The sequence below is a fragment of the Ovis canadensis genome, chromosome 15 (genome assembly GCF_042477335.2).
Source record: "Ovis canadensis isolate MfBH-ARS-UI-01 breed Bighorn chromosome 15, ARS-UI_OviCan_v2, whole genome shotgun sequence".
NCBI classification, from domain to species: Eukaryota; Metazoa; Chordata; class Mammalia; order Artiodactyla; family Bovidae; genus Ovis; species Ovis canadensis.
The window spans coordinates 87,551,441-87,623,529 of NC_091259.1; the positions used below are offsets into that span (position 1 = coordinate 87,551,441).

The following is a 72,089-nucleotide window of genomic DNA, read 5'->3' on the forward strand; positions in this document are numbered from 1 at the left end:
CTAAGCACTGCATTTATAGTGTCCCACAGGTTTGGGGTTGTTGTGTTTTCATTTTCATTCATTTCTATGCATAATTTGATTTCTTCTGTAATTTGTTGGTTATTCAGAAGCGTGTTGTTCAGCCTCCTTATGTTGGGATTTTTAGTAGTTTTTCTCCTGTAATTGAGATCTAATCTTAATGCATTATGGTCAGAAAAGATGCTTGGAATGATTTTTATTTTCTCGAATTTATCAAGGTTAGATTTATGGCCCAGGATGTGATCTATCCTGGAAAAGGTTCCGTGAGCACTTGAGAAAAAGTTGAAATTCATTGTTTTGGGGTGAAATGTCCTATAGATGTCAATTAGGTCTAACTGGTCTATTATATCATTTAAAGTTTGTGTTTCTTTGTTAATTTTCTGTTTAGTTGATCTGTCCATAGGTGTGAGTGGAGTATTAAAGTCTTCCACTATTATTGTGTTATTGTTAATTTCCCCTTTCATGCTTGTTAGCATTTGTCTTACATATTGTGGTGTCCTATGTTGGGTGCATATATATTTATAATTGTTATATCTTCTTCTTGGATTGATCCTTTTATCATTATGTAGTGGCCTTCTTTGTCTCTCTTCACAGCCTTTGTTTTAAAGTCTATTTTATTGGAGATGAGTATTGCTACTCCTGCTTTCTTTTGGTCTCTATTTGTGTGGAATATCTTTTTCCAGCCCTTCACTTTCAGTCTGTTTGTGTCCCTTGTTTTGCAGTGGGTCTCTTGTAGGCAGCATATATAGGGATCTTGTTTTTGTATCCATTCAGCCAGTCTTTGCCTTTTGGTTGAGGCATTAAACCCATTTATGTTTAAGGTAATTATTGATAAGTGTGATCTCGTTGCCATTTACTTTATTGTTTTGGGTTCGGGTTTATATGCCCTTTTTGTGTTTCCTGTCTAGAGAATATCCTTTAGTATTTGTTGGAGAGCTGGTTTGGTGGTGCTGACTTCTCTCAGCTTTTGCTTGTCTGTAAAGCTTTTGATTTCTCCTTCATATTTGAATGAGATCCTTGCTGGGTACAGTAATCTGGGCTGTAGGTTATTGTCTTTCATCACTTTAAGTATGTCTTGCCATTCCCTCCTGGCCTGGAGAGTTTCTATTGAAAGTTCAGCTGTTATCCTTATGGGAATCCCCTTGTGTGTTATTTGTTGTTTTTCCCTTGCTGCTTTTAATATTTGTTCTTTGTGTTTGGTCTTTGTTAATTTGATTAATATATGTCTTGGGGTGTTCCGCCTTGGGTTTATCCTGTTTGGAACTCTCTGTGTTTCTTGGACTTGGGTGATCCTTTCCTTCCCCATTTTAGGGAAGTTTTCAACTATTATCTTCTCAAGAATTTTCTCATGGTCTTTCTTTTTGTCTTCTTTGTCTGGGATTCCTATAATTCGAACGTTGGAGTGTTTCAGATTGTCCTGGAGGTCTCTGAGGTTGTCCTCATTTCTTTTAATTCGTTTTTCTTGTTTCCTCTCTGATTCATTTATTTCTAGCATTCTATCTTCTATTTCACTAATCCTATCTTATGCTTCTGTTACTCTATTATTTGTTGCCTCCAGGGTGTCTTTGATCTCATTTATTGCATTATTTATTATATATTGACTCTTTTTTATTTCTTCTAGGTTCTTGTCAAACCCTTCTTTCATCCTCTCAATCCTTGTCTCCAGGCTATTTTTCTGTGATTCCATTTTGATTTCAAGATTTTGGATCATTTTCACAATCAATATTCAGAATTCTTTCTCAGGTAGATTCCCTATCTCCTCCTCTTTGGTTTGGTTTGGTAGGCATTTCTCCTGTTCCTTTACCTGCTGGGTATTCCTCTGTCTCTTCATCTTGGTTATACTGCTGCATTTGAGGTGGCCTTTCTATATTCTGTGGAGTTCTCTTTATTATGGAGTTTCCTCACTGTGGGTGGGGTTGTATCAGTGGCTCGTCAAGGTTTCTTGGTTAGGGAGGCTTGTGTTGGAGTTCTGGTGGGTGGAGCTGGATTTCTTCTCTCTGGAGTGCTATGAATTGTCCAGTAATCAGTTGTGAGACGTCAATGGTTTTGGAGTAGTTTTGAGCTGCCTGTATATTGAAGCTCAGGGGTGTGTTCCTGTGTTGCTGGAGGATTTGCATGGTATGTCTTGCTCTGAAACTTGTTGGCCCTTGGGTGGTGCTTGGTTTCAGTGTAGGTATGGAGGCGTTTGATGAGCTCCTGTTGATTAATGTTCTCTGGATTCAGGATTTCTCTGATGTTCTTAGGATTTGGACTCAAGCCTCCTGTTTCTGGTTTTCAGTTTTATTTTTACCCTAGCCTCAGGACTTCTCCATCTATAGAGCACTGATGATAAAGCATCTAGGTTAAAGATGAAAGGTTTCTCCACATTGAGAGACACCCATAGAAGTTCACTGAGTTACACGGAGAAGAGAAGAGGGAGAGGGTAGTTAGAGGTGACTGGAATGAGATAAGGTGGGATCAAAAGAGGAGAGAGCAAGCTAGCCAGTAATCACGTCCTTATGTACACTCCACAGTCTGGACCACTCAGAGGTGTTCACGGAGTTATACAGGGAAGAGGAGAGGGAGGAAGTAGACAGAGGTGGCCAGGAGGATAAAAGAGGGAAATGAAAGGGAGAGAGAGAGATCTGGCCAGTAACCAGTTCCCTGAGTGTTCTCCATCGTCTGGAACACACAGAGATTCACATGGTTGGGTAGAGAAGAGAAGGGGGAGGGAGGAGACAGAGAACATCTGGTGGAGAAAAAGGAGAGTCCAAAGGAGGGGAGAGTGGTCAAGCCAGTAATCTCACTCTCAGGTAAAATTGGGTACTGAAGATTGGGTTTTTACATGTACAAAATTGACAACAAATACCAAAAGCAAAGATTAAAAGTCTGGAGTAGAGATTGGATTTTCAAAAATACAATATTAAAGAAAAGAAGAAGAATAAGAGGAAAAAAAGAAAGAAAAAAACAAACAAAAAACAAAGCCACAAGAATTATTTAAAATAATAATTAGAGAAATAGAGTACTTAAAATTTTAAGAAAGTTAAAAAAAAAAAAAGAAAAAACAATCACGCAACCCCATCAACTCAAAAAAAAAAGATTGTAAAAGTAGTAAAGGTATACTGGCCCTTTCTCTGGTGTTGTGGGCTGTGTGGGGTCACTTCCAAGGCGGTTCCCTCTGTTTAACTTCCTCTGTTTCCTGGTCTCTTCAGTGTCTGATTTCCATCTTGACACAGGGAGGGCGGTGGTGGACAACTAGGTTCACTATTCAGTCACGCTGTGGGGAGGGAGGGATGCTGCAAACAAATATTACTGGCGTGTGCTTGCAGTGTCTCATTCACTCTGGGCTTGCCCCTGCTCGCGGTGCACACTGCTCAGGCTCTATGTAGCTCCGCCGGGGAACCATCTGAGGCCAGCCCTAGGCTTCATGCACCTCCCCAGTCTAAGCCGCTCAGGCTCAGCGCTCAGGAAGCCCACAGAGGCACAGATTTGGTTGGGCCTGCATTTTGTGCCCTTCCCAGGTCCGGGTATCTCAGGAATTCGGTGAGCACAATCGCTGTGACTATGGCCTTTCCCTGTTGCTCAGTTTTCTGGATGTACCGCTGGCATTCCTTCTCAGGTGGGTGATGACTGTCCAGAACCCCCAGAAGTCTTAGTTAACAAAGAAGCCTGCTTGCATTTTGGTAAGTAATGTCTCTCTTGGGCTACGATTGCCCCCTTCCAGCCCTTAGGGCTCTGGCTGCCTGTCACCAGAGGGGGATGGTCTTCAGCCGGCTATTTCTGATCCATCCTTTGTTCTGTGCGAGGTCCTGGCAGTGTCTTATGTTCGAGCGTTTCGCCTGGTAGCTATCCCACAGTCGGGTTTGCTAGCCCAAGTGAGTTCGCTCTGTCCACGCACAGGGCATTCCGGCCGATTCTCAAAAAAGCACTGCAGCCCGCACCTTCCGCAGCCCAATTCTTAAAAAGCACTGCCGGCTGTGCCTCCCGCTCCTCCCTGCCCAGCCCCCACTTGCTACTGGCGGATGCAGGCATCTGCGCTGCTTTTCCGCTGGGGGAGTTACTGTTGGGCTCATAATCGGTTGGTTTTAATTATTTATTTATTTTTCCTTCCTGTTACATTGCCCTCTGTGCTTCCAAAGCTTGCCACAGACTCGACTGCAAGACTGTTTCCTGGTGTTTGGAAACTTCTCTTTTTAAGAGTCTCTTCCCGGGACGGGATTCCCTTCCCGGGACGGCGCTCCCTCCCTACCTCCTTTGTCTCTTTTTTCATCTTATTATATTTTTTCCTACCTGTTTTTGAAGCCAATGATCTGCTTTGCTGGGTGCCTGATGTCCTCTGCCAGCATTCAGAAGTTGTTTTGTGGAATTTACTCAGCATTGAAATGTTCTTTTGATGAATTTTTGAGGGAGAAAGTGGTCTCCCTGTCCTATTCCTCCGCCATTTTAGGACCGCCCCTGCACAGTCTGTCATTTTAGCTTTCTCCTCCAATTTCCTCTCTAGATAAGAATTTATGCCCTACAAAACGTCCTTTTCAACACGGCCCTATGGATGGCATCTTTGACCTTATTCCTCAAGCAATAGGTAAGTGGGTTCAACATGGGGATGCCTGCAGTGTAAACCACGGACACCACTCTGTCGAGACCCAGGGAGACCCAGGCACTAGGCCGGACATAAATAAAGAGAAGAGGGCCATACAGGATAGACACGGCTGTCCCGCGTGCAGAGCAGGTAGAGGAGGCTTCACCTCTCCCGTCAGCAGAGCGGATCTTCAGGATGGGGATGAGGATGTCAGTGGAGGAGCCCAGGACAGTCAGGCCACTGTAGACGCCCTCAGCTCCAGCCACGACAAAAACCACCCACTTATTGAGACTGGTGTCAGCACACACAAGGGAAAGCAGAGGGGGCAAGTCACAGAAGAAGTGGTGAATGACATCGGGGCTGCAGAATGGAAGGCAAAAAGCATCACGTGTGCATTGTGGGGTTCAGGAACCCGGTGACATAGGGACCCACCACCAGCTGGACTCAGAGTCTCTGGGATATGGCGACGGAATACAACAGTGGGTTTCGGGTGTAGCCACAGCAGCCATAGGCCACGGACACCAGAGAAAACACTCTGCTATGACAAAGAACTCAAAGTGCCCCTATTGCCAAGCACAGCCCCGGAAAGAGATGGCTTTCCGCCTCACAAAGAAGTCGGAGAGCATCTTGGGGCTCACGACAGAAGAGAAGCTCATGTCCATGGAAGACAAATGACTGTGGAAAAAGTACATGGGGCATGAAGGCGGGAATCCATCTGTATCAGAACAAGCATACCCAAGTTTCCTGTTAGGTTGATGAGGTAGAAACTCAGAAGGAGCAGGAAAAGGCAGACCTGCAATTGAGGGCTGAAATTCAAACCTCTGAAGATGAACTCTGTGACCCTCGTGTCGCTTTCGTTAGCCAGGGACAGACTCTGGATTCCGCTGGAGAAGAGAAGAGAAATTTGGTAAGCATGTCTTCAAAAAGGGAACCCAGAAAAAATAAACTAGTCCCTAGGAGAGCATGCCAAAGCCTTTGACTGTGTGGATCACAATAAACTGTGGAAAATTCTGAAAGAGATGGGATTACCAGACCACCTAACCTGCCTCTTGAGAAACCTATATGCAGGTCAGGAAGCAACAGTTAGAAGTGGACATGGAACAACAGACTGGTTCCAAATAGGAAAAGGAGTACGTCAAGGCTGTATATTGTCACCCTGCTTATTTAACGTATATGCAGAGTGCATCATGAGAAATGCTGGGCTGAAAGAAGCACAAGCTGGAATCAAGATTGCCAGGAGAAATATCAAAACCTCAGATATGCAGATGACCCCACCCTTAGGCAGAAAGTGAAGAGGAACTAAAGAGCCTCTTGATGAAAGTGAAAGAGGAGAGCGAAAAAGTTGGCTTAAAGCTCAACATTCAGAAAAAAAAAGATCATGGCATCTGGTCCCATCACTTCATGGGAAATAGATGGGGAAATGGTGGAAGTAGTGTCAGACTTTATTTTTGGGGGCTCCAAAATCACTGCAGATGGTGACTGCAGCCATGAAATTAAAAGATGCTTACTCCTTGGAAGAAAAGTTATGACCAACCTAGATAGTATATTCAAAAGCAGAGACGTTACTTTGCTGACTAAGGTCCGTCTAGTCAAGGCTATGGCTTTCCTAGTGGTCATGTATGGATGTGAGAGTTGGACTGTGAAGAAGGCTGAGTGCTGAAGAATTGATTCGTTTGAACTGTGGTGTTGGAGAAGACTCTTGAGAGTCCCTTGGACTGCAAGGAGATCCAACCAGTCCATTCTGAAGGAGATCAGTCCTGGGTGTTCTTTGGAAGGAATGATGCTAAAGCTGAAACTCCAGTACTTTGGCCACCTCATGCGAAGAGTTGACTCATTGGAAAAGACTCTGATGCTGGGAGGGATTGGGGTCAGGAGGAGAAGGGGACGACAGAGCATGAGATGGCTGGATGGCATCATGGACTCGATGGGCATGAGTCTGAGTGAACTCCGGGAGTTGGTGGTGGACAGGGAGGCCTGGCGTGCTGCGATTCATGGGGTTGCAAAGAGTCGGACACGACTGAGCGACTGAACTGAATGGAACTGAGGAGAGCATATGACTTTTAGTTGCATGCTGTGGCTAAGGAAACAGAAGTGAAATGAGGCCAGGGCAAAGGATCAGATTTGAAGCTATAATATTACAAGGTTCCATAGGAATCCATCAATATATGGGTGAGAAAACCACAGCTTAGAAACTCAAATTCCCATAACCAATAGCAGAGAAAATGCCAGAGTAAGTATCCGGTAATTCCAACTTCAGTGATGTTTACCTGAGCTCACCAGGTGGGTATGCGCCTGGTGAAGTGATGTAGGACAGTGCAATGAAACAAGCCGAGAAGAATGAGCAGCTGCTCCGTGTTAGGCCATGTGCTGCGCACTTCGGGATTACAGCTTAAGCCTAAGTGCATGTTCTGCAGGTGCTCTGACCCTAGGAAAGTTACTTTTTCACCTGTGAAATAGGAGTAATAATAGTAATACCACCTTGTAAATTGCTGTGAGGATTAGATGAGTTAATGCATGCAAACATCTCACCGAGTCTTATTGAGTTTCCAGTAAGTGCAGACTGATTATTGGCATTTGTGCCTTACATGTTGTCTTTAACAAACCTGCAGGCTAAACATCATATTTCCTTTTACAGAGGAGCAAAATAAAAGTTTAATCCTTTTCCCTATACTAGTGACCGGCAGAAGTGGGCGCCGAGTATTACCTGTCAAAGCAGACTGTAATCTTTCTTTTTTCACACTGTAACAATGTCTCCTGTGTCTTCAAAAATCCTTTCATCTTAAAGAGGTTAAACATGTACATTGCAATAGGAGTACACAAAACGCATTTTGGCTTCCTATTTTTTTGAGGTTACAGCCGATGGTCATTAGTGGGAAGCCCATAGGATACTAGAAAGCTGAGTTTAAGCATCACTTTATGAAAACAGTACATGGGAGAAACCATGAGAAGAGCCTGAATTAGCCCAACTCTATACCCTCTATGTATTCTTTTTTCATGCACTGTAAGTACGGCAGTGGTTAGGTCAGCTGATCTCTTTGAACCTGAGTTGCTTCATTCATTCAGTGTGGCTGAAACCCCTGTAACTTGACCTCTCAGAGCTCTTACTCACTTAGAATGAGAGGGTTGATGTGTAAGTGCTCAGAAAACTGCACATACTTTAAATTTTTATTTGCCCAGGAATATTGGAGTTCAACATCACACTTATGCTAAGCACTTTTCCTTCACTTTTTATTTTGAAATTTATTATTCAACTTTAGCAAGGCTATACCTCTGAGGCCCAATAATATAGCTTGCATGATATTCTTCACTTTAGGGAAATTAAAGAGAAAGGTAGGATGGGCCGTCAAGCCGTCCACCTGTCACACCCACCACTTGTTTACACTTTCTCCAGGATCACTCAGGCACCTCATCTCAGTCTTCCGTTTGCCCTTTGCCGAAAGCTCATCAACTCCTGTCGTCAGTCTTTGTTGCTAAGCCTTCTTTACTTTTTTTGAGGTTACAGCCAATGGTCATTAGTGGGAAGCCCATAGGATACTAGAATGCTGAGTTTAAGCATCACTTTATGGAAACGGTACATGGAAGAAACCATGAGAAGAGTCTGAATTAGCCCAACTCGATACCCTCTATGTATTCTTTTTTCATGCACTGTGAGAATGGCCTTGGTTAAGTCAGCTGGTCTCCTTGAACCTGAGTTGCTCAAGCGCTTATTCAGGCGGTGCTGGGACTTCACGGCTGAGCGGCTTTTTCCCTGGGTGCGGCGGGCGGAGGCTCCTCTCTAGCCACGGTGCTCAGGCTTCTCACTGGTCCTTCTCCTGTTGCTAAGCACAGGCTCTAGGGTGCTCGGGCCTCAGTGACTGCAGCCCATAGGCGCGACAGTTGCAGTGTGCAGACTCCACCACGGGCTCAATAGCTGTGCAGCACCCACGAAGCTGATCCACAGCATGTTAGATCTCCCCAGGTCAGAGGTCAGACCGTGTCTCCTGCACTGGCAGGCGGAGTCTTTACTATTAAACAACCAAGGAAGCCCCTGCCCAAGCCTTCTGCATGACATTTTAATTTCTCAGTTTTTCGATGTGGCTTGATGCCTAGAATAGACTACAGTGTTCCAACAGGTGAGACCACACAGGATGAGGAACTCAAGTCACTCTGGGGTTCAGAGCGCTTAGGATAACACCACCACAGCCCACAATAACCTTCTTTCAGCAAGGAGAAAGGAAGTCACCCAGATGGCTCAGACTGGAATGTGAATTGAATTCAGGGCTTTTCTTTTCCCCTGTTCCTGCTGCTAAGGCATCTCTGATCTGTTTTATACTCGTGTTATAATATTTTGATCCAACTGCAGAACCTGAACTTTTCTCTACCTAGGTTATCTCTTCTTAGACCTTCCTCAACCATCCGTCAAAGACAAGGGTCATGCCATCGTGGCCATGAGTCAAATATAAAATTTGCTTTCGATTTACTTCATTTATGTTCTCCTGAACTTGCTACAAATCAGGTAGGAAAAGGAACAGATAATGATTTAGAAGTTCTTAACTTACGTTTCAATGGGGTCCCTCTTCTTTAAAGATGGCAAGAAGAACTAAAGTAAAAACAAATCAAGCATGTTAGCTTTCATCTCTTCCCTTAGCTTCACACATAGAATGGGTCCAAATTTTCAACAGTCATTTGATTTTGCTTTTTGCTTTCCTCCAGAAAGAAGGTGTGGAAGACTCCACTGTAACACATACAGAGTCAGCCAACTAGCTGTAAGTCCCCTGAATTCGTTGCGTCATTTTCTCTTTGTTCTTACTGAAGATGTCCTGTCCCAAAGTGGACTGTATCTTGGGAAAGAACAGTTAAGGGAAAGTGCAATTAAAATTCTGCTCCATAACCTCAGTCAGTCCAGTGAGATCTATTTTCTGATAATTTTATATTTGTTTCTAACTGGATATAGGCTCTCCATTTTCTCTAGTTCCAAGCTACACAAGGAAACTCTATGCAATCCTTTGTAAATTAAATTAGTAGATGGGACTCCTCTGGTATCCAGTGGTATCCAGTCCCATGCAGGAGGTGCAGGTTCAATCCCTGGTCAGGGAGCTAAGATCCCTTGTGCTTTGTGACCAAAAAACCAAAATAACATAAAATAGAAGCAGTATTGTAACAAACTCAATAAAGACTTTCAAAATGATCCACATCCAAAAAAAAAAAAAAAACCTTAAAAAATAATGAAGGAAATATGAACACGCTTTAATTGTGATTGATAAGCTGATGGTGCCACCTCGTGGCAACGTTTAACACCACCTTGAAAAGGAACTATAACAATGTTACTTACTTCACTAAGAACCTTGCCTACACTTTATTTGAACACACCCTGTATTCAGTATGGGGGCAATACAGCAGAAAGTGGGCTTCCCTGGTGGCTCAGACTGTAAGGAATCTGCCTGCAATGCCGGAGATGCGGATTCAGTCTCTGGGTCAGAAAGTTCCTCTGGAGAAGGGAATGACTACCCACCTCAGTACTTTTGCCTGGAGAATTCCATGGACAGAGGAGCCTGGGGGACTACAGTCCATGGGTCACAAAGAGTCAGACACAGTTGAGTGACTAACACTTTCTATATGCACTGAAGCTTCCCTGGTGGCTCAATGACAAAAAGTCTGCGGGCAATGCAGGAGACACAGGTCCCATCCCTGGGTTGGAAGGATCCCCTGGAGAAGGGAATGGCAGCCCACTCCAGTATTTTTGCCTGGAGAATTCCATGGACAGAGGAGCCTGGTGGGCTACAGTCCATGGGGTCACAGAGTCAGACACGACTGAGTGATTATCACTTACAGTTCACTGTATTCACTGAGATCCTGTTAAATTGGAGATGAATAAAAAGGTGGAGGGGAATCTTTCTTTGTAATACTAAATATTTAAAATCGGGTTTATAATAGTTTAGAAAATAAGGTCATTTTGAGGGAATCTTTATTAACATGATGCTGGAGCAGGACTAGTATGAGTCTTAGAAGCTGATGTTTTGTCACATTTCTTTCTAAATACCCTAGGATAGATTTGCTGTTGTTTAGTCACTAAGTCATGCCAGACTCTTTGCGACTCCATGGACTGTAGCCTGCCGGGCTCCTCTGTCCATGGGATTTCCCAGGCAAGAATTCTGGAGTGGCTTGCCATTTCCTTCTTCCAGGGATCCTCCCAATTCCTGGATCGAATCCATGTCTCCTGCATTGCCAGGTGGGTTCTTTACTGCTGAGCCACTGGGGAACCCTAAGGTAGAGCTCACAAATTTCTAGTGAATAAACTGCTTCAGAGTCATATATTTCCCTAGACTAAAGAAGTAGTGTTTCTCCAGGACATTTGATCAATAAGAATTCCTCTTTTCCTGGGCTACTAAAACTTTATAAAGTTTAATTAAGAACTGATTTTGTCTTATGCCTATAAAGATGATAATATGGAATTTTTATTAACTTGGAGAATATTGTACACCCATGGCTGATTCATGTGAATGTATGGCAAAAACCACTACAATACTGTAAAGTAATTAGCCTTCAATTAAAATAAATTAATTTGCAAAAATAAAAAATTTTTTAATTATCTTACTGAAGTCTAAAAAAAGAAAGCTATTGCATTGACTTTGCAAATCAAATTTAAAAATCAACAAAACCTGCAGTCAATACTGCTATAAATGTTTTTATATAAAAAAAGAATATTGATAATAAAAATAGTAAAATATCGCTTACAATCTTCTGAGCACTTTTTCATGATCTCTTACTTATTTTTATATTCATCCAGTGCCTCACATAATGTTGTCCCCATTTCACAGATGAGCAAAATAAATCTTTTGTTTAAATTATCTGTGATACTAAATACTGCTTCTTATTTTAAATTTTTCATCGTGTAGTCTCACTTGGATATCCTGAAATTCCCATTTAACTTCTCTCTTTCTGCCTCTGTCTCTGTCTCTCTGCCTCTCGCACACACAAAAATCTAAGCACATTAAAAATGAGTTTTGGTTGTTTTTTTTTTTTCAGAGTGTTTCTCACATTGCTCTGGCATAGGAAATTGTGAAAATGGTGTCTTTCTCTCACCAAAATATCTTCTTTAAACCTTCCTCTCTCTTGCCTCAAAGTTTCATTTCAAATGTGTTTATCTGTCTGACCAGATCTCCCTTTTTCCTTCTTTGGCAACAGAATTACTCTTTTATTATAAATAACTTGTCCATCCTAGACCTGATAGGGCTGTCAATCATGAGACCCTGCCTTTCCCGAATTAATCACTGATGTAAGCACTTGCTCCAGCAGAGGAAACCAGTGAGGCAACCCCAACACTCTGGACACAGCCACCAGATTACTAAGCACGAGTTGGGTCAAAATCAGCATTTGTTTCTCTTGAAGTGTGTCAACTGGAAAGAGAGACAGTAAATAGAAACTATTTCTTTACTATCTTCTCTGAATATTACTCTTTTTTAATGTACTAAACCTAAAAACCAAGTCAACAGTCAACCAAAGTATGGTACAGATAAGCTGTTGCCACCTCTGCCTCCAAAATAGACATCTGGGTTAATTTGAATCAGGATTGCCTAGTCCTATGATATAAAACTCAAAATAAGTGACTTTCAAAAAGTATTTAAAGGAATTTATTTTTACCACAATATAGGACAAATGCGGTTGTACAAAGCATCAGGGATATGAATGCTTCCTCGTGGTCCAAAATGATTGCTCAAGTTCCAACCATTAAAGCCTCACAAAGGAGCTAGCTGAGAAGAAAGGCACTGGTCTGAAAGCATAAGACTTCCTATAGGGACCTCACAAATCTTCCACTTACCTGTCAGGACTTAGTAATGTGTCAACACCCAATTACAAAGGATGATGAGAAATGCAGCCTTTCATACTGCCTTCCCAGGTAGCGCTGGTGGTAAAGATCCCACTTGTCAGTACAGGAGACATAAGATACGCGGGTTCAATCCTTGGGCCGAGAAGATCCCCTGGAGAAGGAAATAGTAACCCACTCCAGTGATCTTGCCTGGAGAATCCCACGGACAGAGAAGAGTCAGACACAATGAAAGCAACTTGGCCCACATGCACACAGGCTTCAATGTACCAACCAAATATAGGTCATCGGTTAAAGATGGGCAGAATGAAATATGGGATGTTTCTTCAGTAGTTTCTGCCGCAGAAGTAGATGGGGTCTGTTTGACTTCTCATCTATTGCTTTTCCTCAGTGATCTGAGTATGATGATGGCATTAATACAACAGCTAGACGTATAAGCTTTACTGTCTGAGGATCTGAGTTGGAACCCCCAGCCCCACTACAAACCAGCTGCATGACCCTGCCTCCACTGCAAGACACACTCCACCTCTTTATGCTCTTCTTTCACAGTAGTACTGGTCACAGTTTGATTTGTCTTTATTTGCAAGCCTCTCTCCTCTCAATGCATTACTCCCCTGATGGCTCAGAGGTTAAAACGTCTGCCTGCAATGCAGGAGACCTGGGTTGGATCCCTGGGTCGGGAAGATCCCCTGGAGAAGGAAATGGCAACCCACCCCAGTATTCTTGCCTGGAGAATCCTGTGGACAGAGGAGCCTGGTGGGCTACAGTCCATGGGGTCACAGAGTCAGATACGACTGAGCGACTTCACTTTCTTTCTTTCTTTCTCCTCTCAGTGGAATGTAAGCTCCATGTAGGAAGGGTCTTTGCTTGTGTGGCTCACAGATAAATCCTCAGAACCTGGGATACTGCCTACCTAGCATCATATTATTATAAGTCATCACAAGTGTATTTGTTAATCATATAAATTATTTTGGCAATTAAAACTCCTACTGAGAATAGTTAATAACAATAGTCCAATTAAAAGTATTTAGGATTTATGATTTAAGAATATTCCTTAAGAATATTCCAAAAGAATATTCCATAAGAAATCTTTTCATATAGTACATGTACATACACAGAAAGATACTGGAAGAATATAAACAAATGCTTTAACACAAATGTTCTGTACAGACCAACCATATTACATAAGGACTTCTGTTTTTTAATATCCCATTAGCTCGTAAAATGAATTGCATACATCGATATATTTCTGAGTTCTACATATACTATACAAATACATATAAACAAGAAATAACTGAAGTAAACATATGAAAATATGTTTATGTGACTACTACAACTACATGTGATTTTATCTCTTTCATGTTCTATTTTCCAAATATTTTAGAGTGATTTTAAGTACCAGCTCCAGAAGTGTCTTTTATTATTCTTCTTAGGCAACAAAAAATATATATTTTTTTAAACTTTAGTCACAAATATTTTATATTCTTATTAGTTTTTTGTTGGACTTTTACACTAAATTGTATAATAACCCAAGCAAGTTGAAATATCCTCTCAATTAAAAAAAAAAAAAACTCCCCATCATTTTTAAAGAGTGATAAAAACCATGGTCCAAGAAAGTAATTTATGGAATCTCCAGGATGGCTCAAAACTTGTCACGCTCAACGGGATCTTTTGTGAAGGATACAGACAAATCTCCTCTCCATCGGCATCAGGATATCTGACTTCAACCCCATTATGTTTGGCTTTGAAATGGTTCAAGTGAGATTTGGGGAGGGTGCAGTCACTGACCCATCACCCTGAGTTCAGATGGGAGCCACTTCCAGCCAGGTGGAAGGTCCACTGTTTGAATGAGCTCCACTTAAAGCCTCCACAGCCTTGACAAAGTAGAATGTCTACTCGGATAATCCCTGTGTTTCAGGGAATTTTCAAACACCTGAAGAAGACCCAAGAGCCCTAATCCTTTCTAAAGGTTGGGTTCTGCATCAAGAGATATCTCAGATGCTCAGGGACTTACAGTAAACACTGTGTCCTCTTTCCTGACCAATTATTCTTTCTTAAATTGTTTATAAATCTTTCTTTCTTTGATTGAAACATAAAATGAGGTATAGTTTGTCCTGATGGAGTCTTCAGACATGAGATGAACAAATTCTAAGCCTATAAGACCTACACTGTTTCTAGCATCACTTTAGCTTCCCAGAGATGCAAGAGTCAGTCTTTCTAGAGGAGGAGGATGAACTGTGGTTTGCATCAATTACTGCTGAGACTCAGAGTAGTCACTGGATGACCGTGAATGAATTCCCTGGCTTTTTTCTTATGTAGCTATCCTCCCAGATTGCTTCAGAGGGGCCCAGAGTCATCTAACTTGGCCTAGGGAACACATGAGTCATGAAGGTCCCTGTAGCCTTAGGCTCACCCAGAACTACCTGGACCCAAATAACTCAGGCGTAGTAGGTTTTTGTATTCTTGCCACCTCTTCTTAATATCTTCTGCTTCTGTTAGGTCTATAGCATGTCTGTCCTTTGTTGAGCCCATCTTTGCATTAAATGTTCCCTTTGTATCTCTAATCTTCTTGAAGAGGTCTCTAGTCTTTCCCATTCTGTTCTTTTCCTGTATTTCTTTCAACTGATCACTGAGGAAGGCTTTCTTATCTCTCCTTGCTATTCTTTGGAACTCAGCATTCAAATGGGTATATCTTTCCTTTTCTCCTTTGCTTTTCACTTCTCTTCTTTTCACACCTGTTTGTAAGGCCTCCTCAGACAGCCATTTTGCTTTTTTGCATTTCTTTTCCATGGAGATGGTCTTGCTCCCTTCTCCTGTACAATGTCATGAACCTCTGTCCATAGTTCATCAGCCACTCTGTCTATCAGATCTAGTCCCTTAAGTCTATTTCTCATTTCCACTGTATAGTCATAAGGGATTTAATTTAGGTCATACCTGAATGATCTAGTGGTTTTCCCTACTTTCTTCAATTTAATTCTGAATTTGGCAAGAAGGAGCTCATGATCTGAGCCACAATGAGCTCCTGGTCTTGTTTTTGCTGACTGTATAGAGCTTCTCCATCTTTGGCTGCAAAGAATATAATCACTCTGATTTCAGTGTTGACCATCTGGTGATGCCCATGTGTAGAGTCTTCTCTTGTGTTGTTGGAAGAGGGTGTTTGCTATGACCAGTGAGTTTTCTTGGCAGAACTCTATTAGCCTTTGTCCTGCTTCATTCTGTACTCCAAGGCCAAATTTGCCTGTTACTCCAGGTGTTTCTTGACTTCCTACTTTTGCATTCCAGTCCCCTATAATGAAAAGGACATCCTTTTGGGGTGTTAGTTCTAAAAGGTCTGGTAGGTCTTCATAGAACCATTCAACTTCAGCTTCTTCAGTGTTACTAGTCAGGGCATAGACTTGGATTACCGTGATATTGAATGGTTTGCCTTGGAAACAAACAGAGATCATTCTGTCATTTTTGAGATCGCATTCAAGTACTGCATTTCGGACTCTTTTGTTGACTATGATGGCTACTCCATTTCTTTTTTTTTTTTTTTTTTTACATTTTTTTTTTTTAAATTTTCATGTGAATTGAATCGCCAGTCTATGTCTGACGCAGGATGCAGCATGCTTGGGGCTGGTGCATGGGGATGACCCAGAAAGATGTTATGGGGAGGGAGGTGGGAGGGGGGTTCATGTTTGGGAATGCATGTAAGAATTAAAGATTTTAAAATTTAAAAAATAAAAAACTAAAAATAAAAAAATAAAATAAAATAAAATAAAAAACTAAAAAAAAAATAAAAATAAAAAAAATAAAAAAAGAACAAACAAACAAAAAAAAATTTACTCCATTTCTTCTAAGGGATTCCTGCCCGCATTAGTAGATATAATGGTCATCTGAGTGAAATTCACCCATTCCAGTCCATTTTAGTTCGCTCATTCCTAGAATGTCAACGTTCTGTCTTGCCATCTCCTGTTTGACCACTTCCAATTTGCCTTGATTCATGGACCTGACATTCCAGGTTCCCATGCAATATGGCTCTTTACAGCGTCAGACCTTGCTTCTATCACCAGTCACATCCACAACTGGACATTGTTTTTGCTTTGGCTCCATCCCTTCATTCGTTCTGAAGTTATTTCTCCACTGATCTCCAGTAGCATATTGGGCACCTACCGACCTGGGGAGTTCCTCTTTCAGTATCCTATCTTTTTGCCTTTTCATACTGATCATGGGGTTCTCAAGGCAGGAATTGAAGTGGTTTGCAATTCCCTTCTCCAGTGGACCCCATTCTGTCAGACCTCTCCACCATGACCCATCCATCTTGGGTGGCCCCACATGGCATGGCTTAGTTTCACTGAGTTAGACAAGGTTGTGGTCCATGTGATCAGATTGGCTAGTTGTCTGTGATTATGGTTTCAGTCTATCTGCCCTCTGATGCCCTCTCACAACATCTACTGTCTTACTTGGGTTTCTCTTACCTTGGATGCAATTTTTCGTTTCTGGGTGACTTTTTTAATGTTGCCATATATGTCTTCTAGTCCAAAATCATAGATTAATTAGATCAGTTTTGTGACAGTATGTTATAACATCAAAATTAGTATTAGAAATTCAACTGTGAAAAAGCTCATTAGAGATTGGGACAGGAAAAAACACAGGAATGCTCCAGAAATTTTCTTTGCTGCAGAGATCTAATAAAGGTATTTTAAGGAATTGCGTGTGGTTCAAAGGGCTTCCCAGATGGTGCTATTGGTAAAGAACCCATCTGCTAATGCAGGAGACATAAAAGATATGGGTTCTTCCCCTGGGTGTGGAAGATCCCCTGGAGCGGAGCCTGGAAACCCACTCCAGTATTTATGCCTGGAGAATCCCATAGACAGAGGAGCCTGGTGGGCTATAGTACATAGGGTCACAAAGAGTCAGACAAGATTGAAGCAATATAGCACTCTTGCTTGTGGTTCAAAGTCAGGATTAACAGCAATCTCTTGGCAGCAGGATTTGATGCATGGGGTTTGAACTTTATTCTTTTCCTGGGAAAGTGAGAAGCAATCATGGTATCCAAATGACAGGAACATAAATTCTGATCAAGCAGCCTCTCCTTTTCCCATTCATTCAGAATCCTTGCTAAATGGTATAGAATCATAGGAACATTCCCAGTTCACTTGATTCTCATGGAAGCTCTTTTTTCCCCCATATCCTGTATTGGATATGAATTTAGGTCTTAGGGGGAAAAAATCTTCTTTTTTCTAAATATTCCTTTTGTTGATGAGACCTTAGTGTTAAAGGCTTCACTCCTTTAGAGAAAGTCAGGAATCCTTGGAAGACTAAGTCTTAGAGAAAGAAGCAGTTCTCATCCAGTGTAGAGATCACACAAGGTAAAAGCAAGGGTTAAAGTCTGTGCCCTCCAGCAGCTGAGTGAATTCTCACAGTGGCCATAAGGAGGTAAACAGAGAGTACATGGACTGCAGCCCAGCAAGCTCCTCTGTCCATGGGATTCTCCAGGCAAGAATACTGGAATGGGTTGCTATTCCTTTCCCCAGGCTATCTTCAGGACTCAGGGTTGGAACCAGGGGCTCCTGCATTGCAGGCAGATTCTTTACCATCTGAGCCACCAGGGAAGCCCCCTTTTAACTTTCTTTCCCATGCAGGTAGCTAGACCATACCTATAAATCCAGACACAAACAGTAACAACCTGGATATTGGGAACAGAGGATCTCATTGTGTTATATTATTCTATAAATATAAACATGCCATAATAAAAATATTTTTGAGTAAAAATACGTTGGATGGAGTGTTAGAGCATTCAATGGCAAATAGTAGGGCAATATCTTAGAAATGACCTGGAGAATAATTGGAAATCAGCAGTTGTCATGAGCTATAATGGTGTTCACAAAACCAAGAGCAGAAACCCCTCTCCACCACCATAACACACCATCTGTGTGACTCAGCAAATAAATAGAGCTCTGGTTTCCAGAAGATATTTAGATGCCATAGATGTTTAGAGGAACGACTTACCATCTGCAAGAACCCCAAGAACCTCTGCTCTAAGGCACAGATCAGAACAGTGATAATTTTCTTTCCATCAAGAGAAAGAAAAGTCACCTCATTACACTATTAGCAGCAAACACATACACATCTGAAATGGTTCATCCCAGCCTCCATCTAATTAAATGTTTCTACGATAAATAAATAATGGAAATTAAATGGAGGAAGTTTCTGAGCTAACATCCTGACCCTTTTAGTAGCGTCCTGCTAGCACTATTTCTGTCTCTCTGACTATTTAGCACATGCCTCATTCCTGCAGAGACAACAGCTCCATTGAATGCAGGCCATTATTCCTAGCCTGTACACTGGCTCCGCATCTTGGTATCCAGTTGATTCCATAGTCTGCTCACTTCCCTTGAACCCAAGTCACTCCATGCCCAGTCCAGTCCCTGTAATGTGCTATTCTTAGTAGAGTTGCAATGTTCAAAGCAGATACAACAACTTCTGGTGTGAGGAAGAAGGATTGTGACCCTATCCTTTCATCCATACTGCCTGAGAAATCATTTGCTTATCCAACAACCCCATCAAGATATTTATCTGGGCAGGGGTTTGAGTTAGATTCTACACCCTATTTCTTTCCTATATCACTTCTCAAGCATGTCTGTTTTTTGTTTTGTTTTGTTTCCCCTACTCATATATGGATCTCTGTATAGCCTATAGATAAATTTTACATTTTTAAATCACCAATAGCTATCAGGGCTAAAAATAGATGTTGTTAGAATTTAGTTTATACCAAATGGATACTTTTCAAAAAGCACTTAAATTTTATGAAAATGATTGCAATTCATATAATTCCTCTTTGGATTCTTCTGAGGTTGAGGGGAGCAGAAAGGTGTTGAAATAATTTTTATCTCCATTCTATTGTATTTTTTTAGTTTGAAAAGAATAACAGGAAAATACTAACAAGACAATAAGAAATAAATTTTCTGCATTTTAGTTACCAATAGCTTCTCAGCACATTGTTCCTGATTTTTTAGTTTTCTCATTTTTTTCATTCACTTCTTTATGATTTATTTCTGCTTTCTGTAGTAAGCTATCTCTATCTTTATTTGAAAGAACTAGGGAAAACTGAATATTAATACTAACGTAATAGTTGGAAAACTAAGGAGTTCTTGTTGTTGTTGTTGTTTTGCTTTTGTTTTTTGGTTGACATTTTTCTTCACTTGCTTAGCTGCATTTCCCTTTTATTTTCAGTGATCATGATATTGTATTTTTGGAAGGTAAGAATTAAGAAAATAAACATAATAGATACTAAATATAATGTGTGGAGCATTATTTACTTTGTAAAGGCATATGTAAGGGAAGTAAATGTTCTGTTTGATATTTTCACCTCTACATGTAAGGATAGGGGTAATGTGTGCTGTTCCAAAGAATCTCACCTCTTCTGGACATTTCTGTTGGTCCAACTAGTGTGAGAGCATTAGTAACTAGGTTTCCTCAACAGTTATTAGATTCCATCATATTCTCAGCAATGAAGATATTTGAGGAGAAAGAATCGCTCTGAGTCTGGGTGATTGGGGATTTTTATCACTAATAGAGACATGGTGAAATGGAGCTTTTAAAAAAAGGTACTAAAATAAAAATCATGTAGAAGAATGGAAGGATAGCACCCCCAAATTCTGCACATTTTTTAGCATCTTTGGATGATGGTCAGATAGTCTAACCATGTCTGGAAGCTTTACTTCTTAATCTATTTTCTGTTTTAGATGGAAATTTAACTTTTGAGGCAAAACTTTCTCCTGGCGATGATCCTGCACATAGCAGCTTTCACTTCTTTATTTCTCAAGCTGTAGATGAGAGGATTCAACATGGGAATCACTGCTGTGTAGAACACTGCCACCACTTTATTGAGATCCAGAGAAAAAACTGCGCCTGGCCTCACGTAGATAAAGAAGAGAGTCCCATACAAGATGGAGACAGCTGTGAGATGGGAAGAGCAGGTGGAAAAGGCCCTGTGCCTCCCATGAGCAGAGCGGATGCTCAGGATAGAGATGAGGATGTAAAAATAGGAGGTTAATATAGTCAGGCTGCTGACGACAAGTACAGATCCAGCCACGATGAAAACTAGCAATTTATTGATCCACGTGTCAGCACATACCAGAGAGAGAAGCGGGGACATGTCACAGAAGAAGTGATTGATAATGTTGGAACCACAAAAAGGAAGTCAAAAAGCAGCTGTTGTGTGGGTCATGGTGTTCAGAAATCCAACAGCGTAGGGTCCGACCACCAGCTGTATGCAGAGCCTGTGGGACATGACAACTGAATACAGCAGTGGGTTACAGATGGCCACGTAGCGGTCATAAGCCATGGATGCCAGGAGAAGGCACTCGATGGCCACAAAGAACCCAAAGAACCACTGCTGCAAGGCGCAGCCCAGGAAAGAAATGGCTTTCCTCTCAGCGAAGAAGTCTCTGAGCATCTTGGGGCCAACCACGGATGAAAAGCAGACATCCACAAAGGACAGGTGACTGAGAAAGAAGTACATCGGTGTGTGCAGGCGGGAATCCATCCGGATGAGGGTAACCATGCCCAGGTTTCCCGTCATGGTAACAAGGTAAAAAAGAAGGAGGAGCAAGAAGAGGAAGCCTTGCGCATGTGGATGGCACTTCAAGCCTGTGAAAATAAACTCCATGACCCTGGTATAGTTTTCACCAGCCATTGGTTAGTTCAGTCACTAGAGTGAGGGGGAAAAAAAAAAGAAAAAAAAAAAAAAAAACAAGAAATTGATAGTGTACAAAGCTTTAACTTCCTTAAAAGCATAACATTATCCATATGAAAAGAAATTGCAGGTTTTCAGTTTAGGAACGTTGGCATAAAAAAGCTAGAATAAAACGCCAGCAAATCAAATACAGTTCTAAAGAGCAATACGGCTTAAATGCTTTAGAGAGAAAATTAGGGTTTAACTAAGAGTTTGTTCGACATTAGAAAACCTATAAAATATTTTAAATGTTGGTCAGTCTTATTTTCCCATAAATCCATTTAACTCATCTTGAACATTCGAAGATAAATAGAGAAGCAGAAATAGGTTTAAAAAGTGAGTTAAACTTACATGTCGGTGAGTTCCTTTCTTCTTTAGAGAATTAATACTGGAGTACAAACTGTGCTCTTTTTTCAGCATGCATTTCATCTTCCCACCCACACCTATGCCTTTGCACAGCGAGGAAGTCCAACTGTTTAGTAGTCACTTGGTTGTATTCTTAGTTTTTCCTCCAAGGAAGTAGGAAGATCACTCTGAAAAAAAAAAAATTTCCACATGAATTAACGTTTTCAGAAGTAGTTACATCATTTTTTGTTCTGGGAGAATTTGTTTCCCTAAAGTATGCCGTACCTTGGGAATTTTATTAAGAGGAGAGGAAATTAAAATGTTCTTGCTGCCTCTAAATGCTTTTAAAAATCCTCTGGGATCAAAATATTTGTTTTCGGTGTTTGACTCCTTTGCTTACCTCCTTCTTTAGCTATTTACAGAGTAAACTTCAGTGTAATGATGACTCAATTTCTGGAACTGTTTATCTAAAGTTCATTATAGTAGAGAATTTTCCACAGGATACCTTATTTGACATTGTGATCATTTTAGTTAGTGTCTTTTTCCAATACGGACAAAAAAAAAAAAACACTGAGAATCAAAATGTGTGAAGAATCTCTATTATATTTATCCAGGGTTTTCCATGAGAAATTGAGAGCTGTTTCACTGACAAAGGCAAATCTCATGCTGCATTGGAGCTTTACCAATCATTTTGCCGGTTTCTAGTGAGATTGAGCAACTTTGCAATATTTACAGGACATTTACATAACCAGTGGTTGGTTACTCAAGTGTTTGTCCACATTTTTTCACCAGATTTCCTGATTTGTTAAATATATATATATATATATATATATATATATATATATATATATAATTCATGTATTTCAGGTATACCAGCTATATTCACTGTAAATACATCTTTCCTTGGTGTGTCTTACATGTTTATGCTCTTAAAGGCAAGCCTATGGTCTCAATTTTAATATGGTTTAGCAAATCAATATTTTCCTTTATGTTTAGTATTTTTGTAGCTTTTTTTTACATTTGTAACCACATATCACAGAGATCCTGTCCCATGTTTTTTCTAAATGTTTTAATTCCTTGCCTTTCACATCTTGATTTCCAAATCATCTTGAGATGACCTTAGTATGTGTTGTGAGGTAAGGGTAAATGATCACTTTTTTCCCATGCAGACATTCAATGGATCCAATACCATGTTTTCAGATCTTTTCTCTCCTCAGTATCAGTCAATTCAGTTCAGTTGCTCAGTCGTCTCCGACTCTTTGCGACCCCATGAATTGCAGCATGCCAGGCCTCCCTGTCCATCACCAACTCCCAGAGTTCACTCAGATTCACGTCCATCAAATCAGTGATGCCATCCAGCCATCTCATCCTCTGTGGTCCCCTTCTTCTCCTGCCCCCAATCCCTCCCAGCATCAGAGTCTTTTCCAATGAGTCAACTCTTCGCATGAAGTGGCCAAAGTACTGGAGTTTCAGCTTTAGCATCATTCCTTTCAAAGAACACCCAGGACTGATCTCCTTCAGAATGGACTGGTTGGATCTCCTTGCAGTCCAAGGGACTCTCAAGAGTCTTCTCCAACACCACAGTGCAAAAGCATCAATTCTTTGGTGCTCAGCTTTCCTCACAATCCAACCTTCATATCCATACATGACCACAGGAAAAACCATAGCCTTGACAAGACCTTTGTTGGCAAAGTAATGTCTCTGCTTTTGAATATGCTGTCTAGGTTGGTCATAACTTTCCTTCCAGGGAGTAAGCATCTTTTAATTTCATGGCTGCAATCACCATCTGCAGTGATTATGGAGCCCCTCAAAATAAAGTCTGGCACTGTTTCCACTGTTTCCCCATCTATTTCCCATGAAGTGATGGGACCAGATGCCATGATCTTCGTTTTCTGAATCTTGAGCTTTAAGCCAACTTTTTCACTCTCCTCTTTCACTTTCATCAAGAGGCTTTTTAGTTCCTCTTCACTTTCTGCCATATGGGTGGTGTCATCTGCATATCTGAGGTTATTGATACTGTGCTTCTTCCAGCCCAGTGTTTCTCATGATGTACTGTGCATATAAGTTAAATAAGCAGGTTGACAATATACAGCCTTGACATACTCCTTTTCCTATTTAGAACCAGTCTGTTGTTCTATGTCCAGTTCTAACATATACTGCAGTGTAATTAACCAACATAGTCACGAGAACTGGCTGAAAGCATAACAAAAAATACATAAAACAAAAATTCTTGGATATTACTTTTTATCCTTCAAAGTTACTGAACTAAAATTAAATGCATTTTTTGTTGTTCTTTATTTTTTAATTGAAATTTAAATAGTTTTTTAAAATATAAATTTATTTATTTTAATTGGAGGTTAATTACTTTACAATATTGTATTGGTTTTGCCATACATCAACATGAATTCGCCACAGGTATACACGTGTTCCCCTCCTGAATCCCCCGCCCTCCTCCCTCCCCATCTCATCCCATCCCATCCCTCTGGTACATCTCAGTGTACCAGCTCCAAGCATCCAGTATCATGTATAGAATCTGGACTGGCGATTCACTTCATATATGATATTATACATGTTTCAATGCCATTCTCCCAAATCATCCCACCTCGCCCTCATAAATACATATTAAAGAAAGTCTTTAAGGATGACAAAGTGTAGATCTCAGTAAGTCTTATACTAGTACAAAACATCATTTATTCCCCCATTTTTTGATTTGTTGCCATGTTCCAGAAAATAGAACACAAAAATATGGCTGAAGGAATATTGTAACTGGAGAAAATAAAACCATGAGACCAAATTATGGAGTCACATGTAATGCATTGACTCTTCATGGCTGTTGGTGCATTATCTGTAAATATAGAACTAATATCCTGCCTATGTCACAAAGATCAATACATTATAACAATAATAGCTAATACTTTATTAAAGAACATGGAGGCATTCTGTACTTCATATGCACCAAGCATATCATTACAGCAGCAAAATCCCAATAAGTTATTGCTATGACTAAAGAGTACAGAGGATATAAAAGGCCTTGGGAATAAACCTACGCCAAACATGAAGGTAATATTAGAGATAATTTCAGGTTTCCTGATATATAATTAACGTATTTTATTAGCCCAAGGTATACAGCATAATGATTCAATATTTGTGTATATTGCCAAATGATTGCCCCGTTTAGCTTATCATCACCTAACAGAGTTCTGAATTTTATTTCTCATCATGAGAATGATTAAAATTTCCTTTCTCAGCAACTTACAAATATAAAATACAGTATTGTTAGCTATAGAAACTATGCTATATTTTACAGCCCCAGAACATATTTATCTTATAATTGAAACCTTTAAACTTTGACCTTAATACATTTTTTTTAATTTTTTTTTATTTTAAAATCTTTAATTCTTACATTCGTTCCCAAACATGACCCCCCCTCCCACCTCCCTCCCCACAACATCTCTCTGGGTCATCCCCATGCAACAGCCCCAAGCATGCTGTACCCTGCGTCAGACATAGACTGGTGATTCAATTCTTACATGATAGTATACATGTTAGAATGCCATTCTCCCAAATCATCCCACCCTCTCCCTCTCCCTCTGAGTCCAAAAGTCCGTTATACACATCTGTGTCTTTTTTCCTGTCTTGCATACAGGGTTGTCATTGCCATCTTCCTAAATTCCATATATATGTGTTAGTACACTGTATTGGTGTTTTTCTTTCTGGCTTACTTCACTCTGTATAACAGTCTATGTTTAAAGAGTCAAGGTCAAGATTACAGACAACGAGAGATCTCAACACACTGTAAGAAAAACGAAAGTACTGCTAAGTCACTGCTATGATTACATTTACTCAGGACTTAACAAAGAACTTCTGATGTCCTAGTCATAAAATTTTTTATATGAATAAGAATATTTTTAAGTCTTAGGATTCAATGATATGCTCTTTTGAGTTTAAAGTTCTAAAATCCATCCCTACTGAATCAGAAATGAGAAAAACAAAGTGAGAAAATTATAACCCAAGACATTGTATGACTTGTCAATGACCCAAAATCTTAACATAAAATAAAGATCCAGTACTCTTGCCTGGAAAATCTCATGGATGGAGGAGCCTGGTAGGCTGCAGTCCATGGGGTTGCTAGGAGTCAGACAGGACTGAGCAACTTCACTTTCGCTTCTCACTTTCATGCACTGGAGAAGGAAATGGCAACCCACTCTAGTGTTCTTGCCTGGAGAATCCCACGACTGAAGCGACTTAGCAGCAGAAGCAGCATACCCAGCCCATGTGGTTATGTCTTGCATACTGATTACTCTCGATCTGTAGTATAAATGGTGTTCCAGTTAATTTACCCATAAGAAACTTCTTCCTTTCATATGTCCTTCTGAATGATTCTTTTACTTCCCTGTTATTCAGGCTGTAGATAAATGGGTTCAACATGGGGATCAGGGCTGTGTAGAACACAAAAACCACTTTATTAATATCCAAGGAGAAACTGGAGCTTGGACGTACATAGATGAAGAAGAGTACCCCATAAAGGTTGGAGACAGCAGTCAGGTGTGAAGAGTAGGTGGAGAAGGCCTTCCACCTCCTGTCAGCAGACGGATCCTCAGGACAGTGACAACAACTAAACGTAGGAGGCCAAGGTGATCCGGCCACTGAGTACTCCTGGAGCTCCAGCCAAGAGAAAAGTGAAACTTCATGGACCCGTGTGTCTGCACATGCCAGGGAGAGACAGGAAGAAGGTCACAGAAGAAGGGACTGATGATTTTTGGACCACAGTAAGGCAGGCAAAAGGTGAAAGTTGTGTGGATCATGGTGCTTATAAGGCCCTCGATAAAAGGAGCTTCCACCAGCTGCCCACAGACTCACTGAGATATAATGAGTGTGTAAAATAGGGGTTTACAGATGGCCATATGCCAGTCATATGCCACGGAAGTCAGGAGGAAATACTCAATCACTACACACTGACCAAAAATAAACAGATCTGGGCAGCACAATCAAAGAAAGAGATGACTTTTTTCTCTACAAAGATGTCAGTTAACATCTTGGGACCAATGACAGAAGAGGAATAGACATCCACAAAGGACAAGGGGCTGAGAAAAAAGTTCACAGGGCTGTGCAGTCGAGAATCCATCCAAATGAGAGTGATCATCCCGAAGTTTCCCAGAAAAGTGGCCACATAGACCAAGAGAAACATCACAAAAAGAACAACCTGGAGCTGGAGGCGATTTGTCGAGCCCACGGAAACAAACTCAGTCACCAGAGTTTCATTTTCCATAATCCATTTCTCTGATCTAATCTGTAATGAGAATGAGAGAGATCTTTCTTTGGAGTCCGTTCATAATTGGGTTTCCTCATTTTAAAAATGAATGAATCTTTTATCTTTTTTACATTTACAGGGTAGATCGACAGACAACACTCCTGACTTCTGCCTCTGAGTGGTCATCATCCACTTATTGTTTGCATGATATTAAGTCACTAAACCTCAGTTTCTTCTTGATTAAAACAGATTTTTAGGTGTAGAAGTAGCTTTTGGAGATTCTCTAAAGCAATTCCTCTAACTGTGCCAGATAACATTTCTAAAAATCCCTGCCTTTGAACCAAGGATATTTTAAGACATGTTTCACAGATAAGGTATCATGTGCATTTAATGAATTCAGGCTGATAGTTCTCACTCTCACCCTAGATAAAGGCTGTAAGAAATATAACTTGCTTGCTAACTGCTTCAGATTCTGGGGGGAAAAAAGTCAGTGTGTTGTCTAAAAGATAACTTCTGAAGTCTAAGAAGGAATGCAAGCTCAGACAAATGAAGTTGGCTTTCGAACAGAGTTCAAAGTCCTTAGCAGTATCTACTCTGTGATGCCTTCTCCAAAACCCCTATATCCCTCATATTATTAACGCACATGCCGATTACTTTATCAAACTCCATTCTTTTTTCAGCCCATTAGAGAGACGAGTTCTTAAACATTCAATAGGTGCTGTAATCAACTGTGACATCAGAATCTGGGAGAGAAGAATGATATCTTAAGCAAGAAAACGACACACCTGGGCATTTATCCCCCTAAAAACCTATGTTGACAGAAAAACCTGGACAACTGTATTCATAGAAGCAGTATTCATGATGATCAAACACTTGAAATAACAAAAATAATTGAGCAAACTGTGGTATATCCATACCACAGAATACTATTCAGTAATAAAGAGGAGCAAAGAATGGCACAGGCAACAATCTGGCTGAGTGTCAAGAGCGGAGCTGATAAAAAGGAAAACAATCTGAAAAGGTCACGCACTCTATGAGTCCATTTATACAACACACTCAGATGGCAGAATTTTAGAGATGGAGAAGAGGTTGCCTGGGATTAAGAATGTTGGGAAGGAGGATGGTGGTGTTACTATAAAAGGATAACACACAGGAGATCTTTGTGAGGATGGAATAGTTTTGTATCCTGATTGTGCTGGTGATTAAACAAATCTACATGAGTGCCAAAACAATACGAAACTATACACATAACATAGCGATGTTAACTTCCTGGGTTTTTGTATTGCACTATAGTAGTAAACTGGGGTAAAACTGACAGAATGGTACATGAGACCTCTCTGTACTATCTTTGAAGCTTCCTGTGAATATTTATTTCAAAATAAAAAGGTTTTAGAAAACAATGAATAGAAAGTTAGAGGAAGGGGAAGTGAGTATAGCACTATAGAAAAAGAAAAACTTAAGAAGGGAGATACACATTTTGGACACGGAAATAATCACGGTGATTCCAGCCGCACAATCACCCAGAAATATTGAGTGTGTGCAGGAGGTGTGTTGACAGAAAATGAATGCCAGCGTTCCCTGGTAAATCGCCTTGAAAAGGATTTTACTTAACAGGAAATTAATAAAATAAAGACAACAGACCTCCTGTGGTCTCAGAGGCAATGGAGCTCAGAAAAGACAAGACCTGGAGGGGTGGAATTTCACATTAGTCAAAAATATCATACCTAAGTAGTGAAATGTTTCTTTGTAAACACAGAAATCATTTCAGGTCATTTATACTTATGTTCACTTTCACTCAAAGATGGAAACAGAGCATTTTAAGTGTCAAAATAAAGGTGATTAAAAAAAAATCTGTGACGATGTAACTAGAATATGCTCATCTGTGATCTCAACCAACCCAAAGCATTATGTGAAAACAACAGTTTCTGACTGGAAAAACACATATCACTTTATTTTTCCCAGCCTTGCCCAAACAAAATATTCCAGTTCAGAAAACTCATGATCTTTGGACATGAGTAGCATAAGATTTAAGTTAGCTGATTCAGAGGTTTGTTTTCTACATATAATATTCCAGTATATGTAATGTGAAGAAATTAAGACCAAGAGAAACCAACCGAGGTCTCATCATTTTAACATTCTATGAGCCCATATGTCTTAAAGCACATTCAGCATCTCTATGCCAAATACAAAATTCAAACAAAATGTACATTCAAGTTAGGTCATTTAAACCAAAAGACAAAGATGAAACATTCTATTTCTACCAAATTATCCCTCATAATAAGCTTAAAGATAATGCTTTCCTAAGCTTCTAAACTCACCTTCCACATCTGGCTTCCTGATGGCAATTTGGGAAATTTCCTAAAAAGGAAAAGAAAAAATGCCCTACTGTGACAACCTAGAGGGCAGGGATGGGGTGGGAGGTGGGAGGAAGGTTCAAAAGGGAGGGGACATATGTATACCTATGACTCATGTTGATGTATGACAGAAACCAACAGAACATTGTAAAGCAATTATCTTTCAATTAAAAATGAATAAATTAAAAACAGACATGACCAAAACTAATTCGTTATGTCAAAATTAATTATGAAATTAACATTCCCTCATATGAATTACTCTACAAACGTAGACATGCCATTTTTCTCTTGGCTTCTTCATGTTGACTAGGAGGATAGATAATATTCTGATACCATCTTGAAACTTGGATCTTCTTAATAGTACTTTAGTGAATTCATTGACTCAACTCTGCACAACCCTCACCAGAGGATTTTCTAAAGAGCTGTTGTGTAAATTACCAATAACTCCTACAAGGACATGGAAGCTCAGGAGATCAGGCTTATAGAGAAGAAATTAAAGTTATTTTATGAGAAAATAATTTTGGGACTTTGAATCAATGTACTTGCACCAATTAAAACTACACCTCCATTTGTAACCATCTGCCTCTGAAATTCCAACTCTGAACCTTCAACTACAACATAATTACCACCAGTCCTTGACACAGTGCAGTTTGAGAATGTAAGATAAAGTCCTGCTTCAGAGAGGTTACAATCAGAAGAGGAGTCTGAGTCCACAGCAGCACTAAGGACCCCAAAACTGCTTCACAAGCTAAACTACAAGGGTGGGATCATTGTAACAGAAGTTTTGGAAATAGTCTCTTGGACATAAGCAATCTCAAAAGGTGATTAAGATATTCAGTTCAGTTTAGTTCAGGCATTCAGTCATCTCTGAATCTTTGTGACCCCATGAATCACAGCATGCCAACTCCTGGAGTTCACTCAAACTCATGTCCATCAAGTCGGTGATGCCATCCAGCCATCTCATCCTCTGTCGTCCCCTTCTCCTCCTGCCCCCAATCCCTCTCAGCATCAGGGTCTTTTCCAATGAGTCAATTCTTCACATCAGGTGGCCAAACTATTGGAGTTTCAGCTTTATTTTTTTAATATAAATTTATTTATTTTAATTTGAGGTTAATTACTTCACAATACTGTATTGATTCTGCCATACATCAACACTGAAACATGTATAATATCATCTATGGAGTTTCAGCTTTAGCATCAGTCCTTCCAATGAACACTCAGGACTGATATCCTTTAGGATGGACCGGTTGGATCTTCTTGCAGTCCAAGGGACGCTCAGGAGTCTTCTTCAACACCACAGTTCAAAAGCATCAATTCTTCGGTGCTCAGCTTTCTTCACAGTCTAACTCTCACATCCATACATGACCACTGGAAAAACCATAGCCTTGACTAGACGGACGTTTGTTGGCAAAGTAATGTCTCCGCTTTTCAATATGCTATCTAGGTTGACCATAACTTTCCTTCCAAGGAGTAAGCGTCTTTTAATTTCATGGCTGGAGTCACGATCTGCAGTGATTTTGGAGCCCCCCAAAAACAAGGTCTGACACTGTTTCCACTGTTTCCTCATCTATTTCCCATGAAGTGATAGGACCAGATGCCATGTTCCTTGTTTTCTGAATGCTGAGCTTTAAGCCAACTTTTCCACTCTCCTCTTTCACTTTCATCAAGAGGCTTTTTAGTTCCTCTTCACTTTCACCCATAAGGGTGGTATCATCTGCATATCTGAGGTTATTGATATTTCTTCTGGCAATCTTGATTCCAGCTTGTGCTTCTTTCAGCCCAGTGTTTCTCATGATGTACTCTGCATATAAGTTAAATAAGCAGGGTGACAATACACAGCCTTGACGTACTCCTTTTCCTATTTGGAACCAGTCTGTTGTTCCATGTCCAGTTCTAACTGTTGCTTTCTGACCTGCATATAGGTTTCTCACCATCATGATTATTTGTTGTGGCGGCCAAAAGGAGCTACTCCACGTCCGAGGACGGGGGTGGCGGACGAGAGGAACCACCCCACGTCCAAGGAGCTGCGGCTGCACGGGTGCAGGAGGGCCGAGAGGAGCTACTCCACGTTCAAAGTCAGGAGGGGTGACTCGCCCAAGGTAAGGACCAGTAGCTGTGCTTTGCTGACGCAGCCATGAAGAGATACCCCACATCCAAGGTAAGAGAAACCCAAGTAAGATGGTAGGTATTGTGAGTGGGCATCAGAAGGCAGACACATTGAGACCATAATCACAGACAACTAGCCAATCTGATCACACAGACCACAGCCTTGTCTAACTCAATGAAACTAAGCCATGCCCGAGGGGCAACCCAAGACGGGCGGGTCATGGTGGAGAGGTCTGACAGAATGTGGTCCACTGGACAAGGGAATGGCAAACCACTTCAGTATTCTTGCCTTGAGAACCCCATGAACAGTATGATTAAGGTATAGGTAAGTAAAAATAAGGTGGACTGATGGTATCTAAGCAGCAGAGGAGTGCTAAAATTTGGACAACATCTTTGAAAGACAAAATCAGTACACACTGTATATATGGAAATTTCAAAAATAAAAATAGGATTGGACTCAAACTTCAAAGCATTTTAACATTTAGAGTAAAAATTCTTACTCTAAGCAATGAAGAATCTTTCAAGGTATTACAGAAAACAGATAATATCTATTTGCATAGGCGTTGCCCCAGGACATTCATCCTGTCATTAGAGATGCATACTAGGCATCCTTCAAGAGGATGCACTGGTCACAGCAAACACCCTCTTCCAACAACAAAAGAGGAGACCCTACACACGGACATCACCAGATGCTCAATACCAAAATCAGACTGATTATATTCTTTGCAGCCAAAGATGGAGACGTTCTATACAGTCAGCAAAAAACAAGACCGGAAGCTGACTCTGGCTCAGATCATGAACTCATTATTGTCAAATCCAGACTTAAATTGAAGAAAGTAGAGAAAACCACTAGACCATTCAGGTATGACCTAAATCAAATCCCTTATGAGTATACAGTGGAAGTGAGAAATAGATTTAAAGGATTATATCCGATAGACAGAGTGCCTGAAGAACTGTGGATGGAACTTCATGGCTTTGTATAGGAGGCAGGGATCAAGAACATCCTCAAGAAAAAGAAATGCAAAAAGGCAAGATGGTTGTCTGAGGAGGCCTTACAAACAGCTATGAAAAGAGAAAGTGAAAGTGAAGTCACTAAGTCATGTCCAACTCTTTGTGACCCCATGGACTGTAGCCTACCAGGCTCCTCTGTCCATGGGATTTTCCAGGCAATAGTACTGGAGTAGATTGCCGTTTCCTTCTCCAGGGGATCTTCCAAATCCAGGGATTGAACCCGGGTCTCCCGCACTGTAGACAGATGCTTTACCGTCTGAGCCACCACTGTGAAAAGAGAAGCGAAAGGCAAAGGAGAAAAGGAAAGATACACCCATTTGAATGCAGAGTTCCAAAGAATTGAAAAGAGAAATAAGAAAGCTTTCTTCAGTGATCAGTGCAAATAAATAGAGGAAAACAACAAAATGGGAAGACTAGAGATCCTTCATGGAGAAGGCAATGGCAACCCACTCCAGTACTCTTGCCTGGCAAATCTCATGGACAGGAGCGCCTGGTAGGCTGCAATCCATGGGGTCACTAGGAGTCAGACAGGATTGAGCGACTTCACTTTCACTTTTCACTTCCCTGCATTGGAGAAGGAAATGGCAACCCACTCCAGTGTTCTTGCCTGGAGAATCCCAGGAACTGGGGAGCCTGGTAGGCTGCCATCTATGTGGTCGCACAGAGTCGGACACGACTGAAGCGACTTAGCAGCAGCAGCAGCAGCAGAGATCTCTTCAAGAAAATTAAATATACCAAAGGAACATTTCATGCAAAGATGGGCACAATAGAGGACCGAAATGGTATGGACCTAACAGAAGCAGAAGATATTAAGAAGGGGTGGCAAGAATACACAGAAGAGCTGTACAAAAAAAAAATCTTCATGACTCAGATAATCATGATGGTGTGATCACTCACTTAGAGCAAGACATCCTGGAATGTGAAGTTAAGTGGGCCTTAGGAAGCATCACTGTGAACAAAGCTAGTGGCAGTGATGGATTTCTAGTTGAGCTATTTCAAATCCTAAAAGATGATGCTGTGAAAGTGCTACACTCAATATGCCAGCAAATGTGGAAAACTCAGCAGTGGCCACAGGAGTCAAAAAGGTCAGTTTTCATTCCAACCCCAAAGAATGCTCAAACTACTGCACAATTGCACTCATCTCACATGCTAATAAAGTAATGCTCAAGATTCTCCAAGCCAGGCTTCAACAATACGTGAACTGCGAACTTCCAGATGCTCAAGCTGGATTTAGAAAAGGCAGGGGGATGAGAGATCAAATTGCCAACATTTCTTGGCTCATCGAAAAAGCATAGAATTCCAGAAAAACATCTACTTCAGCTTTGTTGACTATGCCAAAGCCTTTGACTTTGTGGATCACAACAAACTGTGGAAAATTCTTAAAGAGATGGGAATACCGGACCGCCTGACCTGCCTTCTGAGAAACTGGTATGCATGTCAGGAAGCAACAGTTAGAACTGGACATGGAACAACAGACTGGTTCCAAATCAGGAAAGAGTCTATCAAGGCTATAAATTCTTACCCTGTTTATTTAATTTATATGCAAAGTAAATCATGAGAAATGCTGGGCTGGATGAAGCACAGCTGGAATCAAGATTGCTGGGAGAAATATCAATAACTTAAGAAATGCAAATGACACCACCCTTATGGCAGAAAGTGAAGAACTAAAGAGCCTCTCGGTGAAAGTAAAAGAAGAGAGTGAAAAAGTTGGCTTGAAACTCAACATTCAGAAAACTAAGATCATGGCATCTTGTCCCATCACTTCATGGGAAATAGATGGGGAAACAATAGAAACAATGATAGACTTTCTTTTTGAGGTCTCCAAAATCACTGCAGATGGTGACTGCAGCCATGAAATTAAAAGATGATTGCTCCTTGGGAGAAAAGTCTTGACCAACCTAGACAACATATTAAAAAGCAGAGACATTACTTTGCCAACAAAGGTCCATCTAGTCAAAGCTATGGTTTTTCCAGCAGTCATGTATGGATGTGAGAGTTGGACTATAAAGAAAGCTGAGCACCGAAGAATGTATGCTTTTGAACTGTGGTGTTGGAGAAGACATTTGAGTCCTTTGGACAGCAAGGAGATCCAACCAGCCCATCCTAAAGGAAATCAGTCCTGAGTGTTCATTGGAAGCACTGATGCTGAAGCTGAAACTCCAATACGTTGGCCACCTGATGTGAAGAGCTGACTGATTGGGAAAGACCCTGATGCTTGGAAAGATTGAGGGCAGGAGGAGAAGGAGATGACAGAGGATGAGATGGTTGGATGGCATCACCGACGTAATGGACACGAGTTTGAGTAAACCCCAGGAGTTGGTGATGGACAGGGAGGCCTGGCGTGCTACAGTCTTTGGGGTTGCAAAGAGCTGGATAAAACTGAGTGACTGAACTGAACTAGGCATCCTTCAAAGAGATTAAGGTAATTAACTCATCTATAATCTCATAAGAGCCCAATGAAGTCGATTACTACAAAGTCCAAGATTCTCCTTACTGCCACCAGTACCCTCAGATACTTTCCACTCTGGCAACAAGTAAAGCAAGATGCTCGCTCACAAACTTACTCTCTCTTCCTTCTGTTTACAGTGTATCTCTAACGTATATCTGCACAGTTTTCTCCTTCACTTCATTCAGGTGTCTGCTATAGTATCCCCTCATCATGGACCCCACTCAGTGGAAATAAAATGACAGGAAAAAAAAAAATAAACCTCCCCTATAAGAAAATGCTAGATAGTTAAACATTAAGGAAGGAAATAGAGTTAATGTTTTCATCTATTTGAGGAGGATTCAACTTCGATGTAATACATTTCCTCTAAAATCAAGGGCAGTCTCCAAAATTTCTCATACAAGATCTCATGAGAAAGAAACGTACGGAAAGGGAAGGGAGAGGAGCAGGAAGGAGCAAAGGAAAGGGAGTACAGGAAATGGAGAAAAGAATAAAATGTTACTTGGGGAGGGCTATGGCCATGCTGGTATTTTGAAAAGGAAAAGAAAATATTCTTGTTTTCAAAATTCTCATGTAACAACAGAGTAAGCCATTTATAACAACCTTAGTCCCTTATGGCTCAGCTGGTAAAGAATCTACCTGAAATGCGGGAGACCTGAGTTCAATCCCTGGGTTGGGAAGATCCCCTGGAGAAGGGAAAGGCTTCCCAGTTCAGTGTTCAGGCCTGGAGAATTCCATGGACTGTATAGTCCATGAGGACACAACTGAGCGACCTTCATTTTCATAGCTAAAGGAGTAGAATAAAGAACTGTCAGGAGTATATGTAGTGAAAGTGAAGTCGCTCAGTCCTGTCAGACTCTTTGCAACCCCATGGACTGTAGCCTGCCAGGCTCCTCCACCTGTGGGATTTTCCAGGCAAGAATACGGGAGTCAGTTGCTGTTTCCTTCTGCAAGGGATATTCTTGACCCAGGGATCGAACCTGCGTCTCCTACGTTGCACGCAGACTCTTTACCGTCTGAGCCACCAGGGAAGCTAGACTGGAAGCTAAAAAGCAAACGGAGAGACTAAAAATCAATAATCCTAGACGGTGAGTGAACATTCCAATGACGAGTGATGTGAATCTTAAATCAGCTTGTGGTGAAAAGACATCAATGAGCAGAATGATAAAAGAAACTGATCCAGGGAGAACCGGAATAGAAGTATTTCTCTAAACCAACTCTCTTTCTAGTTGGTTAAGAAGAGATTATAATTATGACTTAAAGTAACTGTTGGAGAAGGTGATGGCACCCCACTCCAGTATTCTTGCCTGGAAAATCTCATGGGCAGAGGAGCCTGGTGGGCTGCAGTCCTTGGGGACGCGAAGAGTCGGACACGACTGAGTGACTTCACTTTCACTTTTCACTTTCATGCATTGGAGAAGGAAATGGCAAGCCACTCCAGTGTTCTTGCCTGGAGAATCCCAGGAACTGGGGAGCCTGGTGCGCTGCCGTCTATGGGGTCGCATGGAGTCGGACACGACTGAAGCGACTTAGCAGCAGCAGCAACAGCAGTGTGTATAGGACAATTCCAAATTCCCAAGTTATTCCTTCCCCCACCCAGCTTTCCCCTTTGGAAACCATAAGTTTGTTTTCTAAAACTGTGAGCATGTTTTTGTTTTGTAATTAAGTTCATTTGTATCATTTTTTTTACATTGTGCATATAAGTGATATCCTATGGTATTTGTCTTTCCTTTTTGACTGACTACACTTACTATGATAATGTCCAGGGTTAGTAAAATGATGTTGGAAATTTTTACAAGACTGACAATTAGTGATGGTAGTTCCATATCTGGATAAATTTAAGATAATATTTTGTATACCATTCAAATTTCATATTTGCATTGTCACGTGTTCAACACTTGTTGACTCACTTTCCATTGCTCAGCTTTTACCAAGGTCCATGAAACCTTTATTAATGAACTCTGGTGAACTTTCCCTTATACCGTTTGATTTTCTGGGGAAGATTAAAATGTTTTCCCACATATAAGAATTTTTCCATGATGTGTTTATTTTGCAACTGGAACTTTTTGAATCCCACAGTTCATTGTATTTGACTGTTTCAATCTCTTGTTAATAAAAAATATGCTTGCAAAACACACACCCACAAAAAAAAAAGAATGCATAAATGTTCTTCTGGATTATGTTACATATATATAAAATATTTTGTATTCTCTATTATTTTCCAAAGAAGAAGACTGAAGAAAAAACAATATAAACAGTAGTTTCAATATATACAACTGCCAGACCTAGGGATTAAAAAGAGTCTATTTCTCAGTCCAGTATTCTCTTTACCACACATAATCAAATCAACATCTTTGATGCAGCACAATTAGAATTCTATTTTATCCACCTTTAAAAATAGTTTTCCTTTCAAACTTCCTACTGAATGAATTCTTCACTCTTTGTTCCTCAAGCTGTAGATAAGAGGGTTCGACATGGGAGTTAATACCGTGTAAAAGAGGGAAAGCAGTGACATTACTTTGTCAACAAAGGTCTGTCTTGTCAAGGCTGTTCTTTCCAGTGGTCATGTATGGATATGAGAGTTGGGCTATAAAGAAAGGTGAGCACCAAAGAATTGATGCTGTTGAACTGTGGCATTGGAGAAGACTCTTGAGAGTCCCTTGGACTGCAAGGAGATCCAACCAGTCCATCCTAAAGGAGATCACCATTCCTTCTTTAGAAGGAATGATGCTAAAGCTGAAGCTCCAATACTTTGGCCACCTCATGCGAAGAGTTGACTCATTGGAAAAGACTCTGATGCTGGGAGGGATTGGGAGCAGGAGGAGAAGGGGACGACAGAAGATGAGATGGCTGGATGGCATCACTGACTCAATGGACATGAGTCTGAGTGAACTCTGGGAGTTAGTGATGGACAGGGAGGCCTGGCATGCTGCGATTCATGGGGTCTCAAAGAGTCAGACATGACTGAGCAACTGAACTGAACTGAACTGAAAGCAAGATCATCAATACCAAAGCTCCTAAGAAAAACCTACTTCAAATATGAAAACACTAACAGGTCATTAAAAGAATATACTATACCAAACATTTAGAGATGAGTTAACACTTATCCTTCTGAAACTATTCCAAAAAAATTGCAAAAGAAGGTCACTTCCAAACTTATTCTATGAGGCCGCATCACCTTGACACCAAAACTAGACAAATATGTCACACACAAAAAAGAAAATTAGAGGCCAATATCACTGATGAACATAGATGCAAAATTTCTTAATAAAATACTGGCAAATGGAATCCAACAATACAGTAAAGAGATCATACATCATGATCAAGTGGGATTTACCCCAGGGATGTGAGAATGGTTCAATATCCATAAATCAATCAATGTGATATACCATATTAACAAATTGAAGAATAAAACCTATATGATCATTTCAATTGATGCAGAAAAAGCTTTTGATAAAATTCAACATCCATTTACAATAAAAACTTTCCAGAATGCAGGCATATAGGGGATATACCTCAACATAATATGATAAACTCACAGCAAACATTATATTCAATGGTGAAAGGCTGTATTTGTAATGAAACAGTACATTAAAAATATCATACATCATGGTCAAGTGGGATTTATTCCAGGTAGGCAAGGATCGTTTAACATCCACAAATCAATCAATGTGACACCCCACATCAACAAATTGAAGAATAAAACTTATGAGTAATGAAATAAAGAAAATGTTTCTTTAATAAAATTCAGCATCTTTTTATGATTAAAAACTCTCAACAAAGTGGATACAGAAGGAACATACCACAACATAACAAAGACCCTTTATGAAAACCCCACAGTTAACATTATGAATGATGAAGATTTCCTCTAAGACCACTAACAAGTCAAGAATGCCCATCTCATATCTTTTATTGAATAAAATCTTGGAAGTTGCAACCACAGAAATTAGACAAGAAAAAGAAATAAAGGCATTCAAATTGGAAAGGAAAAAGTAAAACATTCTTGTTTACAGATAAAATGATGCTATATATAGAAAATCCTAAAGATGCCACACACAAAAAAAAACTATTAAAACTATTAAATGGATTCAGTAAAGTTGCAGACTACAAAATTGATATACAGAAATCTGTTGTGTTTTTTAATAAAAACTATCAGAAACAGAAATTAAGGAAGCAATCCCACTTACAATTCACCAAAAGAAAATAATTAGGAATAAATATTACCAAGCAGATAAAAGTCTTATACTTGGAACACTATAAGGCACTGATGAAAGAAGCTGGAGACGACACAAACAAATGGAAAGCAACTGGGTTAGAATAGTTAATATTGTTAAAATGATCATACTACCCAAACCATTCTACAGATTTAGGGCTATCCCTATCAAAATACCAATGACATTCTTCACAGAACTAGAATAAATGATTCTAAAATTTGTATGGAAATACAAAAGACCCCAAATAGTCAAATCAATTTTGAGAAGGAAGAACAAAGCGACAAATATCACACTTCTTGATTTCAACGTATTCTACAGAGCTACTGTAGTCAATATAATATGGTGCTGGCACAAAAACAGACATATAAATCAATGGAACAAAAGAGAAAGCTCAGAAATAGGCACACTTATATAGGCAATTAATCTACAACAAAGGAGGCAAGAATATACAGTGAGGAAAAGACATTCTCTTCAGTGAATTGTGTTGGGAAAACTGGACAGCTATATGCCAAAGAATCATGGGCTACTTTCTTACACCACATTCAAAAATAAACACTAAGTGGAGAAAAGATTTATATTTAAGACCAGAAACAAAAAATTTGCTAGTAGAAAGCATAGGCAGTGCCATCTTTGACATTGGTCTTCACAATATTCTTTTGGATATGTCTCAGACCAGAAAAAAAGAAGCAAAAATACACAGATAGGACTATCAAAATGCTTTTCACAATGAGGGGAACTCTCATTAAAAAAAAATGGCAGTGTACTGAGTTGGAGAAGAAATGCAAATGAGAGTTTGATATTTAAAGAACTCATATAACTCAACAACAAACACAAAATCTCATTTAAAAAGGGAAGATTAAAAAATAGATATTTTCCAATGAAGACACACAGATGGCCAACACACACATGAAAAGATGCTCGACATTACTAATCAACAAGGAAAATCAAATGAGATACCACCTCACACTTTTCAGAATAACTATCAAGAAAAAGATAAAAAATAACAAGTATTGGTGAAGATACAGAGAAAATGAACACTTATGAACTGTTGGTGGGATTATAGATCGATGTAGCCATATGGAAACCAATATAGACGTTGCTGTAAAAATTAAAAAATAAAGCTGCCCTTTGATCTGAATCTTCTGGATACTTACCCAAAGGAAAACAAAAACTAATTCATAATACGTATACAGGAAGGTGGAGTGGAGGTTCAGGAGGGTGGGGACATATGGATACCTATGGCTGATTCATGGCAGAAAACAACTCAACAATGTAAATCAATTAGCTTCCAAATAAAAATTAATTTGAATATAAAAAATACATATACACCCAACATCATTGAAGCATTATTTACATTAGCCAAGATAGGGAGACAACTTAAGTGTTTACAGCTTGGCATATATACAAACATATATATATAGAAATATGTGAATATATACCAAGACACACACACAATGCAATATTATTCAGCCACAGGAAGGCATGAAATCTTGATATTTGTGACAACCCAAATGGAGCTAGAGGATATTATGCTAAATTAAATAAGACAGACCAAAACAAATAGAGTGTAATTTCACTTATATACGAAATTTAACCAAAACAAACCAAAATTAAAATAATCTCATAGAGAACAGAATGATTTCCAGAATGGAGGAGTGTGAAGTTGATGTGGGTGAAACAGGTGAGAGGGATTAAGAGGTATAAGCTTCCACTTAGATAATAAATAAACCATAGTTCAGTCAAGTTCAGTTGCTCACTCATGTCAGACTTTGTGATCCCATAGACTGTAGCACACCAGGATTCCTGATCCATCACCAGCTTCTGGAGCTTGTTCAAACTCATGTCCACCATGTCGGTGATGCCATCCAATCATTTCGTCCTCTTGTCATCCCCTTCTCTTGCCTTCAGTCTTTCCCAGCATGAGGGTCTTTTACAGTGAATCAGTGCTTCCCATCAGGTGGCCAAAGTATTGGAGCTTCAGCTTCAGCATCAGTCCTTTCAATGAATATTCAGGATTCATTTCCTTTAGGATGGACTGGCTTGATCTCCTTGCAGTTCAAGGGATTCTCAGAGTCTTCTCCAACACCACTGTTCAAGAACATCACTACTTCGGCACTGAGCCTTCTTAATAGTCCAACTCTCACATCCATACATGACTACTGGAAAAACAATAGCTTTGACTAGATGGACATTGGTCGGCAAAGTAATGTCTCTGCTTTTTAACACATTATCTAGTTTGGTCATAGCTTTTCTTCCAAGGAGCAAGTGTCTTTTAATTTCATGACTGCAGTCATCACCTGCAGTGATTTGGAGACGAAAAAAACAAAGTCTCTCACTGTTTCCATTGTTTCCCCAACTATTTGCCATAAAATGTTGGGACTAGATGTGATGATCTTAGTCTCTTGAATGCTAAGTTTTAAGCCAGCTTTTTCACTCTCCTCTTTCACTTTCATCAAGAGGCTCTTCACTTCCTCTTTGCTTTCTGCCATAAAGGTAGTGTCATCTGCATATCTGAGGTATTGATATTTCTGTCAGAATCTTGACTCCAGATTGCGCTTCATCCAGTCTGGCATTTCACATGATGTACTCTGCATGTAAGTTAAATAAGCAGGGTGACAATATACAGCCTTGTTGTACTCCTTTCCCAATTTGCAACCAGTCTGTTGTTCCATCTTTGGTTCTAACTGTTGCTTCTTGACCTGCACACAGGTTTCTCAGGAGGCAGGTAAGACAGTCTGGTATTCCCATCTCTTGAAGAATTTTATACAGTTTGTTGTGATCCACACAGTCAAAGTCTTTGGCATAGTCAAAAAATAGAAGTTGATGTTTCCCTAAGAACTCTCTCGCTTTTTCGATGATCCAGCGGATGTTGGCAATTTGATCTCTGGTTCATCTGCCTTTTCTAAATACAGCTTGAACATCTGGAAGTTCTTGCTTCACATACTGTTGAAGCCTGGCTTGGAGATTTTTGAGAATAATTTGCTAGTGTGTGAGATGAGTGCAATAGTGCAATAGTTTGAACGTTCTTTGGCATCACAAGATGAAATATACAGCATAAGCAATATGGTCAATAACACTGTAATATCTGAGTATGGGGCAGATATTAGACTATCATGGTGATCATTTAATAAGCATGCAAATGTTAAATCATTAGTACATCTGAAATTAGCATAATATTGTATATCAACTATTTTTCAATAAAAATAAAATATTTAATAAATGTCATTTTGTAAACACAATGAAAATTTGACTCCCATGATCAATCTTTTGGCCAATTTTCAAATGGGAAAATAACCATACAAAACCACTGGAATTTGTCCAGGATCATGGAGCAAATTAGTACCACTGTTGGAACTAGAATCCATGTCTCCTGATTCTCACCCAGTGCAAAAAAGACATCGAAGAGAATGTTAAGATCTCTGGACAAAAAGTGATAACTGGAGTGAATCTAAATCTGCACCTCAATGTTCATCGCAGCATTGTTTACTACAGCCAAGATATAGAAGCAACCTAAATGTGCATCAGTAGAAAAATGGATAAAGAAGACATGGTATATATACACACAATAGAATATTACTTAGTCATAAAAAACAATGCAGTCTTATGACGACCCTGTATGCAAGACAGGGAAAGAGACACAGATGTGTATAACGGACTTTTGGACTCAGAGGGAGAGGGAGAGGGTGGGATGATTTGGGAGAATGACATTCTAACATGTATACAATCATGTGAATTGAATCGCCAGTCTATGTCTGACGCAGGATGCAGCATGCTTGGGGCTGGTGCATGGGGATGACCCAGAAAGTTGTTATGGGGAGGGAGGTGGGAGGGGGGTTCATGTTTGGGAATGCATGTAAGAATTAAAGATTTTAAAATTTAAAAAATAAAAAACTAAAATTTAAAAAAATAAATAAATAAATAAAATAAAATTAAATTAAAAAAAATGCAGTCTTGCCATTTTCAACATCATGGATGGATCTAGTAGGTTTTTTCCTAAACTAAATAAGTCAGAGAAAAACAAATACCATAAAATTTCACTTATATGTGGAATCTAAAAAGAAAAACAAACATCATAAAAGCCAAAGCAGTGTCATATAGAGAGAGAACAAACTTACAGACAAGAGGAGTGTGGTCAACTGAGCAAAATAAGTAAAGGGTATTAAGAGGTGCAAGTGTTAGTCGCTCAATCACGTCTGACTCTGTGATCCCATGAACAGTAGACCAGCAGGCTCCTCTGCCCACGGAATTCTCCAGGCAAGAATATAGGAGTGGGCTGCCAATCACTTCTCCAGGACATCTTCCTGACCCAGGGATCGAACCCCTATCTCCTGCATTGCAGGCAGATTCTTTACCAACTGAGCCATGAGGGTAAACTTCTAGTTATAAAATAAGTAAATCATGGTGCTATATGGTGACTATAGTCAATATAGTATTGTAATAACGTTGTATGGCAATAGATCGTGATTAGACTGAGTATGATGGTCATTCAGTAATAAAATCACTATGTTGTATACCTGAAATAATATAATACTCTGGGTCAGTTATATTTCAACACACACAAAAAGCCACTGAAACAGGAGCCTTCAAAACCTGATCAATGACCAGAAAAGACCAAGAGATGGCAGTATATCCACATACAAAGTGGTCAGCTGTATTTCCTTTCTTCAAATGTTTTTCCTCTTCCTTCTCAAAAAGAAAAAAAAAAAAAACACACACACAACAGACCATCCAAACTCAGCCATTGATATCCTGACCACACCACAGTTTCTCCTTTGCCTGATTAACCTTCAGCTCAGTTCAGTCCAGTTTCTCAGTCGTATCCAACTCTTCAAGACCCCGTGGACTGCAGCACAGCAGGATTCCCTGTCCATCACCAACTCCCGGAGTTCACTCAAACTTGTGTCCATCAAGTCAGTGATGCCATCCAACCATCTCATTATCTGTCACCCCTTCTCCTCCAGCCTTCGATCTTTCCCAGCATCGGGGTCTTTTCCAAGAGTCAGTTCTTCGCATCAGGTGGCCAAAGTATTGGAGCGTCAGCATCAATACTTCCAATGAATATTCAGGACTGATTTCTTTTAGGATTGAATAGTTTGATCTCCTTACAATCCAAGAAACTCCCAAGAGTCTTCTCCATCAGAACAGTTCAAAAGAATCAATTCTTCGGTGCTCAGCTTTCTTTATAGTCCAGTCTAACATATATACATGACTACTGGAGAAACCATAGCATTGACTAAAGGGACCTTGTTGGCAAAGTAATGTCTCTGCTTTTAATATGCTGTCTAGGTTGGTCATAGCTTTTCTTCCAAGGAGCAAACATCTTTTACTTTCATGGCTGCAGGCAGCATCAGCAGTGATTTTGGAGACCAGAAAAATAAAGTCTGTCACTGTTTCCATTGTTTCCCCAACTATATGCTTTGAATTGATGGACCAGATTCCATAATCTTAGTATTCTGAACGTTGAGATTTAAGCCAACTGTTTCATTCTTTTTTTTTTTTTTTTTTGCACTTAGCACCCATTTGGGATTGTCTTTATTTTTTTAATATAAATTTATTTATTTTAATTAGAGGCTAATTACTTTAAAATACTGTATTGGTTTTGCCATAGATCAACATGAATCCACCATGGGTGTACACATGTTCCCCATCCTGAAACCCCCTCCCACCTCCCTCCCCATACCATCCCTCTGGGTCATCCCAGTGCACCAGCCCTAAGCATCCTGTATCCTGCATTGAACCTGGACTGGCGATTCCTTTCATATATGTTATTATACATGTTTCAATGCCATTCTCCCAAATAATCCCACCCTCGCCCTCTCCCACAGAGTCCAAAAGACTGTTCTAAACATCTGTGTCTCTTTTGCTGTCTCACATACAAGGTTATCGTTAACATCATTCTAAATTCCATATATATGTGTTAGTATACTATATTGGTGTTTTTCTTTCTGGCTTACTTCACTATGTATAATAGGCTCCAGTTTCATCCATCTCATTAGAATGGATTCAAATGCATTATTTTTAATGGCTGAGTAATACTCCATTGTGTATATGTACCACTGCTTTCTTATCCATTCATCTGCTGATGGACATCTAGGTTGCTTCCATGTCCTGGCTATTATAAACAGTGCTGCAATGAACATTGGGGTACATGTGTCTCTTTCAATTCTGGTTTCCTCAGTGTGTATGCCCAGCAGTGGGATTGAGGGGTCATAAGGCAGTTCTATTTGCAGTTTTTTAAAATGTCTCCAGACTGTTCTCCATACTGGTTGTACTAGTTTGCATTCCCACCAACAGTGTAAGGGGTTCCCTTTTCTCCACACCCTCTCCAGCATTTATTGCTCGTAGACTTTTGGATCGCAGCCATTCTGACTGGTGTGAAATGGTACCTCATTGTGGTCTTGATTTGCATTTCTCTGATAATGAGTGATGTTGAGCATCTTTTCATGTGTTTGTTAGCCATCTGTATGTCTCCTTTGGAGAAATGTCTATTTAGTTCTTTGGCCCATTTTTGATTGGGTCGTTTATTTTTCTGGAATTGAGTTGCATAAGTTGCTTGTATATTTTTGAGATTAGTTGTTTGTCAGTTGCTTCATTTGCTATTATTTTCTCCCATTCAGAAGGCTGTCTTTTCACCTTGCTTATAGTTTCCCTTGTAGTGCAGAAGCTTTTAATTTTAATAGGTCCCATTTGTTTATTTTTATTTTTATTTCCAATATTCTGGGAGGTGGATCATAGAGGATCCTGCTGTGATTTATGTCAGAGAGTGTTTTGCCTATGTTCTCTTCTAGGAGTCTTATAGTTTCTGGCCTTATGTTTAGATCTTTAATCCATTTTGAGTTTATTTTTGTGTATGGTGTTAGAAAGTGTTCTGGTTTCATTCTTTTACAAGTGGTTGACCAGTTTTCCCAGCACCATTTGTTAAAGACATTGTTTTTTCTCCATTGTATATTCTTGCCTCCTTTGTCAAAGATAAGGTGTCCATAAGTGCATGGATTTATCTCTGGGCTTTCTATTTTTTTCCATTGAGCTATATTTCTGTCTTTGTGCCAGTAACATACTGTCTTGATGACTGTGGCTTTGTAGTAGAGCCTGAAGTCAGGCAGGTTGATTCCTTCAGTTCCATTCTTCTTTTTCAAGATTGCTTCGGCTATTCATGGTTTTTTGTATTTCCATACAAATTCTAAAATTATTTGTTCTAGCTCTGTGAAAAATACTGTTGGTAGCTTGATAGGGATTGCATTGAATCTATAGATTGCTTTGGGTAGTATACTCATTTTCACTATATTGATTCTTCCAATCCATGCATAGAAACGGATGAAAATGAAAACCCAAACACAAAACCTGTTCAGTTCAATTCAGTTCAGTCACTCAGTCGTGTCCAACTCTTTGTGACCCCATGAATCGCAGCACACCAGTGGGACCCTGTAAAAGCAGTGCTAAGGGGAAGGTTCATAGCAATACAGGCATACCTCAGGAAACAAGACAAAAGTCAAATAAATAACCTAACTCTACACCTAAAGCAACTAATAAAGGAAGAAATTAAGAACCCCAGGGTTAGTAGAAGGAAAGAAATCTTAAAAGTTAGGGCAGAAATAAATGCAAAAGAAACAAAAGAGACCATAGCAAAAATCAACAAAGCCAAAAGCTGGTTCTTTGAGAGGATAAATAAAATTGACAAACCATTAGCCAGACTTATCAAGAAACAAAGGGAGAAAAATCAAATTAATAAAATTAGAAATGAAAATGGAGAGATCACAACAGACAACACAGAAATACAAAGGATCATAAGAGGCTATTATCAGCAATTATATGCCAATAAAATGGACAACGTGGAAGCAATGAAAGAAAGGCACAACTTTCCAAAACTGAACCAGGAAGAAATAGAAAATCTTAACAGATCCATCACAAGCACAGAAATTGAAACTGTAATCAGAAATCTTCCAGCAAATAAAAGGCCAGGTCTAGACAGCTTCACAGCTGAATTCTACCAAAAATTTAGAGAACAGCTAGCACCTATCCTACTCAAACTCTTCCATAAAATTGCAGAGGAAGGTAAACTTCCAAATTCATTCTATGAGGCCACCATCACCCTAATACCAAAACCTGACAAAGATGCCACAAAAAAAGAAAGCTTACAGGCCAATATCACTGATGAACATAGATGTAAAAATCCTCAACAAAATTCTAGCAATCAGAATCCAACAGCACATTAAAAAGATCATACACCATGACCAAGTGGGCTTTATCCCAGGGATGCAAGGATTCTTCAATATCTGCAAATCAATCAATGTAATACACCACATTAACACACTGAAAAATAAAAGCCATATGATCATCTCAATAGATGCAGAAAAAGCCTTTGACAAAATTCAACATCCATTTATGATTAAAAAAAAACTCTCCAGAAAGCAGGAATAGAAGGAACATACCTCAACATAATAAAAGCTGTATATGACAAACCCACAGCAAACATTATTCTAAATGGTGAAAAATTGATAGCATTTCCCCTAAAGTCAGGAAAAAGACAAGGGTGCCCACTTTCACCACTACTATTCAACATAGTTCTGGAAGTTTTGGCCAGAGCAATCAGAGCAGAAAAAGAAATAAAAGGAATCCAAATTGGAAAAGAAGTAAAACTCTCACTGTTTGCAAATGACATGATCCTCTACATAGAAAACCCTAGAGACTCCACCAGAAAATTACTAGAGCTAATCAATGAATATAGTAAAGTTACAGGATATAAAATCAACACACAGAAATCCCTTGCATTCTTATACACTAATAATGAGAAAATAGAAAGAGAAATTAAGGGAACAATTCCATTCACCATTGCAACAAAAAGAATAAAATACTTATGAATATATCTGTCTACCTAAAGAAAGGCAATGGCAACCCACTCCAGTACTCTTGCCTGGAAAATCCCATGGATGGAGGAGCCTGGTAGGCTGTAGTCCATAGGGTCGTGAAGAGTCGGACTGAGCGACTTCACTTTTACTTTTCTGTTGGACCCCTTTCCTCATGCTGGCTCCCGGCACTTTTCACTTTCATGCATTGGAGAAGGAAATGGCAACCCACTCCAGTATTCTTGCCTGGAGAATCCTTGGGACGGGGGAGCCTGATGGGCTGCCATCTATGGGGTCGCACAGAGACGGACACGACTGAAGCGACTTAGCAGCAGCAGCAGCAGCAGCAGCAAAGAAACTAAAGAGCTATATATAGAAAACTATAAAACACTGGTGAAAGAAATCAAAGAGGACACTAATAGATGGAGAAATAAGCCAACTTTTTCACTCTCCTCTTTCACTTTCATCAAGAGGTTCTATAGTTCTTTACTTTATGCCATAGGGGTGTTGTCATCTGTGTATCTGAGGTCATTGATATTTCTCCCAGCAATCTTGATTCCGGCTTGTGCTTTATCCAGTCTGGTACTTTGAATGATGTGCTCTGCACATAAGTTAAATTAGCAAGGAGACAGTATACAGCCGTGATGTACTCCTTTACCAATTTGGAACCAGTCTGTTGTTCCATATCCAGTTCTAAATGTTGCTTCTTCACATGCATACAGATTTCTCAGGAGAAAGATCAGGTGGCCTGGCATGCCCATCTCTTTGATCCACAAAGTCAAAGGCTTTGGCATAGTGAATAAAGCAAAAGTAGATGTTTTTCTGGAACTCCTTTGCTTTTTTGATGATACAACGATGTTGGCAATTTGATCTCTGATTCCTCTGCCTTTTCTAAATCCAGCTTGAACAGTTGGAAGTTCATGGTTCGAATAATACTGAAGCCTGGCTTGGGGAATTTTGAGCATTACTTTGCTAGAGTGTGACAAGAGTACAATTGTGTGATAGTTTGAACATTCTTTGGCATTGCCTTTCCTTGGAATTGGAATGTCCTTGGAATTCCAGAACTGTGGCCATTGCTGAGTTTTCCAGATTTGTGGCATATTGAATGCAGCACTATCACAGCATCCTCTTTTAGGATTTGAAATAGCTCAACTGGAATTTCATCATCTCCACCAGCTTTGTTCCTAGCGATGCTTCCTAAGGCCCACTTGGCTTTACATTCCAGGATGTCTGGCTCTAGGTGAGTGATCACACAGTCGTGATTATCTGGTTTATGAAGTTTTTTGTTTTTTGTTTTTTTAGTTCTTCTGTATATTCCTGCCACCTTTTCCTGACATCTTTTCCTTCTGTTAGAAGCATTTCTGTCCATTGTGCCCATCTTTGCATGAGATATTCCTTTGGTATCTCTAATTTTCTTGAAGAAGTCACTAATCTTTCCCATTCTATTTTCTCTATTTCTTTGCACTGATCACTGAGAAGACTCTCTTATCTCTCTTTGTCGTTCTTTGGAACTCTGCATTCAAATGGGTGTATCATTCCTTTTCTCCTTTGCTTTTTGTTTCTCTCCTTTTCTCAGCTATTGGTAAGGCATCCTCAGACAAAAATTGTGCCTTTTTGCATTTCTTTTTCCTGGGGATGGTCTTGACCCTGTCTGCTGTACAATGTCATGAACCTCTGTCCATAGTTTTTCAGGCACTCTATCTATCATATCTAGTCCCTTGGATCTATTTGTCACTTCCACTGTATAATCGCAGGGATTTGATTTAGGTCATACATGAATGGTCTAGTGGTTTTTCCCATTTTCTTTAATTTAAGTCTGAACTTGGCAATAAGGTGTGCATCATCTGAGCCACAGTCTGCTCCCAGTATTGTTTTTGCCGACAGTATAGAGCTTCCCCATTTTTGTCTGAAAGGATGTAATCAGTTTGACTTCAGTATTGACTATCTAGTGATGTCCATGTGTAGAGTCTTCTCTTGTGTTGTTGGAAGAAGATGCTTGATATGAACACTGTGTTCTCTTGGGAAAACTCTATTGGCCTTTGCCCTGGTTCATTTCATACTCCAAAGCCAAATTTGCTTGTTATTCCAGGTATCTCTTGATTTTTCCTTTTGTATTCCAGTCCCCTATGATGAAAAGGACGTCTTTTTTGGTGTTAGGTCTAGAAGGTATTGTAGGTCTTCATAGAGCCACTCAGCTCCTTTGGCATTAGTGGTTGAGGTATAGACTTGGATTGCTGTTATATTGAATGGTTTACATTGAAAATGAACAGAGATCATTCTGTCCTTTTTGAGACTGCACACAAGTACTGCATTTCAGACTCTTTTGTTGACTATGAGGGCCCCGTTCAGTTCAGTTCACTTCAGTCGCTCAGTCCTGTCCAACTCTTGCTGACCCCATGGACTGCAGCATGCCAGACTTTCTTGTCTATCACCACCTCCCGGAGTTTACCCAAACTCATGTCCATTGAGTTCGTGATGCCACTCCAACATCTCATCCTCTTTCGTCCCCTTCTCCTCCTTCAATCTTTCCCAGAATCAGGGTCTTTTCAAATGAGTCAGCTCTTCGCATCAGGTGACCAAAGTATTGGAGTTTCAGCTTCAACATTAGTCCTTTCAATGAACACCCAGGATTGATCTCCTTTAGGATGGACTTGTTGGATCTCCTTGCAGTCCAAGGGACCCTCAAGAGTCTTCTCTAACACCACAGTTCAAAAGCATCAAATCTTCAGTACTCACCTTTCTTTATACTCCAACTCTCACATCCATACATAACTAATGGAAAAACCATAGCCTTCACTAGATGGAACTTTATTGACAAAGTAATGTAACTGCTTTTTAATATGCTGTCTAGGTTGGTCATAACTTTTCTTCCAAGGAGTGTCTTTTAACTTCATGGCTGCAATCACAATCTGCAGTGATTTTGGAGCCCGGAAAAATTAAGTCAGCCACTGTTTCCACTGTTTCTCCATATATTTCCCATGAAGTGACCAGACAGATGCCATGACCTTAGTTTCCTGAATGTTAAGCTTTAAGCCAACTTTTTCACTCTCCTCTTTCACTTTCAACAAGAGGCTCTTTAGTTCTTCTTCACTTTCTGCCATAAGGGTGTTGTCATCTGCATATGCGAGGTTTTGATATTTCTCTTGGCAATCTTGATCCAGCTTGTGCTTCTTTCAGCCCAGCGTTTCTCATGATGTACTCTGCATATAAGTTAAATAAGCAGGGTGGCAATATACAGCCTTGATGTACTCCTTTACCTATTTGGAACCAGTCTGTTGTTCCAGGTCCACTTCTAACTGCTGCTTCCTGACCTGAATACAGGTTTCTCAAGAGGCAGGTCAGGTGGTCTGGTATTTCCATCTCTTTCAGAATTTTCCACAGTTTATTGTGATCCACACACTCAAAGGCTTTGGCATAGTCAATAAGACAGAAATCGATGTTTTTCTGGAACTCTCTTGCTTTTTTGATGATCCAGCGGATGTTGGCAATTTGCTCTCTGGTTCTTCTGCCTTTTCTAAAACTAGCTTGAACATCTGGAAGTTCACGGTTCACATTTCACTGAAGCCTGGCTTGGAGAATGTTGAGCTTTACTTATCTAGCATGTGAGATGAGTGCAATCGTGTGGTAGTTTGAGCAACTTTGGCATTGCCTTTCTTTGGGATTGGAATGAAAACTGACCTTTTCCAATCCTGTGGCCATTGTTTAATTTTCCAAACTGCTCACATATTGTATGCAGCACTTTCACAGCATCGTCTTTTAGAATTTGAAATAGTTTAACCGGAATTCCATCACCTCCACTAGCTTTGTTCATCATGATGCTTCCTAAGGCCCACTTGATTTCACATTCCAGGATATCTGGGTCTAAGTGAGTATGAGTGATCTCACCATCGTGATTATCTGGGTTGTGAAGATCTTTTTGGTACAGTTCTGTGTATTCTTGCCATCTCTTCTTATTTTCTTCTGCTTCTGTTAGGTCCATACCATTTCTGTCCTTTATTGAGCCCATCTTTGCATGAAATTTTCCCTTGGTATCTCTAATTTTCTTGAAGAGATCTCTATAGTATTTCCCATTCTGTTATTTTTCTCTATTTCTTTGCACTGATCACTGAGGAAGGCTTTCTTATCTCTCCTTGCTATTCTTTGGAACTCTGCATTCAGATGCTTATATCTTTCCTTTTCTCCTTTGCCTTTCACTTCTCTTCTTTTCACAGCTATTTGTAAGGCCTCCTCAGACAGCCATTTTGCTTTTTCACCTTTCTTTTCCATGGGGATGATCTTGATCCCTGTCTCATATACAATGTCACGAACCTCCTTCCATAGTTCATCAGGCACTCTATCTATCAGATCTAGGCCCTTAAATCTATTTCTCACTTTCACTGCATAATCATAAGGTATTTTATTTAGGGCATACCTTAATGGTTTAGGGGTTTTCCCCCACTTTCTTCAATTTAAGTCTGAATTTGGCAAGAAGGTGTTCATGTTCTGAGCCAGTCAGCTCTCAGTCTTGTTTTTGCTGACTATATAGAGCTTCTCTATCTTTGACTGCAAAGAATATAATCAATCTGATTTCAGTGTTGGCCAGCTCGTGATGTCCATGTGTAGAGTTTTCTCTTGTGTTGTTGGAAGAGGGTGTTTGCTATGACGAGTGCATTTTCTTGGCAAAACTCTATTAGTCTTTGCCCTGCTTCATTCCACATTCCAAGGCCAAATTTGCCCATTACTCCAGGTGTTTCTTGACTTCCTACTTTTGCATTCCAATCCCCGATAATGAAAAGGACAGTTTTGGGGGTGTTAGTTCTAAAAGGTCTGGTAGGTCTTCATAGAACCATTCAACTTCAGCTTCTTCAACGTTACTGGTCTGAGCATAGACTTGGATTACTGTGATATTGAATGGGTTGCCTTGGAAATGAACTGAGATCATTCTGTCGTTTTTGAGATTGCATCCAAGTACTGCATTTTGGACTCTTGTCTTGACTATGATGGCTACTCCATTTCTCCTAAGAGATTCCTTCCCACAATAGTAGATATAACAGTCATCTGAGTTAAATTCATCCATTCCAGTCCGTTTTAGTTCACTGACTCCTAGAATGTTGACGTCCACTCTTGCCATCTCCTGTTTGACCACTTCCAATTTGCCTTGATTCATGGAACTAATATTCTAGGTTCCTATCAATATTGCTCTTTACAGCATTGTACCTTGCTTCTATCACCAGTAATATCCCCAACTTTGTGTTGTATTCCCTTTGGCTCCATCCCTTAATCTTTCTGGAGTTATTTCTCCACTGATCTCCAGTAGCATATTTGGCACCTAATGACCTGGGGAGTTCATCTTTCAGTGTCTTATCCTTTTGCCTTTTCATACTGTTCATGGGGTTCTCAAGGCAAGCATACTGAAGTGGTTTACCATTCCCTTCTCCATTGGACTACATTCTTTCAGACCCCCTCCACCATGACCCGTTCATGTTGGTGGCCCCACATGGCATGGCTTAGTTTCATTGAGTTAGACAAGGCTGTGGTCCATGTGGTCAGATTGGTTAGTTTTCTGTGATTTTGGTTTCACTCTGTCTGCCCTCTGATGCCCTCTCTTAGAGCCTACTGTCTTACTTGGGTTTCTCTTACCTTGGATGTGGGGTATCTCTTCATGGCTGCTCCAGCAAAACGCAGCCTCTGCTCCTTACCTTGGAAGTAGGGTAGCTCCTAACAGCCACTGCTCCTGACATTGGATGTGGGGTATCTCCTCTCAGCCGCTCCTGTGCCATGCAGCCACTGCCCCTGCACCATGCAGCTGCCACTCTTGTATAATGATGTAATGGTCATCTGAGTTAAACTCACCCATTCCAGCCCATTTTAGTTTACTAATTCCTAAAATGTCAATGTTCACTCTTGCCATCTCCTGTTTGACCACTTCAAATTTACCTTGATTCATGGATCTAATATTCCAGGCTTCTATGCAATATTGTTCTCACAGCATTGACCTTTGCTTCCATCACCCATCACATCCACAACTGGGTGTTGTTTTTGTTTTGTCTCTGTCTCTTCATTCTTTCTGTGGTTACTTCTCCAGTAGCATATTCGCCACCTACTGACCTGGGGAGTTTATCTTTCAGGTCGTATCCTTCTGCCTTTTCATACTGTTCAAAATTTGTCTTTGGAAGGCAGTGGGATTTGATTACAGAACTTACCCAAGACTAGGGAAACAGACTCTTGGAGGGCACACACAAAAAAAATCTTGTGTGCACCAGGACCCAAGAGAAAAGAGCAGTGATCCCACAGCCTTGACGTATTCGTTTCCCCATTTGGAACCAGTCTGTTGTTCCATGTCCAGTTCTAACTTTTGCTTCTTGACCTGCATACAGATTTCTCAGGAGGCAGGTAAGGTGGTGTGGTATTCCCATTTCTTGAAGAATTTTACATAGTTTGTTGTGATCCACACAGTTAAAGGCTTTGGCATAGTCAATAAAGCAAAAGTAGATGGTTTTCTGTAACTCTCTTGCTTTTTCTATTATCCAACGGATGTTGGCAAATTGATCTCTGGTTCCTCTGCGTTTTCTAAATCCAGCTTGAACATCTGGGAAGTTCACAGTTCATGTACTGTTGAAGCCTCACTTGGAGAATTTTGAGGTGCATATGAAAGGAATGAATTCAATGAGCCCAAAAACTTGCATCTTTCCATATATAGAATGCTAAATTTTTTTACCTTGATACCTGATCTGTGATTTTCAGACTGCCTGCTCCCTTTGTTGCAAAATTCTATATAGCCTGACTTCTTCTCCTGCCTCCTTGGAGCAGTTTTCTCAGAGTTGCTGAGGTGTTGTCTCCTGGGCTCAGAGACCTAAACATTCCCACCAAATAAAATAACTCTACTTTCAGGTTGTGACCATATTTTTTAGATAACAGAATTTTTCAGGCAAGAATACTGAGTGGATTGCCATTTCCTACTCCAGGGTACTTCCCTACCCACGGATAGAACTCCCATCTCTTGTATCTCTTGCAATGGCAGATGGATTTTTTTTTACCACTTCACCACCTGGAAAGCCACAATGGAAGGATCATGATGCCACGATCTTCGTTTTCTGAATGTTGAGCTTTAAGCCAACTTTTTCACTCTCCTCTTTCACTTTCATCAGGAGGCTCTTTAGTTCTTTGGTAAGGGTTTTTCCCATCTGTAAAACAAGTCAGGAAAAGCCCATCTGATACCGTTATCTATACAATAGACACTTCTGGAGAGATGCTAAAGCACATAATATGGGGGAAGGCTGGTCCCTGGAGGGCACATAGGTCCTGTTTGAGTACAATTACAGAAACTGGGTGCAAATCATCTATCAGTATCATAGTTTTTTTTTTTTAATAATTTCACTTCTTTTTGGCTGTGAGTCTTCATTGCTATGTGGGCTTTTCTCTAGTTGCAGCAAGTGGGAGCTACTCTCTAGTTGTGGGAAGTGGGCTTCTCATTGTGGTGGCTTCTCTATTCGTGACTCCCAGGCTCTAAAGCAGAGGCTCAAAAGTTGAGGTTCATGGGCTTAGTTGCCCCATGGGATGTGGTTTCTTCCCGAATCAGGGATTGAACCCATGTGTCCTGCACTGGCAGGTGGATTCTGAACCTCTGAGCCACCAGGGAAGCCAGTGCTTTTTCTTGTTTGTTCTTATGACCAACATTAATAAACTAGCACAGACTGCCCACCATGTCTCTCTCAGACCGTGGCACAGGAATATCTATCACTAGCTGGTTGACTTCATCCTGGGTTAACCAGGAGCATCACCTTGGCTCCAGGTGTCCCTGAAATAAGCAGACTTCTAACAGGTCAGCTGAGATTAATTCTGTACTCACATATGTAACCTGCACTTTCTCAAGCTATGGGGTGCCAGGGTCCAGCCCCAGTGGATCCAGGGTAATTCGAAGGGGAGACGGAGTAGGCGTCCTACGAAAAAACTTATTTAATTACAGATATAGAGAGAAATTAAAAAACAGATAGTGTAGTAGGAAAATTAGTGGAGAAAAGGAGGCTGAATAACTTGGTTTACGTGGAATACCAATCACCACCTACATAGGCCACAGGCGTCTTTCCGTTCTCCTGAAGGAAAGGAGGCACTGAGGCCTCCCCAGTCCGATCTTAGAAGCCCAGGCAAAATTAGCAGGCTTGGTGAGTACCCACATTCCAGATGGGAATTCAGCCAGAAAAATGGGGAGCAAGAAAGAAATGACACGGGGGAATCAGTCTTTCCAGAAACTGATCCAGTTTCTTTATTTTTCAGGTTTGCTTATGTACTTTTTGTTATACATAGGGATGAATACAGAGTCACGCAGGGGTCAGCAGACCTGACCCTTGTCAAAATCAGGTGCTTCATATAAAATTATACAAAGGTCTTATGGGTTTTACATCATCTTCTGGCCATGAGGCCTGCTGACATTTTATGGCCCTTTCTGATAATGGTCAGTCAACCAGAAAACTTGTTTTTTCTAGGGGTGAATTTTCTTAAACCAAGCGCCACCCTCCAAATAAAGTTGCATTCCTATAGGGTGAGGGTGTAGTGGGTTACAATCAAGGAAGGAATTTACTTAGCCTAAGGTTTAACATGATTAATCTTAAAGGTTAATACTTATTTCTCCTATATGCTAGTTATATTCATTATAAGGGCAGGGAATATGGAGATTTAGCAGCAAATATTGGCTCAACAAATGAAAAACCCTTCACCAATATAATTTCTAATCAACCCGCTATACTATACTAATAATTTTGTAACTTCTCAAAAGAATCTGTATATAGAAAGTTTAAAGCATCTCGTGGCTCTCACGGTTGGGAGGCTGTAAACAATCACATGTGGCCGCACGAACCTGATCAGGCAGGCTAGAGAACCTTCAGAGGAGTTTGTAAGTTGAAACACTCTTGTCATGCCCAGGAATTTTTATTAACTGGAGCTGCAAGTTAACTCCTTCTCAGAGAGAAATGGTGATGGGGGAACAGTCCCCCGTAAAGTCAGAGGTATAGGTGAGAGCATAAAACAGACTCTGGTTTTGGGGGTAGATGCTCGGGAACAGGGGATTTCCTGAGGCTCGATCCCATCTTTGCATATGCCGAAGCCTCCTTCCTCGTGACCTTTGCCATGGACGGAGTTCCTCATGCTGGCTCCCAGCAATGGGAGGACAATTAAAAATGAAGCGCTAAAACAATGATGGGGAATGTCTTTTGGCTCCATCTCTATAACTCATCCCTACCTATCCCTATTCAAATATTTCCCTTTCAGCTCTGGCTAGCATTCTGAAGATCCCTGAAATCTTCTTGGCCACTGACTGCAACTGAGCCTGGGACCTGCTTTTCTTCCTGGGACCAGACTTGGTTCCCACTAAGTACATCCCAACAGTAGTAATACATCCAACTGATGGATGACTACTCTTGTCTCTGTCGCTGGAGATAGAAGATTCTCTTTCCAGTCTCAATGATGATGTTCTCATACACAAAAGGGAGAGTTACTGTTTTATTCCTGCCAGTTAAGAATGGACACTCTGGACCTTGGCTGCTAATGTGGGACTGGCCACACATAAGCTCAGCACCACTGCTGTAAGTGGTTCTCTGCTCAGATTAAAGGACTTCACTTGGTGAACTTGCCAGCAGCTGAAATGAAAAGGATTTTGAGTCAAGTTAGAACATAAAGAAAGCAGTGCCTATAATGTCTCTGTGAAGGCCTGCTTGCAAGGTCTTCTCCTATGTTGCTGCTGATGAACTCAAATCCACTAAAACTGCTGCTTCTCTGAAAGACTGACTTCTCTCTTTGAGACAGAAAAGCCACTGTAATAAGCTCTTCTCCATCCACAATAGAATAATACTGAGAAGCTCATAAGCAAGGAACCTGGCTTTTTGATTGAGCAATATATTGTCAGGATTAACTAAGCAATGTTGAGAATTATTCTTATACCAAGAACAAATTGTTTTTTCCAGGTCAATTGAGAAACAATTGGCATTGTATAAGTTCAAGATGTACAACTTGATTATTCGATTTCCACATATTGTGAAATAAAGATCGCAATTGTTTCAACTAATAGCCGTCATCTCATATAGATACAAGGGAATTAAAAGAAAGAAGACAGGGAAAAAGAAAAAAATTTCTTCCTATGATGAGAACTTTCAGGATGTACTCTCTTAACATTTTTCCTATATATCATAGAGCAGTGTGAACTATAGCCATCGTATTGTCAAGAGCCAACTATTACTGGATCAGGATGTGGGAACACAGGGGAGCAAATCTCATGCACAATAGGACAGAGAACAGAGGGATGAAATTTAAGGAGGGCCCAAGTGAGTGAGATGAGTAAACACCATCCCCACCCCACAGCCAGCCTGGGTGAAGGCTGGAGTCTGCATGCCACTGGCTCCCTGCCTGTGGAACACAAGAGGTCATAAGGGGGATGGTCAGAATCACACTGATTGAGACTCAGCCTCTGAGTAACTGGGGACCCAGAGGACATGGACTCGATCCCGATACATTAGAGATGGAGAGGGCTGTCTAGTGTCTGCTTTCCTCCTAGACCCCTTCCCTACTCACAGCAGAAAGCCTGGTCTTGAAAAGGGAAAGTGAATTCTAATTCCGATGAATTTGCTCCTGGACAAAATTATTCCCAGTCTCAAGGCTTTTCCAGGGGGGACTGTCTTCAGCCAAGCTCCCCTGAGCAGCAATTTCAGATCATCGAAGATGAATTGATCCTTTTTGATAAAAGGCTAGAGAATTGAGCTAGTTATTAGACATTGCTCCACAGGAATATACAAAGATGGGTCAGGGTGACAGTTGGACAGATAAAAACAGTCATATAGAAAAAACAGAGCCATAGAGACAAAAACCTCGTTGTATGTAGGTTTGCAACCTTCTCTCCTCAGCTCCCCAGCCCAAATAGAGCATTTAGTCATAGGCTATGTGCAAATATAAAAGAAAGATCAGTAGTGGTGTAAGTAGATCCGGGGGGGAGGGGGTGGTTTCGGGGAAGATAGTGGGGGATGAATTACCCTTTCCAGAGAGCTGTGACCCTGTGAGCGGGTCATCATGAAGAATGCAGGGATCTGATGGGAGAACAGAGGAGAAAAGAGAACAGAGATGGGATGGCATGAATGAAAAGGAAAATTCAGGGATTTCCCTGGTTGTCCAGTGGTTGGGACTTCCAATGTGGGGAATGCAGGTTCCATCCCTGAGCAGGTAGTTATCCTACATGCCTCACGGCCAAAAAAGCCAAAACATAAAACAAAAATAATATTACAAGTTCAATAAAGATGTTAAAAATAATCCACATCATAAATATTCTTTTAAAAGAAAATGTTAAGTCTTCTTAAGTGAAAAACTCAGTGACTCCTAGAAGTTGTAAGTGCTAGAAAATGAGAGAGATGACGGAGGAGAATATTGATCTTGAATTTAAATTTGGTAGGCCTTTGGTAAATGTGAAAGCCATAGTTCCTTCCTTTGAAGAGCTAAAGATTTCTTTCAAAAAAAGGAAAATCAAGCTGTTCACAGAAGAGGTATGAGTGCCTATTAATACATGAAAAAATGTGTTAAAACAAAACTGCATTAAACTAAAAAGACTTCACTGACCTATGGAAATGGCAAACTGAAGCAGGAATCTAATGAAACAGCCACCCCTGTGGATCTCAGCCTTAAGAGGTTCATTACTCCAACTAAAACTTTCTGCTGTGTGAATTTGTGGTTCATTTGCAGCTTCTACACTCCCGTTTAGAAATGTCCTGGCAGGGATGCTCCTGATACAAGTGTAGCCCCTAAATGATTCACATGAAGCTCATCTTTGTATCAGTACGATAATGATGGAAGTTTAATTACAGAAATAAAAGACCTGTTGCCATTTGGAGGTTTGTGTGGATGAAAGCATCATATTTGGAGTTTTATGGCCAGCCCTACTCTATGCAGCCACTTTTATGTTACAAGTTTTTATCATACTGTAAGAGAGTTCTCACAAGGCAGTCTAGCCATGATAAACCTCCTTTTAGGAAGAAGCAGATGTGATAGCCCAAATGGTAAAGAATCCACTGCAATGCAGGAGACCTGGGTTTGATCCCCTGGAGGAGGGAATGGCAACCCACTCCACTATTCTTGCCTGGAGAATCCCATGGACAGAAGAGCTTGGCAGGCTACAGTTCACGGGGCCACAAAGAATAGGACACAACTGAGAGACTAACAAAAAAAAAAAAAAAGAGAGAGTGAGAGAAAAATCCAGCTTCTAGTACTGGAGATGGAAGTGAAGAATCTGAGAAAAAGGAGTTCTCAGACTGAAAGCAAAAGGTTTGCTTGAATGTAAAAGAAGTATATCAAATTTAGTAATAATTCACATCTCCAAGGTGAATATTCGAGTCCATGTACTCTCTAGACAGAAATACAAGAATTTAACAGAGCTATCAGTTAAGTGTTGTCACCAGGGAAAAAACTTCTCATCAAGTGAGAGAAATGATTGTAGTGGAAGCTGAAAAGGTGGTCGACTTGTCATGAGAAGATAAATACAGGAAACAAATGCCTCTCAGTAGGAATGTACTTCAGGACAAAGTTGGGAACCTGTAAATACTCATTCTTAAACTATAAGTGATGAAGGTACTAATGCATCCGCTGAAACAAAGTTTACAACTGAGTAAAGGTTGGTGGAAAATTTTTGAGATTCGTTTTAGCTTGCTTAATGAAAATTCAATCTAAGATGAAACATTATTTTTATTTTTTATTTTTTCTAAATTGAAAAGCTGAAAAGGTTCATTGTGGGAAAAGTGTGGACAAGGATATATATATCAACATATATATATCTCAACATATATCTAATATATCATCTAATCTAATATCATCTAATACAAGACAAAATATACTTGTATTAGATGAAAAATGCTTTGGCACACAAAGATATCAAAGGAAAAATGAGCTCCTGAGGTTAGCAAGTTAGAGCCGACTAACTTGGTTTTGGAGGGTGATGCTACAGTCTTTATTATTAAGCTGGATTTGTCCCACCACCAAGAAAGAAAACTCTCCAGCACTGATGAATAATACTAAGAACTTATGCAGGCATGTTGGCTGTAAAAAAGGAAAGGGCGGAAAAGAAAAGGGAAAGAAAGGAAAAGAAAAATAAGCTTGGATGGAGCCATATCGAATAAATTTTAAGAACATTTATCTTAGTAACTTTATATACCACTTTGGTCATGTATTTGTACAATTTATTAATATGCAAAGGAACCAAATCCCAATTGGAAAGTAGAGAACAGAAAGTTTTTGGAAAATGAAATATAAATGCACCCCAAAACATATAAAAGGTTCTCATCCCTCTCATAAAATAAAACTGCAAATTGAGACTATGTTTAAATGACATTTCTCACCTACTTGACTGGCAAAAATTCTAAAGTTTAACAATATACCAGCTTCTGCGGAAGCTGTGGAGAAATAGCCATTTACTTAGATTACACTGCTGGTGAAAATGCAAAATGTTTTAGTATCTATGGTGTGCAATTTTATAATATCTATTAAAATTGTAAATAAACTTACTCTTTGGCTCTGATACTCTACTTCTAGGACTTTATCTGATAGATATTCCTACAAGTGTATCAACTCATATTACTGGTTATTTGCTGAAGTACTGTTTGTAGGGGAAAATATTAGAAATTACCCATGTGCGTCAGTGTGGGACTAATGGACTATATTGCAATAAAAAAAATTAATGAAGACGCTTTCTATATTAAGTTTGAAATATGCCCAAGATATAGAAATAAAAGCAAACTGAAGAACTAATGGAAACTATATCAAGGCTGTATATTGTCACCCTGCTTATTTAACATATATGCAGAGTACATCATGAGAAATGCTGGGCTGGAGGAAGCACAAGCTGGAATCAAGATTGCCGGGAAAAATATCAAGAACCTCAGATATGCAGATGACACCACCCTTACAGCAGAAAGTGAAGAGGAACTAAAGAGCCTCTTATGAAAGTGAAAGAGGAGAGTGAAAAAGTCGGCGTAAAGCTCAAAATACAGAAAACAAAGATCACGGCATCCAGTCCCATCACTTCATGGCAAATAGATGGGAAAACAGTGGAAACAGTGGCTGACTTTATTTTTTGGGGCTCCAAAATCACTGCATATGGTGACTGCAGCCATGAAATTAAAAGACGCTTACTCCCTAGAAGGAAAGTTATGACCAACTTAGACAGCATATTCAAAAGCAGAGACATTACTTTGTCAACAAAGGTCCGTACAGTCGAGTCTATGGTTTTTCCAGTGGTCATCTATGGATGTGAGAGTTGGACTATAAAGAAAGCTGAGCACCGATAAATTGATGCTTTTGAACTGTGGTATTGGAGAAGACTCTTGAGAGTCCCTTGGACTGCAAGGAGATACAACCAGTACATTGTGAAGGAGATCAGTCCTGAATATTCATAGGTAGGACTGATGTTGAAGCTGAAAATTCAATACTTTGGCCACGTGATGTGAAGAGCTGACTCATTTGCAAAGACCATAATGCTAGGAAAGATTGAAGGTGGGAGGAGATGAGAGATGAGATGGTTGGATGGCATCACCAACTCAATGGACATGGGTTTGGGCGGACTCCAGGAGTTGGTGATAGACAGGGAGGCCTGGCCTGCTGCAGTCCATCGGATCACAAAGAGTTGGAAATGATTGAGTGACTGAACTGAACTGAAACACAACCAAAATCTACTTGCACGATAATGGTCTTACCTTCCTTTTTATCTCTCTAATCTCATTTTCAATGTTATTCTCTTGACTCATTACTTTTGAGCCCCACTGACCTTTCAAGGGGCAGTGGCTGCATGGGTGCAGGAGGGCCTAGAGGATCTATTCCACGTTCAAGGTCAGGAGGGGCGGCGGTGAGGAGATACCCATCATCCAAGGTAAGGAGCAGCGGCTGTGCTTTGCTGGAGCGGCCATGAAGAGATACCCCACATCCAAGGTAAGAGAAACACAAGTAAGATGGTATGTGTTGCAAGAGGGCATCAGAGGGCATACACATTGAAACCATAATCACAGAAAACTAGTCAATCTAATCACACTAGGACCACAGCCTTGTCTAACTCAATGAAACTAAGCCATGCCCGTGGGCCCACACAAGACGGGCAGGTCATGGTGGAGAGGTCTGACAGAATGTGGTCCACTGGAGAAGAGAATGGCAAAACACTTCAGTATTCTTGCCTTGAGAACCCCATGAACAGCAAGAAAAGGCAAAATGATAGGATACTGAAAGAGGAACTCCCCAGGTCAGTAGGTGCCCAATATGCTACTGGAGATCAGTGCAGAAATAACTCCAGAAAGAATGAAGAGATGGAACCAAAGCAAAAACAATACCCAGCTGTGGATGTGACTAGTGATAGAAGCAAGGTCTGATGCTGTAAAGAGCAATATTGCATAGGAACCTGGAATGTCAGGTCCATGAATCAAGGCAAATTGGAAGTGGTCAAACAAGAGATGGCAAGAGTGAACGTTGACATTCTAGGAATCAGCGAACTAAAATGGACTGGAATGGGTGAATTGAACTCAGATGACCATTATATCTACTACTGTAGACAGGAATCCCTTAGGAGAAATGGAGTATCCATCATGGTCAACAAAAGAGTCCGAAATGCAGTACTTGGATGCCATCTCAAAAATGACAGAATGATCTCTGTTCGTTTCCAAGTCAAACCATTCAATATCACAGTAATCCAAGTCTATGCCCCAACCAGTAATGCTGAAGAAGCTGAAGTTGAATGGTTCTATGAAGACCTACAAGACCTTTTAGAACTAACACCCCCCCAAAAAAATATGTCCTTTTCATTATAGGGGACTGGAATGCTAGAGTAGGAAGTCAAGAAACACCTGGAGTAACAGGCAAATTTGGCCTTGGAATACAGAATGATGCAGGGCAAAGACTAATAGAGTTTTGCCAAGAAAATGCACTGGTCATAGCAAACACCCTCTTCCAACAACACAAGAGAAGATTCTACACATGGAAATCACCAATCACCAATCACATGTCAACACTGAAATCAGAATGATTATATTTTTGGCAGCCAAAGATGGAGAAGCTCTATACAGTCAAGAAAAACAAGACTGGGAGTTGACTGTGGCTCAGATCATGAACTCCTTATTGCCAAATTCAGACTGAAATTGAAGAAAGTAGGGAAAACCACTAGACCATTCAAGTATTACCTAAATCAAATCCTTTATGACTACACAGTGGAAATGAGAAATAGATTTAAGGGCCTAGATTGGATAGATAGAGTGCCTGATGAACTACGGATTGAGACTCGTGATATTGTACAGGAGACAGGGATCAAGACCATCCCCATGGAAAAGAAATGCAAAAAAGCAAAATGACTGTCTGGGGAGGCCTTACAAACAGGTGTGAAAAGAAGAGAAGTGAAAAGCATAGGAGAAAAGGAAAGATATAAGCATCTGAATGCAGAGTTCCAAAGAATAGCAAGAAGAGATAAGAAAGATTTCCTGGGCGATCAATGCAAAGAAACAGAGGAAAACAACAGAATTGGAAAGACTAAAGATCTCTTCAAGAAAATTAGAGATACCAAGGGAACATTTCACACAAAGATGGACTCGACAAAGGACAGAAATGCTATGGACCTAACAGAAGCAGAAGATATTAAGAAGAGGTGGCAAGAATACACAGAAGAACTGGACAAAAAAGTCCTTCAAGACCAAGATAATCACGATGATGTGATGACTCACCTAGAGCCAAACATCCTGGAATGTGAAGTCAAGTGGGCCTTAGAAAGCATCACTACAAACAAAGCTAGTGGAGGTGATGGAATTCCAGTTGAGCTGTTTCAAATTCTGAAAGATGATGCTGTGAAAGTGCTGCACTCAATATGCCAGCAAATTTGGAAAACTCAGCAGTGGCCACAGGATTGGAAAAGGTCAGTTTTCATTCCAGTCCCAAAGAAAGACAATGCCAAAGAATGCTCAAACTACCACACAATTGCACTCATCTCACATGCTAGTAAAGTAATGATCAAAATTCTCCAAGCCAGGCTTCAGCAATATGTGAACCATGAACTTCCTGATGTTCAAGCTAGTTTTAGAAAAGGCAGAGGAACCAGAGATCAAATTGCCAACATCTGCTGGATCATCGAAAAAGCAAGAGAGTTCCAGAAAAACATCGATTTCTGCTTTATTGACTATGCCAAAGCATTTGACTGTGTGAATCACAATAAACTGTGGGAAATTCTTCAAGAGATGGGAATACCAGACCACCTGACCTGCCTCTTGAGAAATCTGTATGCAGGTCAGGAAGCAACAGTTAGAACTGGACATGGAACAACAAACTGGTTCCAAATAGGAAAAGGAGTACGTCAAGGCTGTATATTGTCACCCTGCTTATTTAACTTTTGTGCAGAGTACATCATGAGAAACGCTGAACTGGAAGAAACACAAGCTGGAATCAAGATTGCCAAGAGAAATATCAATAACCTCAGATATGCAGATGACACCACACTTATGGCAGAAAGTGCAGAAGAACTAAAAAGCCTCTTCATGAAAGTAAAAGAGGAGAGTGAAAAAATTGGCCTAAAGCTCAACATTCAGAAAACAAAGATCATGGCATCCTGTCCCATCACTCCATGGGAAATAGATGGGGAAACAGTGGAAACAGTGTCAGACTTTATCTTTTGGGGCTCGATAATCACTGCAGATGGTGATTGCAGCCATGAAATTAAAAGACACTTACTCCTTGGAAGAAAAGTTATGACCAACCTAGATAGCATTTCAAAAGCAGAGACATTACTTTGCCAACAAAGGTCCGTCTATCAAGGCTATGGTTTTCCCAGTGGTCATGTGAGAGTTGGTCTGTGATGAAAGCTGAGCACCAAAGAATTGATGCTTTCGAACTGTGGTGTTGGAGAAGACTCTTGAGAGTCCCTTGGACTGCAAGGAGAACCAACAAGTGCATTCCAAAGGAGATCAGCCCTGGGATTTCTTTGGAAGAAATGATGCTAAAGCTGAAACTCCAGTACTTTGGCCACCTCACACGAAGTGTTGACTCATTGGAAAAGCCTCTGATGCTGGGAGGGATTGGGGGCAGGAGGATAAGGGGGTGACAGAGGATGAGATGGCTGGATGGCATCACTGACTCGATGGACGTGGGTCTGAGTGAACTCCGGGAGTTGGTGATGGACAATGAGGCCTTGAGTGCTACGATTCATGGTGTCGCAAGGAGTCGGACACAACTGAGCGACTGAACTGAACTGAACTGACCTTTCAGCTCATTCACCATCTACCTGAAACAGCCCGAACTTCCCTCTGAAGTTATCTTACAGATATCCATGTGGTTCACTTCTTCATCTCCTTAAGTTTTTGCTCAAATGTCATCTCAGTGAGACGTTTTCTGATCAAACCAATTAAATTGCAATGTCTCCCCTACCCTCCTTAACATCATTACTTTTTTTCTGCAATATTTGTCACCAGTTAACATACTATAAATTTCTTTTTTTTTTTTTTACATTTTCCATTAGCTTTTATTTAAGTAGAATGATTATGTCTATGAAGCATGAGATTTTTATAAGGAAGGACAAGACATCATCAGTTCCATTTGTCTACAGTGCTTCTTGCAAAGGTAAAGCTCACTTCGAACATGGCCCTGCCACAGCTGCAGGGGGAGCTCCTCTCTCAGCGATGCATTGAATCTGTTGTCAGTTCCCTGCACTGCAGAGGAGTCCAGACCTCCCGCATGGACAGAGGCAGACAATGTCTGTCCTGGATTTCAGAACACATGTGGTGCCATTTCTACATGGGTTGTTTTCACAAGTTGCAAACTGCCTATAAATTTCATTTAATTATTTTATATATTATCTGACATCCATTCTTGAATATATGCCTCAGGAAGTTAGATATTTGTGCCTGTATTTTTCTTCTCCTAACTCCACAACTCTCACTCCACTGATTTTTTTCCCCAGTGTCTAGAATAGTGTCAGTACCTGGTGGCTCAAATGGTGAAGAATCTGCCTGCAATACAAGAACTGCTGCTCATAAGTCGCTTCAGTCATGTCCGACTCTGTGCGATCCCATAGACGGCAGCCCACCAGGCTCCCCCGTCCCTGGGTTCAATCACTGGCTCAGAAAGATCGCCTGGATAAGGGAATGGCTACCAACTCCATTATTCTTGCCTGGAGATTTCCATGGATGGAGGAACTTTGCAGGCAACAGTCCATGGATTCACAGTGTCAGACATGACTGAGTAACTTTTACTTTCACTTTAGTTTTCACTTTAGTTTTCACATCATAGATATTTAATAAATATTGGTTTTTATTTTAATTACTATAATTTCTCATAGCACACTCACTCTACCTCTGAACTTACAAAACATTTCCCTGGGGTAGGTCAAGAGACTCTGAGGTTCACAGCTCTGTGTCAAAACTAGGTATTTCTGCCCAACCAATATCCAGCCACTACCCTGAAGAACCAAAGGCCCTCACTGCTTGCCTGACTCAGAAAGGTCACTTCACCTATATAGGGCACACTCTGAGAAGATAAGTAGTGCACAGAGAGGTTTCATAATCCTCTTTGCATAAGTTGGAGTACACTGACCCTGTGGCCCCTCTAAAAATGACTGTTTAGGATGCTAATCAAATCCTTCTTCAAAAGGAACTGACTACTCCCCCTAAATCCCTTGACTAGCCAGGAGAATTTTCATCATTTCTTCTCCCTTTCAACTCTGTAAGCTCAATGCAAGCTAGTTTGAAGAGATGTGATTAAGATGTGATGCTGGTAAAGGGTGTTCCCTAGGCCTGACAGTATTAATAGAAACAGCCCAAGGTCTATTTTGCTTTCAACACTTAGGAATACAGACTCTACCTATGGACTGAACTGATAGGCACATAGCCCCTTCCCAGATCTCTGCACTTATTTTTTAACCAATGTCATCATCACCAGGTCTTCCCAGGTAGCTCAGTGGTAAAGAATCTGCTTGCCAAGCAGGAGATGTGGGTTCAATCCCTTGGTTGGGAAGATTCCTCAGAGAAGGAAGTGGCAACCCACTCCAGTATTCTTGCCTGGAAAATCCCATGGGCAAAGGAGCCTGGAGGTGCGGGGAGCTGAAGTCCTTTTGGCTGTAAAAGAATTGGATGTGACTTAGCAAACATTGTTGTTCAGCACTAAGTTGTGTCCAAATCCTTGTGACCCCATGAACTGCAGCACACCAGGCTTCTCTGTCCTTCATTACCTTGTTGAGCTTGCTCAAACAAGTCCATTGAGTTAGTGATGCAATCCAGTAGTCTCATCCTCTGTCACCCACTTCTCCTCCTGCCTTCAGTCTTTCCAAACATCAGGTTCTTTTCCATTGAGTCAGCTCTTCACATCAGGTGGCCAAAGAATTGGAGTTTCAGCTTTAGCATCAGTCCTTCCAATGAATATTCAGGGCTGATTTCCTTTAGGATTCACAAGTTTGATCTGCTTGTAGTCCAAGGGACTGTCAAGAGTCTTCTCCAGCACTATAGTTAGAAATTGTCAGTTCTTTGGTGCTCAGCCTTCTTCGTGGTCCAACTCTCACATCCATATATGACTACTGGAAAAACTATAGCTTTGACTAGATGAACCTTTGTCAGCAAAGTAATGTCTCTGCTTTTTAATACACTGTCTAGGTTTGTCATAGCTATTCTTCCAAGAAGCAAGCATCTTTAAATTTTGTGGCTGCAGTCACTGTCTACATTGATTTCAGAACCCAAGAAAATGGAATCTGACACGATTTCCAATTTTCCCCATCTATTTGCCATAAAATAGGATCAGATGGTATGATCTTCATTTTTTCAATGTTGAGCTTTAAGACAGATTTATCACTCTCCTCTTTCACCTTCATCAAGAGATGCTGGGAGGCAGTGTGAGGAATCCCACCTGTGGCAAAGGTCATGAGGAAGGAGGCTCGGCATATGCAAAGGTGGGATCGAGCCTCAGGGGTCCCCCTGGAAATTCTCGAGCATCTACCCCCAAAACCAGAGTCTGCCTACCTTACTGCATTATGCTTTCACCAACTCCTCTGACACTAACAGGGGGTTATCCCCCACCAGCTTTTTCTGGAAAAAGTTAACTTAGAGCTCCAGCTAACAGTCTCCTGCATACAAAAGGAGTGTCTCCACTCAAACCCCTCTGGTAGCTTTCTAACTTGCCTGACAGGTCTGTTCGGACCTTTTACAACTGCGCATGTGATTGCTCACAGCCTCCCGACCTCGAGAGGCACAGGAAGCTTAAAACATCCTAGCAATGTAGGGGCCTCTGAGGAGTCAAAATCATTAGAATAGGACTGATTAAGGGGTTCATTGTTGAGCCAATACTTGCTGCCAAATTTTCATATCTTTTAATGTAACTTTATTTAGTACTTTGAAGGTGATGCAGATTAAGGAAAAACACTAAAGGGAAAATGAGATGAACATTCATTAAGGAAGAGAGCCATAAAATGGTAACAGGCCTTTTGGCCAGAAGATAATGTAAATCACCTGAGACCCTTTGTATACGGAAAGATTTGCAGAAAGAAAGCCTGGTCTTGATAAGGGTCAGGGCTGCTGACCCTGCATAACTTTGAATTATCCACTGATCTCTATGTACAACCAAAAGTATAAAAAGCTTTCCTGGAAAATAAAGGACAGACCAGTTTCTCAAACTAGTTTCTTGGAAATCTGGCTCCCCTTGTGTCGACTCTCTCTCTTTCTCCCTCTCCTTCCCTCTCTTTTTCCAGCTGATCCCTTGGAATGAGGAGGCTCTCCTCGTCTACTTATTTGCCCGGGATTCTAAGACCCACGTGAGAGGGAGCCCAAGGTGGGGCACCCTCCACTATTCAAGCAGGTGCCTGTGACCTAATGTAGATGGTGCAAGTTTCTTGTCTTGAGACTTTATTAGCTTTCCATGTAAACTAAGGAATATCAGCCTCTTTTCTCCACTAATTTTAGTACTAGACTATTCTTTCCTAATCTCTCTTCATATTTCTAAATAAATAAGTCTCTCCTCGCCGACTCCATCCCCGCTTCAAATACGCTGGATCCACTGGGGCTGGACCCTGGCAAAGAGGCTCTTTGGTTCCTCTTCACTTTCTGCTATTAAAGTGGTATCATTTGCATACTTGAAGCTGCTAATATTTTCCTGGCAATCTTGATTCCAGCTTGTGAGTCATCCATGCTGGCATATTGCTTGATGTACTCTGCAAAGAAGTTAGATAAGCAGCGTGCTATTAATTAAGCAGAAGTTAAATAAGATTGCCAAGGTAATCTCTCCAATCTGGAGACAGTATATTACCGCAGAGATCATTCATTCATGCATGTTTCTTTCAAACTTTACCAAAAAATGAGGGCAGCAGAGGCAGAACAAGAAAAATCAACTGAAATATGAAAGAGCTTTTGCCGGCCCTCATCAGTTCTGTTCAGTTCAGTTCAGTCGTTCAGTTGTGTCCGACTCTTTGTGACCCCATGAATTGCAGCACTCCAGACCTCCCTGTCCATCACTAACTCCCGGAGTTCACTCAAATTCACATCCATCAAGTCCGTGATGCCATCCAATCATCTCATCCTCTATCGTCCCCTTCTCCTCCTGCCCCTAATCCCTCCAAGCATCAGAGTCTTTTCCAATGAGTCAACTCTTCACATGAGGTGGCCAAAGTACTGGAGTGTCAGCTTTAGCAACATTCCCTCCAAAGAAATCCCAGGGCTGATCTCCTTTAGAATGGACTGGTTGGATCTCCTTGCAGTCCAAGGGACTCTCAAGAGTCTTCTCCAACACCACAGTTCAAAAGCATCAATTCTTCAGCACTCAGCTTTCTTCACAGTCCAACTCTCACATCCATACATGACCCCTGGAAAAACCATAGCCTTGACTAGATGGACCTTTGTGTACTAATAAATACCTGCTCTATGTCTTCAAAAATCTAGCAGTGGCCACAGGACTGGAAAAGGTTTGTTTTCATTACAATCCCAAAGAAAGTCAATGCCAAAGAATGCTCAAACTACCACACAATTGTACTCACCTCACAGGCTAGTAAAGTAATGCTCAAAATTCTCCAAGTGAGGCTTCAACAGTATGTGAACTATGAACTTCCAGATGTGCAAGTTAGATTTAAAATGGGAGAAGAACCAGAGATTCAACTGCCAGTATCTGTTGGATCATCAAAAAGCAAGAGAGTTCCACAGCAACATCTACGTCTGCTTTATTGACTATGCCAAAGTCTTTGACTGTGTGGATCACATTAAACTGTGTAAAATTCTTGAAGAGATGGGAACACCAGACCACCTCACCTGCCTCCTGGGAAATGTTTGCAGGTCAAGAAGCAAGTTCGAACTGGACATGGAACAACAGGCTGGTTCCAAGTTGGGATAGGAGTACAGCAAGGTGGCTTATTTACATGTTGTCATCATGTTTATTTACATCATGTGAAATGATGGGCTGGATGGAGCACAAGCTGGAATCAAGATTGGCAGAAGAAATATCAATAACCTCACATATGCAGTTAACACCACCCTTATGGTAGAAAGCAAAGAAGAGCTAAGGAGCCTCTTAATGAAGGTGAAAGAGGAGACTGGAAATGTTGGCTTAGAACTCAACATTCACAAAACTAAAATCATGGCATCTGGTCCCATCACTTCATGGTAAATAGATGGGGAAATAATGGAAACAGTGATAGACTTTACTTATGGGAGCTCTGAAATCACTGCAGATGGTGAGGGAAGCCATGAAATTAAAAGATGTTTGCTTTTTGGAAGAAGAGCAATGACCAACCTAGACAGCATATTAAAAAGCAGAGACATTACTTTGCCAACAAAGGTCCATATAGTCAAACTATGGTTTTTCCAGTAGTCACATATGGATGTTATGGTTGGAGTATAAAGAAAGCTGAACACTGAAGATTGATGCTTTGAACTGTGGTGTTGGAGAAGACTCTTGAGAGTCCCTTGGACTGTAAGGAGATCTAACCAGTCCATCCTAAAGGAGATCAGTCCTGGGTGTTCTTTGGAAGGAGTGATGCTAAAGCTGAAACTCCAGTACTTCGGTCACTTGATGCGAAGAACTGAGTCACTGGAAAAGACCCTGATGCTGGGAAAGGTTGGAGGCAGGAAGAGAAGGGGATGACAGTGGATAAGATGGTTGGATTGTATCACTGACTCGATGGATGTGAATTTGAGCAAGCTCTAGGAGTTGGTGATGGACAGGGAAGCCTGGCATTCCACAGTCCACTGGGTTGCAAAGAGTCAGACACAACTGAGCAACTGAACTGAGCTGTGACTTGGAGCAATTTCTTAAATTATCAGTGTCTGTTTCCTTATTTGCAAAGTAAGGATCGTATACTCAGCTTTGTTCTACTGGCACTTGTATTAAGTAATAAATATGAAAGACACTGGTGCATTTCAAAGTGCTTTTTAAGCTGAAGCCATTGCTATTATGGATACTGAAAAATACCATCAGTTGATTGCCCACTATATGGTA

At 40.5% G+C, this 72,089-nt stretch overlaps 1 protein-coding gene, 1 long non-coding RNA gene and 2 pseudogenes across 4 annotated transcripts; all 4 read right to left on the bottom strand.

The window, feature by feature from the left end:
• Positions 1–4,425: 4,425 nt before the first annotated feature.
• On the bottom strand, positions 4,426–6,940 carry LOC138420768 (olfactory receptor 5G9-like; annotated as a pseudogene).
• An 840-nt stretch (positions 6,941–7,780) lies between these two features.
• Positions 7,781–21,884, bottom strand: LOC138420769 (uncharacterized). Of its 3 annotated transcripts, none has more exons than XR_011249305.1 (5): positions 21,730–21,807; positions 21,451–21,632; positions 12,375–12,534; positions 9,115–9,155; positions 7,781–8,671 (listed from the first exon to the last, which is right to left on the bottom strand). It is a non-coding gene; the product is annotated as an uncharacterized lncRNA (long non-coding RNA). The 3 variants fall into 3 exon arrangements; XR_011249304.1 differs by having other exon boundaries at positions 7,791–8,671; positions 9,115–9,396; positions 21,730–21,835; XR_011249303.1 differs by lacking the exons at positions 7,781–8,671; positions 9,115–9,155 and having other exon boundaries at positions 11,326–12,534; positions 21,730–21,884.
• Positions 20,116–21,060, bottom strand: LOC138420767 (olfactory receptor 5G9-like). The gene is given in 1 exon segment (XM_069554194.1): positions 20,116–21,060. A coding segment is annotated over 1 exon segment (945 nt).
• Positions 21,885–25,689: 3,805 nt separating the features above from the next.
• On the bottom strand, positions 25,690–26,713 carry LOC138420237 (olfactory receptor 5G25-like; annotated as a pseudogene).
• Between the last annotated feature and the right edge of the window lie 45,376 nt (positions 26,714–72,089).